Below are 72,089 nucleotides of genomic sequence, written 5' to 3'. Positions count from 1 at the left end.
CATAGGTGCTGTATGTGATTCCCTCACTGTCCTTCTAGAGACCGAAACACTGCACAGTCAGACAGAGGATGATGACACCAGCTGAGAAATAAGTGAGTTGGTGATGTTGTGTCTCAGTGTGAAACTCGGGACATGAGACAGTTTCTGTTTGTGCAAAATCAGACGCAGAAATTGCTGGAGGCATGACATGAGCTTAAGTGATAGACTGTGTCAACCCGACATAATGACAAGTGTTGTGTAAGTCAGTGGCTTTTAAAGAAGCTTTCTTTATCAAATAAATGTATTGTTAATAAACATATATTGCTAGTAAAGATAATAAAGATTATTGTGCCCAAAACAGTCATAACTGACTTGTTAATATCATGTTCATTGTCTGCCCTTTCTCTCTGACCCTTGGAATTTAAGTGTGCCTATAAAACTTTATAAACACTGTGGTCACATGTGAAATTAGTCAAGTCAAGTCAAGTCACCTTTATTTATATAGCTCTTTAAACAAAATACATTGCGTCAAAGCAACTGAACAACATTCATTAATGGAACAGTGTGTCAATAATGCAAAATGACAGTTAAAGGCAGTTCATCATTGCATTCAGTGATGTCATCTCTGTTCAGTTTAAATAGTGTCTGTGCATTTATTTGCAATCAAGTCAATGATATCGCTGTAGATGAAGTGACCCCAACTAAGCAAGCCAGAGGCGACAGCGGCAAGGAACCAAAACTCCATCGGTGACAGAATGCCAGACAGAAACCAGGCTCAGTTGGGGGGCCAGTTCTTCTCTGACCAGACGAAACCAGCAGTTCAATTCCAGGCTGCAGCAAAGTCAGATTGTGCAGAAGAATCATCTGTTTCCTGTGGTCTTGTCCTGGTGGTCCTCTGAGACAGGGTCTTTACAGGGGATCTGTATCTGGGGCTCTAGTTGTCCTGGTCTCCGCTGTCTTTCAAGGCAGTAGAGGTCCTTTCTAGGTGCTGATCCACCATCATGTCTGGATACGTACTGGATCCGGGCGACTGCAGTGACCCTCTGATACAGACTGGATCAGGTGGCTACGGTGACCTCAGAACAAGAGAGAAACAGACAAATATTAGCGTAGATGCCATTCTTCTAATGATGTAGCAAGTACATAGGGTGTTATGGGAAGTGTTTCCGGTTCTGGTTTACCTAATTAATGCAGCCTAAAAATCCTTTAACAGATTTGGATATTAATAGCATATTAGTATGTTATGTGTAAACCAGGTTAAAGAGATGGGTCTTTAATCTAGATTTAAACTGCAAGATTGTGTCTGCCTCCCGAACAATGTTAGGTAGGTTATTCCAGAGTTATTCCAATTAGTAACAGTGCTGTCCTGCATCTGTTTGTGAGCTGGCTTATATGTCAAATACAGTTTTTGAATTTTCCATCATTTTGCCTCATCTTTGCAAAGCCTGAATTAAATTGGGACAGACTTATAAACAATCCTCCAGCCTTTTACATTTTTAACATTTTTATGTATTTACAACTTATGACTTACAATGCATTTCGGCTACAGATTGGTCACCAGTATGTGTGCTCCCTGGGAATTGAACCCACAGCCTTTTACACTGCTAATGCCATTGAGCCACGGGAACTATTGAAAAAACTCTTGGAATTTTTTTTTAACTTTTGTTTTCAACATTGAGATCCTCCTTTTCTTGTGTGGTTAAGGAGATGTGTTTATATGGCTGAAGGAGTTTGCTGAGGGTGTAGTAACTTTAAGAATGAGTAATAATGGAAATCATAGGGTGAGAGTTTGAGTTCAAAGTTATTTTTTTTTTTTTAAATCATAAAAATAAATGTTAACTATAATAAAATACTTTTTTATAATTAACAGAGATCATAATGTGAAGAATTTGGATTAGACTACGACCACTGAGCATTATGGTCATAAATATCTATTGTCTGTATTAAGTTTTTTTTTTTTTTTTTTTTTTTTTTTTTTTTTTTTTTTTTTTATGGTGACATTTAAATTATTCAATGCCATTTGATTCAGAAATGTCATGTTTCCTTCCAGTTTAATTAATGCAAAAATATATCAGATTTAGAATTTAGGCACATCTTGCCATTTCTATCCAGCATTATTTATGCAATAGCCCAAAATTCACAAAAAAATAGGTGCATGAAACATAGCTAGTGTTAAATTATCAGCCAAATTTTTTTTCTTGTTTTTATTGCAATTTAATTCCTGCCCAAATCTAATGTAATTACTATAATGAAATTATTAAATTTCACAGAGCAAATTCTCTTTTATAGACGCGACCTTCAAAAACAATTATCATCCTTATATATAGTGCTTTAGATCAGAGTTCACAAACACAGTATGTAACTTGTTCCGAAAGATTGAGCAATGTTGTGTGAGTAAACACAGATGGGTTCAAATCAAATGGGATTAAAATAACAAAGTACGTCTGTGAAACACAAATGTATCTGCCCTCAAACCAATCCCATCATAATAGGGTTTAACAGCCATCTCCTGTTAATTCAAGAGTACAAACAAACAGATCTCTTTCTGCCGCTTTACCCCCTGAGTATAAGACGCCACTTTTCTAACTCTCAAGGTCAGCCAAATTGGTCTTTTGGGTTTGAGTGTGTTACTGTCTCTTGTGTTTTTATACGTATGTTCTGCGTAAGGCCTTATGCAATAATGAGTGTTTTTAAGTGTTTGTTGGGTGTTTGTTGTGAGTCTGCTGGGATGTGTGTGTGTGTGTGTGTGTGTGTGTGCTCTTGTTTTTGTGACATATCAGGACACAACTCTGTATAATGACATGGGTATGACACAGGTATTAATGGGAGAGGGTGACTTATGAGGACATAACCCATGTCCCCATTTTTCAAAACGCTTATAAATCATACAGAATGACTTTCTTTTTTTTGAGAAAGTAAAAATGCACAAAGTTTCCTGTGAGGGTTAGGGTTAGGTGTAGGGCCATAGAATATACAGTGTGTACAGTATAAAAACCATTGCGCCTATGGGATGTCCCCACTTTTCACAAAAACAAACGTGTTGTGTGTGTGTTGGTGATCAGGTGCTATGTACACAGGGGCCGCCTCTGTACCCTGAGACATTCTTCCCACGCTCTATGTTTTTGTGTCTGCCTCTGTCTTTCTCTTTCTGTCTCTGTCTCTGTCTTGGATACATCTGTGGGCAGCGAAGCAAGATTTTTCTCACCCACTTGAGAAACACACCAATCTTTTACATAACAAATGAAACCTATGCACACTTCAGTTGCATGCAGGGAGCTGTTGCACGATGCTTAAAGGTCTTTTTTTTTAGCCAAAATGAAATGGCATGCACAGTCCATTTTATTGCGAGTAACGTGACATACTGTATTTTAGGTGAAACAGCATTGCTGTTTGTAAGGTGAAATGTTCATCAGGAATTGATTAGCTAGTAAAAAGGGGAGGGACTTGATAATATAAGGACTTGGTGATGTCAGACATATAGGAAAGTTGTTTTAGAGACAGAGAAAGTTTACATTCTGACAGCAGATTTGTTTTTATTTAGTTTTTTTATAATATATATTATTATTATTATTATTTATGTTGTGTAGAACTGAATCATGCACACTAAGAAAGATCTGCACTGACCCTTGTAAACATTTCCAATTGTTAATTTTGCCATTAATTGTGATAGTCCGGTGAGATAGTTGTTTGCACAAGGAGTCTGACAACAGCCAGTGCTCCACACATAGATCTGATCTCATCATCATCAGTCTGTTTGGAATAACAAGAAGAAACAGAACAAACTGAGACAGACTGAATCCAGAAGAACTGCGGCAACATCTCCAAGATACTTCAAGAAACCAACCTGCAAAGTTACCTGAAAAACTATGTGCAAATACTTGTACAACACCCCCAATAACCCCAATAAAAATACATTTATTCACTGACTGTTCATTGCTGCCAGTTATATAAAACATAAAACTAGGACTGATATTTAAAGGAGTTTGATAGCAACACAGACACACACTCTTGGACAACCAGTAACGCAACACACCCACTGAGACCTTTCTTCAAAATTACACACTAATGGTATTGGAAAATCTACTCAATCCAAGTAGATGTTATGGATGTTCACAATAGAATACTAGCTTACACAATGCAGAATACACATACAAAAAGTATGCTGTAATTTGAAAAAAAAGACCAGTTGAATACATTATCATTCAAATCAATCATCAGTGTCTCTATTGAAAATATTCTACACTGCCTGTGCCTCACTCTGAAATGCATGAGTTATCAAGTCACAGACAGATATTGTATTATTTAGGAGCATTGTGATCCATTTGGGGGGGGGGGTGGAACTCAATAGAGGGGGATGGAAGAGAGCTATTTATTCCACCTGCTATCTATGATGCAACATCAAAGAGAGAGAAAGGAAAGCAGAGAGACACAGAGAGAAAATGAGGCCTTGACTGCTGCTATTTATAGCGGATCTGGTGTTTGCTTGGAAGGGTGCTCCATAAGGACAGACAGAGAGAGAGGCAGATAATGCAGGGGTGGCTAAATGGCAGATGGTGTGAAACTGAAATGGCAAAAGTAAAAAAGCATTGAGGATAAAGGGTTAATTTGGGTAAGAGCATGTTTTTGCTCCAGCATTTCAGAATAAATCTGGCTAACTTCATAATATTTCTAATGAAAGCACAGTTAAACTTGTTCCTGATATAAGTCAATATGTTTACCTGTTGTAGATTGTCTTAGAACTGCATTTAAATTCAAACCTTACCAAACCTTTTAAAACACAGTTGGCAAATAAATGGTTCAGTCATAGTTACAGTTTACACAACAACAGTATGAAGGAGTTTTAAGAGTGATACATTTAGCAGACCAGACCTTTTGGAAAACCTGAGTTAGAGTTAATCCACTCTGTCTTTAGCTGTATTTACTGCTAAACAGTAAAGTAGTAGTCCTTGAAACCACCATATTATCATTGAATTAGTGTCTTTGGCTTTCCATTGTAGTCTACTGTGAGACATCATGATGTCACATGGGCTATTTTAACAATGTTCTTACTACTTTTCTGGGCCTAGAATGTGGTAATTGTGTTGCTGTCTATGCAGAGACAGAAAGCTTTCAGATTTCCTTTAAAAATATCTTAACTTGTGTTCCGAAGAACAACAAATGTCTTACAGGTTTGGAACAACATGGGGGAAAGTAATTAATGACAGAAATTCATTTATTCATACCTTTTAAATCAAGGGCCGTGAAACTCCTTGATTTTTCCCAGCTTAAAGCATGTGTTTCAAGGGATAGTCCCATGTTTATTTTGTAGTGATGCTGAGGACACCAAAAAGCTGTCCTTCTGAGCAACAACTTGAAATAAATATATACAGTTTGCTGTACCTCTCTAATCAGAAATGATACACCTCATCACGAGGCCCCGGGACATCCTCAGACACCACCCTGCATAGCACCTTTTTGAAACCATCCATCCACAGGTCACATCCACAGGTGTCCACAGGTGTTCCACTATTAGTAGATTGTACAGGTAAGCCATCATTTAGGATCTAGTTGCTGAAGGGCCATGACCCACAGAGTTCAGTTATAACCTTAATTTAAACACAACTGCATGTGATAATCAATTAATCTGAAAGACCTTGATTAGCTGTTGCGGATGTGTTTAATTAGGGTTGGAACTAAATTCTTTGAATCGTAGCCCTCCAGGGACAGAAATAAATAGCACTAGTGAGTTGAATTATATTTAGCTTCACTGAACTGTCCAGTCTTCAGTGCATCTCTCATTCTGAAAACCTTGCACTAGGTTTATCTGCCACCATACACTTAGAAATCTTGACATTGCTGCACTTTTTAACAAATAACCCATGGGTCAACATGGTGGTGTGGTCTTGATTTGTTGGGGCATTCCAGTAATTTGGCCGTACCTCCCCCTTCACAGTCTCTTAATCAACTGTGTATGTGACCACTCTTCCCATCCCCAGTGTTTGATCACCATCTCCTGAATGAGAGAGAGGGATTCAATTCTTAAAAGGAACTGGATTCAATTGACACAAAAAAGTAAAAAAACAACTGAGAGAATGTTCGTATAAGTGATACAGTATGTTAGGTAAATGCCTAGCTAAGGAGATTGATCTTTATTCTAGACTTAAACTGAGATGGTGTGTCCAAGTCCCAAACAAGTGACCGATTATTGCATAGATCTTTTAAGTACTAAGAAACTAGGCCATTTAGAGCTTTATTAATAAGTAACAGTGGTTTATAACTGCTATGGACTTGGTATGGCTTCTAACTGATATGGATATGGACTATGTAGGTTCACTGGGATGCTGATGCCCGTCCCAACATCTCAAGCCAAAGGCAAGGAAACATTATGGTGTGTGTTTCTTTAAAGCATTGTTAACAAACTATGATCGCAAGTTCCATTGATCTCTGTTGGTAATGGAGAATTGTGACCATAGTTGGTTTTGGAAACACAGCACTGAACAGATGAGGGATGATACACACTCTCACTCATAACTATGGGCAAGTAAGAGTTTCCAGTTCAACTCCTTGTTTTTAGATTGATGAAGAAACCAGAGCACCCATTGGAAACCTACACCAACAGGCAAACTCCTCACATGCCTTCTGGCTCAGCTAGGATTTAAACCGGTGACCTTCTCACTGTGAAAAAATAGTGCTACCCACTGAGCCACCATGCTAGTCCTAGTTAGGGAACTTTGCATGTGTTATTGGATACTCATTTACTACTTTTGATGCAACATGATTCCACTCTCATTGAAGTAAAAGACTGCAGTATAATCAACCTCAAATATTGTAACGCAATACTTCACTGAGCTGACCAGAAAGCTGTCTGTCCTTGTTGTTTCTGGATGTTCTATTAAGTGTATTTCAGGAGTGTCTCTTCTATTTCCATAACTTCTCATTTTCAGTAAGCATGTTCTATAACCTCTAACTTTTATTGCATTGTTTAGATTTGTAAAAAGTTTACATTTTGTGGAACTAAGTGAAGGTTTTGCATAGATCTGATGATGATGATGTCAAATTACACAGATGTGGGAAAGCTTCCTTTAAGTGTTAAAAATGTTAAAGCAGTCCTTTAAACTGCCTATAGGTGCAGTTTCACATTGAATGTGAGATTACTGTCGACCAGAAGGTCACCTGCATGTTATGAAAGAGATCTGAATCCAGGCTCAGAGCTACAATAGCAGGCTTTGTTCAGCCCAACCAGCCTGTCATCAGCTTTTATTCTGCAAAGGGCCAGTGTGTTGGAAATTAGTTATGTTAGTGTTAAAAGCTGATTCTGATTACAGATGTCCCTTGCGGCAGAAACGAGGGGGCAGATTACTCTATTAAATACCTTTTAGATAAACACACAGATGCAACTGAAATGGTGCTGACCAACTTTTTATCTGGTGTGTATTTTACTGTGAGTTTAATGAGTCATCTGGATTATTAAGCCTACAACGTACTGGTGAAACCCAAATGCATGAGTGTGTGTGTGATTTGGGTAAAGCTTTCTATTCCTATTTTACCCAATGGCAGTTGCCATTATGTGACCAGCATGCTGCCTCCTTTGCTCATGGGACAGTTGAGATAATACAAACCTTGGTCCATTGGTTCCTATCTAATTTAAGGCAGTATCCTGAAATGGTCTAGGAGATTTTCTTACCAGAGGGACATTTTTAATATTCAGTTTTTTTAACTCTATTTTTATATTGCATAGAGTTCAGACGAAAAGATGGTGGTTGTTATTTTTCCAGTCCAGCAACAGTTTAATGAACTTGAAAGCTGGAAGAATACATTTGTGAAAATCCAATCAGACCAGTTTTATTCCAGATCAACTGATTCCCTGAAATGATTTCACTAAAAAGTGTGATTTGTTCAAAGATTTAACACTGCTGCTTCCAACTCTCAAGAACACACCAATGAGAGCAAGGGCAAATGAACATTTTCTGTGAGCAACAAGCAGAGCTATTGTTCTGGAGGGGTTTGTGGGGTTTTTTTTCAGTCTTGTATTACTTTGAATGGAAAACTGATGCATAATACATGACATGTTTACACTGACAAAATGCTTTAACTGTTTGACTCATTGTCTTACAAATGTTTCTTTGTAAATTTAAAAGCAATATCAATGTCTCAAACCGTGTTCAAATTTAACAAGGTACCAAAGTTTGCAGTCATATATTTCAATAAATGTCATATATTTCTCATCGTATTCTATCAAAATTGAATTATCTGAGGTATGCTATCCCAAGGGAGCAGGGTTTTTTATAAAGCTGTATTCCATGTAAACACGTATTTCAAGGAGGCAGATAACAACCCTGAGATTATACTATTTAACACAAACGCTATAAGCACAATGAGTCACAGAAAATTATAAACAATTTTTTTTTTATATAAAAACATGAATTAAATCAAATTAAAGAGAAACAGAAAAGGCTAAAGTTTTGTGCATCAGTCAATTTCAATTTCCGAATTCTCAAGTCTTTGGTTGCCAGTAGCAGAGATACGAATGACTCATGCTCTCTATACAAAAGAGAGCTGCTACCACATCCGAGTAAATCAGGAACTGCAGCGACTACAAGGACAAGAGCAGCTACTAAATGCGTCATAAATGACCCTGTTTCATTTCAATTATCATGCATGATTATGGTGCAGATTGATTGAGATGTGGGTGTAAAAACACATTTTCAAGGCTTATCACAGGCATCTGTACCATCTTTTGTTCTTATTTGGACATAGTCTGAGTCTATTATCTGGCTGATCGGATGGACGTTGTGCTGATCTCACTGCTGCATGGGAAAATGGCACATCTCTCTCTTTTTTTTCCGTGTGAACAAGAAAGATTCTTGTGTAATTTTCTCTTTATGTTTCTCCTGTTACTTAATCTCCCAGTCGGATGTGAGTTTGAGAGAGACAGAGCAAGGGATACAGGGAAAGAATGCTGATATGTGTCTCCTGCTGTTTGACTCAAATTAATGGTTCTGTCAGGGTGCTGATCACAGCTAAGTCCGAGATTCCACAGATATGTAGGTTATGAACTACCCTGAGAATGTTTTTCAGTATATTCTGAACCATTTTTTTTTACTTAAGAGGGGAAAAAACATGAATAAGATCTATTAAAGCAAGCCTTGTTTTCGTAAAAATGTATCTTGGATATATTTTTTGTTATATTAAATTATCAATTATATGTAGTTTTGTGTATTTTTGCTACTTAAAGGGATAGTTCACCCAAACATAAAAATTACCCCATGATTTGCTCACCCTCGAGCCATCCTGTGTGTATATGACTTTCTTCTTTCAGATGAATCTAATCTGAGCTATACAAAAAATGTTGAAGCCCAAAAAGTGAATACATCCGTCACAAAATTAGGTCTACATGGAGGACCCGAGGACTAGGGACCTGACCCGGGAACCGTACAGGTCCAGGGCTATATTTTAAATGGTCAGCCGAGTCTAAGTCAGGTCCCAATCTCACAAGAACCAAGTTCTGTCTACAGCAAAGGAATACCAGTCTCGAAATCCTTGAAATAGGATGGCTTGTTGGTGAGTAAATCATGGGGTATTTTTCAGTTTTGGGTGAACTATCTCTTTAAAAGTGTAATTTGAATGTTTTTTTTTTTTTTTCTACTAGTCTGAAACAATATTACGAAAATCTAAATATCCAAAATTACCAGAATTGTTTATTGGCTATTTATTAACACTGGTTCATCTGTGTAAAAACAGCTGTATCACAGGTTTATGAACATGATTGAGTAAGTCAGGGATTGACTCTATGTACCTTCTATGTTCTTTGCATGGACGATTGCTTTGGTGTTGCCACTTCTCATAGTCATCGTGCCACCCCTTGCCATCCCATATATAATGTTCAAGATCCAGGCTTGGCTTTCACCTTCTGCTTAGCAGATTTTTCTGCAGGGAAGATCCCCAGTCAGAGTGTCTCAAACTCTCATCCAATTTAATGCAAAGAGTGAAGGCTGCAATCAAACTCTTCCAAATCATAATTCTCCTTGGCTATGTCTGCTGAGCTATGAAAGAACAAGTTTGGAGGAATTCCCAAACTGGCATCTGAGAAAGCGAACTATTTCAGATTTTTTATGAAATAGTTCATCCAAACCAAATATTCAGTCATCATTTACTCCACTTTATGTGGGCTGACAGGCTGACAGTCTGATCCTAATGTAAGTATGTTTGTGAATCAAAATCTGTCTCAACTTGTGTAGCTACTTATGTCTGTCTTCACTGGAAACCTAGAGTGTTCTTTAGGAGGCCTAATATATTTTTCTCCATTTTTTGTTTTATTTACAACTTTGAATTTCTCTTTTTTTTTTACAGAGTAAGTGACACATTTGTGGAATATTCCTCACGTTAAATAGTCAAAAAAAAAATCTGCCAACTTTAAAAGGAGTCTTCAGGTTTTTGTAACTGTTCTCATATAGGAACATTTTTTTAAACCATGTTTCACATTGGCTAGTAAAAAATATAAATGGCTGAGAAATTAATCTGACCTAATTGGACAATAAATGCACTAATTAGGTTAATACTGTCTAGAATCGTTTGATGCAAGCACAGGCTGTATCTGTTGATATGAAGCCCGTTTCCCTGAAAACATTAACCACAAGTGACCTACCAGGTAAAGCTATCGTCTGATAAGTGAGTTTTATTAAGTATCTGGCTCTGTGCAGGCTCTGACGCACATTAGATGATGCTGTCCTTGAAAAGTAACCCTCTGAACTCTGCCAAATCACCTTGCTATCAATCAGCGACTTTATAGGCACCAGGCTTAAGCAAACTGGTGTGGGACCTTATGATAGTGCCACTTTTGCTGGGATGGGTAGACCCTGATCTATTAAAGCCAGACCCAAAATGCATAAAGGGGTAACATTTTATAAAAGATAATAGTTATTTTAATAAGGTTAGAGGTTGCACAGTTTTAAGCGCAGAGAAAGTGCAATAAAACAAAAGCCTGACAGTCTGTTATCTTGCACTGGTCTGGCCTACACACTTATCAGCAGTAATTAAAGGTGCTGTGAATAACCCATCCATAAAATGTTTTACACCTATTTTATACCTGATTTATACAGGTCATGTTAACAAAGCCATAAAATACAATCAGATAACAGGTGCTTCTTTATATATTGTACACTGTAGCTTGATCATCTTTTGAACTCAGTTCTCCACAAGATTATTATCTTTCAACCGTCAAAATGTGTTAATGTTCAAAGTACAGTGGGAATCCAAAATACATCAATGGGCAATAGATTCCCATTGAATTTAGCATCATTTAAAAAGAATAATTGATAAATTATTTATTAATTGAATATAATTGAAAAATGATTGAAAATAAATTGAATTTAAAAAATTGAAATAACACACTTTAAAAAATAGTTAGATCGAACTAGTAGTGTAGTGTACCAGTAGTGTAGGCTATTCTTAAATTTGGACCTCATTATATTGAAAATTTTACCATTTTATTCATTCACAGGCTATATGGTAGAACTAATATTTTACTTTAAAACTCAAAGTGCCATTGTTTAAAAATAAAAATGTTTTATTGACTTACATTTCATAGACCTTCAGTTGTCATTTTTGTACTAGATTCAACTTGAATCTCAATACTATTAAACTGATTTTAAAATCTCAAGGAGTTTATGAAATGAAACAGATGAAAATGCCACAGTGCATGTTAAATAGCCTAAATTAACTTGTATCTTGTATAGTATCTGAAGACCTTAATGACATGTTACCATGAAAAAACACTATAATTTGATTGTTTTTAAAATTAACAATTCCTGTATAAAATGGGACAGCTACGTTTATATCAAACATTTTTAAATGGTCCACAGATGAGCAACACAGGAGGCATGTTCAGTGCCAGAACCCACAAGTGAATGGGCATATACAGTTTTTAGGGGGGAAGAGGTTTTTTGTTTTTTGAGTAATTTTCAGACTTCTGGCCCTAGTAATGTTGTAATACACCAACAGGATATTTTTTGTAAAGTGAGGGGAACTAAAAATATATGTGTGTGTGTGTGTGTTTAAAGTGAAAAATAAGGTAAGGTTGGGCTTACCTCTCTCAAAAAATATGCCAAAGTGGATCGCTCCTGATGCTGAATGACACGGTGAACGCTGTGCTGTTTCCAATGAATGTTTGAGCTTGAAGCACCAGCGCGATCAAACAGTTGTAACAGAAAATACTACATTTTTGGTCACACAGTAAAGGCATAATTCGAGAATAATAGCAAAGTTAATAAGAATTATTTCTTAATGCTGGACCATTCTCATTTCGCTCCACATATGGAACCTGAAGGATTTTTTTTGTTTCTTTTTTGTTTCTTTTTTGCCAAGAACAAAATTAAAACAATTAGCTTTTAATCTGTGTATTATATGGAATGACTGTTTAACAATAGCATGCAGTAAGAGTCTTTGTGTAAAGGTCTTTCTTTTAATTTCTGATGCGTAGACTGTAGCCTAAGACTATCCCACATTTTGAAATTAACTCATTTTAAATGTTCTAATGGTTTTAAAGTAGCTTATGTTACAGTGTTACATTATAATGTTATTGTTGTTTTACTTCATCGTTTATTCTCCTTTTAAAAACAAAAATTTTACAATTAGTCAGTTTTCAACCCATCCCTTTGTGCCACCTGGCTGTAGTTTTGCAAATAAATTAAAAAAAACGCAACTGACTTGTAGTTAACGCCGTGGCCTTGCGGTGGGGGTACACACGGAGGTAATGGGCATTTTGGTTGTCCACCTACTGTATGTCATGTTTTCGCTTCAAGTACTTCACATGTTTTCTCATAACAAAATAAAGCATAACAAATTATATGATGATTAACATGATGATTTAATATATCAGTTTGATTGCTACAAATCTAGCAACAGAATGGTGATTTTGTTTCTTAGTATTATCTTACAGCTGTCAGTTAATGGAGTGCTTTTATGGTTGGAAGGAGATATGAAGTATGATTATTCCATATCCGACTTTGAATACAATGCAGCACACAACCCATGACAGTGAGATGTTTCCACCATTAACAGGCTCTTATTTTTGGTTTCTGCATGATGATTACCTTCCACAGAAGCTTGAGGGTGAACACAAGGAAAACAAGACAGATGAGGAACACTTGTGCGTCTACACAGAGCTCATATGACTTTCCAAGAAAGCCTGGCAGCAGAGAACTACTGCGAATTACTGGTATGGAAAGCTCTAATAGCTACCATGATAGAAGAGACCAGGTCCAACTATATTCATTTTAAAAAAAAATAAAAAAAATAAAGGAAAAGCAAATACATATAAATATAAACGTTGTATAACTATATACTCAAAAGCAAAGTAATGGCCTATTTCTCTCGTTGTACACAAAAATTACAATCAAAAGATGCCAAGTTTTGTGGCTTTGGGAGGAAGCTGGGGAACTATAAAATCAATATACTGTTCAGTTTGAGTACATTAAGTTCAAGCACTAATTAGTCTGTGGGCCAAATTATAGGCCTGAGAATACATTCAGGGCTGAATTCATTATACAGTTGAGACACTTTAGTCTGTACTTTAGCCAAAAACCTCCATCTATTCACAAACCACCCACAACACAACTTAACCAAGTCATAGTGCTTTATGAGCTACAAGTCATTTTTTTCATACATCACTGCAAATTAAACTTAAGGGGGTTTTCACTCAATATCCTGTTAATCTTGAGTACATATAGAGTAGTACTGCATCCTTCATAAATCCAAAAAGTCTTTAGTTTTATTATATTCATAAGAGAAAGATAAACTGTACCGATTTTTCCCGGAAAAACACGACCGGCTGGGGGCGTGACGTGTGGGCGGAACTAAAGAATCACGAGCGCGAATAGGCTTTTGCGTTGAGAGCATGTGGAAGCTGTGACATTACCGTGAGGGAAAACCCATCATCCAAAACAAACCATGGCTTTCAGTCAGATTCAGCCGTTTATTTATGATCCAGAATCAGATCCAGAGGCTGAAACTGAACGAAAGCAGCAGCAGCAACGACTCGCTCCGAGCGGGGCTCGAACCCGTGTCTCTTGCATGGGAGGGGATGCACTAACAAGGAGGCAGAGATATTTGAAGCAGTTTTACTCACCGCCTGCGGTTCCAACACACGATAGCAAGGGAGCGCGCGCTCTTCCGTCAGAAGTGCCTTAGAACCCATATAAGGAAATTCCGCTCCATCTAACGTCACACAGAGCCATACTCGAAAAAAACTTTCCAAAACTTGTGACAAACCGGAAGGAGTATTTTGGGAACAAAAATACTCCTTCAAACGTACAACTTAATTTTTGAAACTTTGTCCATGTTTAGCATGGGAATCCAACTCTTTAACAGTGTAAAAAACTCAGTATGCATGAAATAGCATTTCACCCCCCTTTAATATAGATTGTGTCTGTTTCACAAAAGTCAAGGCAATTTGCCTGCCTAAAATAACTTTTATTACCACCCACAGAAATGAGGCAGTAAATATAATTTTAATAAAATGATGTTTGTGTACATTTACTAGTCACTGTGGCAGCAGTAATTCATCAAATCATAATCAAGGCATATAACCAGGCATATATCCAGACAATAGCAAGCCCTCCTTAGGAATTTTAAAATAGTTTAAGTGCATTAAATGACCCCAGTTTCATTCCAAGTGGATTGTTTATTAATTTGATTAATTTATAGTAAATATACTGACGGAAATTTTATTAATTTTTATATTCAATAAAGCATTTTCTTTACATTCTGAATTTAATAATAATAATAATAATAATAATAATAATAATAATAATAATAATAATAATAATAATAATAATAATAAACTGTTCATTTTATTTATTTAATTAATATGTGTATATTGTTTTTATTAAGTTTTAGTTATTTTAGTACTTCAGCTTAGACTAAATGAAAAATGGAAAATGCTGAAATTCCTTTGTGTTTTTGAAAGGTTTCACATATAGACAACAATTCTGTCAAAATAATCCCTGTTCACTTCACAGATCTACTAAAATGACTAAACGTGTATTATGCATGCCAGGTCAGTAGTTAGTGTGAACTGAACACGTGTGCACATGAAATCAGCATTTCACATATTTACATATAGTATGTGTATCATAATACTATAATAGTATCATTTTCAAATTGTTGTGTAAATGAATATTGAATAGCTATACTTCTTATTATTTGTATTTTTTTAATTTCAGTTAATGTTTGTTTTCTTTCAAGCAATAAACATATTTTTATGATTTTGGTTTTAGTTAACAATAATAACCCTGAAATATTCCCATTCATATTTCAGAAATCCTCAATGGATTGAGATCATACGTATATTGTGTGTTAGCCTTGCGTTAAATTTAGTAGATGAGCGATCCTGGGGTCTCCCAGTCTTCCTTGTCCGACTCATTTGGTGAATTCAAAATGGCATACTAGCTTACCACTCTAGTATGTCATCTTTATATGGCAGAATTGGATAGAGTAGTATGTTAATAAGCTATTCTGAATCATGCCATTCATGACAGGTCATAGAGCCTCTAATGAACCTGAAATGATGTTTGGCTGGTTTGCATGATTCCATTATTCGTTACTATTGGATGTCAAACCTATTATAAGAACAAAATGCATCTTTTCTTTGCATCATTAAAGGGCTGCAGAATCTTCAGATGGTTGGTTAATTGAGGTCCCATGTGCAAAGACAATAGATTAATTTTTTTTTTTTTTTTTTTTTTTGTTGTCTTGTGTCAGGTGTTTATATAAATGAGAATGCTGATGGTTACATGTCTCCAGATTTTATAGAGGTCTTTGTTTTTAACAACTTTTTCTAGGGTGACCAGAAGTCCCTATTCTTCTGGGCCAGTCTCCCTTTTTGGTGGCTTGTCCTGGTTAGACTTGTCCTCAGAAATGTCCCAATTTTGTTTTACTGTAAATTAACACATCCCACAAAGCAAAATCATATCTAATGTCCTATACATTATTTAACACATTATGTTTAAAACATGGTAAATATACTTGTTTAAACATGTTAGTTTAAAGTTACAATTTGTAAGATATTTGCAGTAAAATATCCAAAAACCACTAGGCTAGTATTATATATTTTGTCCAGCTGATTATTAACAATATCTCTAATGTTTTCAACTACTTGTAAATTATGAGAAAATTCCCATTCTAAACAGTGACACGGGGCAGTCTAGCGTCCAGCAAACCACTAGCTTGCTTCAAGCAGTTCCTTATTTACTTTTTCTTGCACATTTTATGGTGGATTGTGTTCCTTATTTATGGAACATAATTACTGTTTACCATCTGCCGCTGGTTATGTCAACAAGAACAGCTCCTGTAAACCTGTGTTTTACCCGAAAGGTGAGTTATTTTGATTCATATCTTTACAGAAAACGTGTGCTATAATAACGACCAACAAGATTAATAATATGGGGCATACAGGCCAAACGCGGGGCATCGCGTCTTTAGACCCGCGCGAGGATGCATCTGATCCATAGTCTTATCAAGTTTGAAAATTATGACATCAAGCACAACATTTATAAAAACTTTACCTCATCCGTTAAATCCATGATTTATATTTCCGTCTGATTGATGGCCATCAGCAGTTGGGTAGAAGACAACAAATATCATCATCCCACGCTCTTCTAAGCGTCATCAAACCACGAAATTGTTTTGGTAGTGCGCCTTCTCGTCGCAGGTCTATTGTAAAGGTCAATTTCAATGGTTAGGGTAAGGGGTGGGGTAGGTTTAGGGGTTACCATTTTTGTTGCATAGTGTCGGAAACACTTTAACTGACACAACCAATAAAAAACTTCAAAATCAGCTGTGGGGTGGAGTTTGCACTGAAGTGGGTTGGGGGAAAAATTGTGCATGCGTGTCTCTCAATGGGAGGAAGCCACTCCCTATTTTGAAGCTCCCACACAGTTTTAGAGTTCCCGTCCCTTTTTGGAGATCTCCAGGCTGCAGTTATACCCTTGTCAAATTGACGCGCATCTGAGGCAAAATCCGCTTCTTGTGGGAGGTGCAAATTCTAGACGGTTGTCTGTTTGCAAGATGACTGATGTTGATCGAGCATTCGAGGCTTTTCCACATTTTCCTGCATACGTCCTCTGAATAAACACATTATCTTGTTAGCAAAAAGTAGCTGTATAGTAAGGGGAAAATAGTTGTAAAAAACGGCGGGAAGGCCGCAGCTCGATAAACATGAACATGAGTCAAAAGTGAAGTGTATTTACAACACACTCTTCCAAGCGAGGTCCTTTTTATTCCTGTCTCGAATAGAAATATGAACCTGTTTGATATAGCTCTGGATGACTGCTCACATGTTGAATGAGTGACTCCTGAGCAGGTTCCTGATTGGTTAACATGGTGCGAATTGATGCCAAAGTTCAAAATTTTCAACTCGGGCGTCAAGACGTGAATTTGCGTCAAACACGTAAATGCACAAAAAGCACCATTCGCGCCAGATACTCAAGCGTCTACCACAACACTCTAAACACCTCATTTGCGCCGCGAGACCTCCAGATATGCATAAACGCGTCTTTGCATTGACTTAACATTGAAATCATTCGTGCCAGACACTCTATTGGCGTTTGGTGTGAACGCAGCATTAGTGTGACGATGAGATGCAGTATTTATATCGTCGCCTGGTCTGTATGCGCAGTTATTACATGATTTACATATATCATTTACGCCCCCGGACAAGAACACAATTTATGTTTCAAAAAGTTGAATTGTCTTTAGCATCTATTATGTTGTTTTGGTAAGAAAACATTTACTGGGGAATGAAGACACTGTGGGGTATGTTCGGGAATAGGTGCACATATCTAAGAAAGTCACATCATGCTTCATTTATATAAAATTGGCTATATTACATATTGTAATATTACATAATGTTGTGTGCTATCCTTCATGCCCACTGAAGGCTCGCTGAAGTGAACTAACCCTGGAACATTACCTGCTCCGGAGCAGGTTAAGTTCAGAGTGTGAGTTGCTATGACTACTAACATACCCTGAAAGTTACCTCTGTTTTTGGAACTGAAAGTTGAGGTTATCTGCTTACTTACTCTTAAACATACCCGGGTATGTCACATAACCTGCTTTCTGGATTACCCGCCTGATGAGGCTTACCAAAGGGGCTGCTAGCTCGTCTCCAGAGAAGGGGAATGGAGAAGGCGAAGAGGTGCTGACAAAGATGCTACAGTCCTTGTAAACATCTGCAACATCAGTTTACTCAGTTGCAAATGGAGGTCCAATGGCAGAGACAAGACCAGCTGTCATTGGGAGGTTTGACAGCTCAGGATTCTTCCCTGCTATCAACTGCTGCAGCTCCAATACATCGCATCATACATCATACCCAGGGCACTGTTCAAGGAGCCCTGGGTACAGCATCAGCACAGGATACTTCGACTGGGCACTGGCAGGGACCTCTAGCATCGGCTGGCAAGGCCCAAAGGTACTGCCACTACAGGAGGATGAGGACATTGAGCAATACTTGACCACCTTTGAATAGATTGCTCAAACCTGGCGGTGGCCAAGAGAGATGGTGGTATTGCATTTAGTGCCTCTTCTCACAGGCAAGACACGTGCTGCATACGTTGCCATGGACATTGCGGACAGCTCTGGATTACAATTTGGTTAAAAGAGCTGTACTGATCAATGAAATTAACTATGAGATATACAGACAGCGGTTCCAACCTAACTTAACACAGGAGGGTGAGTCACCTAGAGAACTCCAAGCCAGATTAAAGGATCTTCATGAAGGTGGATGACACCATGGCAACGGACTTAAGAGGAGATTGGGGATGTTATAATACTGGAACAGTTCCTCAAGATACTCAATCCCAAATCAAAACATGGATTTAGGAGCATAACCCGTCTTCCTTAAGGCAGGCCACAAAGCTAGCCAATACGTTCATATCAGCAATACATTTCTCCTACCAATTGGGGTACACTCCAGGCAGATCAAGCAGTATGTCAGGTAAGTCTGGGATTGGTTGCGGCAGTGGTCACGCTTTTAACATATCAAAGGGCTTTAGCACACACACTCCACAAGTTAAGATGTACAATAACATTAAAAGACAACAAACTTCAGAGAGACAATAAAGACAGACCTCAATTTCTGTGTCATGCATGTGGTCAACAGGGACACAAGAAAGCAGAATGTCTGGTACAGTCGACTATTAGCACACACCTTTGCTATGTTCCCAGAACACTAGACATAGTGACGGAGGCAAAACACAACATTGACACTGTCATTGCAGTAAAGATAACTGGTAGAGTGTTTCAGAGCTTTGATTAGATTAGATAAGATTAGATTAGATTCAACTTTATTGTCATTGCATATGTAAGGTACAGGGCTACGAAATGCAGTTAGCATCTAACCAGAAGTGCAATAAGCAGTGGGTACAGAATATACAAGGTCTACATGTCATGATTCTGCCCTCGTGTCCTTGATTTTTCCCTAGTCTTGAGGCAGGATCATGACAGACCCATGTTTTGTGTACAAGCACATGGCCTTGTCTTTGGGCCATGTGCTTGTGTTGTCTCGTTCCCTTGCCCCGCCCCCCTTGTTAACCTAGTCGTGTCTTGATTGTCCCATCTGTGCCACCTGTCGTGTCTTGATTGTTTCCCCTATTTAGGTCTCCAAGTGTGCTCTGTCTTGCGTCGGTTCATTGTGATTTGTGAACATCATATGTGTTTATCATTCGTGATTGTACCTTGTCCTTGAAACTCCTCGAAGTCTTTTGTCCTGCAGTGAGTGTTTGTTAGTAGTTAGTGTTCAGTCTTTGTTTACCTTGTTTATTGTGTTTTGTAGAATTATTTAGTGTTTACCCTAGCCCTTGTTTTCCCCCTCGTGGGTTTTTGTTTTCCTTTTTGTATAATAAATCCTGTGTTGAGTTACTTCCTGTCTGCACCTGAGTTCCTCCCTTGCCAAAACCCTGACAGAATGAACAGACCAAAAAGGAACTCAGCAGACAGGAGGCAATTCTGGTTATCATCAGCCAGCAAGCGGGATGGTTATGAGGGCTCTCGCCTAGTGGTGTTCCGGGGGACCAGGGGAGGTCGCTCCGGAGCAAGTGGTCGAGAGGAGGAGCCACAGAGGTCCCCCCCCACCTACCCAGCTGCCAGCAATCCCAGAGGGTCGTGTCCTGGCCGTGGCAACCCTGGGGGATCAGGCAAGCCCCTCCCGGAGAGCGCTGGCGTGCCCGTGCCAGCAGCGGAGAGCGCTGGCATGCCCGTGCCAGCAGCGGAGAGCGCTGGCGTGCCCGTGCCAGCAGCGGTGGGCGTGCCCGTGCCAGCAGCGGAGAGCACTGGCGTGCCCGACCCAGCAGCGGTGAGCGCTGGCGTGCCCGTGTCAGCAGCGGTGAGCGCTGGCGTGCCCGTGCCAGCAGCGGTGAGCGCTGGCGTGCCCGTGCCAGCAGCGGTGAGCGCTGGCGTGCCCGTGCCAGCAGCGGTGAGCGCTGGCGTGCCCGTGCCAGCAGCGGTGAGCGTGCCCGAGCCAGCAGCGGTGAGCGCTGGCGTGCCCGAGCCGGCAAAGAAGAGGGCAGTATGCAAGTCGGCAGTCGTGAGAGCGCAGGAGAGTGCCGCGGGCGACTCTGCAGCAAAGACTTTAGTTCAGTGTGTCTCATCTCGTAAGGAGATGCCAATTGTCTTAGCGGCTAAAGCCTTTTCAGATTATTTGTCTAGTCTTGTCCGTATCCTAGAAGTCCCCGTCAGTCCTGTCTTGTCCTCAGACCCTGTCCCCAGAAATCCCGAGTGTCCTGATGTCGTCTCCCCGAGTCCCGTAGATGTCGCCTCCCCGTGTCCCGTGAGTGTTGCCCCGTGTCCTGCTGATGTAGTCATGTGTCCTGTTGATGTGTCCCGTAGATGTCCCGTGTCCTGTTGTCCCCCCGTGTCCAGTAGATGTTGCCCTGTGTCCAGTAGATGTTGCCCCGTGTCCAGTAGATGTTGCCCCGTGTCCCGTAGATGTCCCGTGTCCAGTAGATGTTGTCGTCCCGTGTCCAGTAGATGTTGTTCCCCCGTGTCCAGCTGTCGTCTCCCCGCGTCCCGTAGGTCTTGCCCCGCGTCCCTTGTCTGCTCCTATCATGCCCCCTGTCAGTTGTCCCGAGACCCCTCCCCGCCCCTCACCACCCAGACCTGCCCGTACCCCCCGTCGTCAGCCTTCGTCCTGTCCTCCTAAAACTCCTGCCCCACCCACTCACCCTGGTCTGTCCCCCATGAACTTTGTGGTCCCGCCTCCTCCCCTTCCCTGTTTGTTTTTTTTTTGATTTGTCACCCTAACCCTGCCGTCGTGTATTCATGTCTGCCTTTGTTATTATTTGTCATGTCTTGTTGGTTTGTGTCGGTGTCCCAGTCAGTCATGTCCCGTGTTTGATGTTCCCTTGAGGAGCGTCTGGAAGCCGCTCCTTAAGGGAGGGGTTCTGTCATGATTCTGCCCTCGTGTCCTTGATTTTTCCCTAGTCTTGAGGCAGGATCATGACAGACCCATGTTTTGTGTACAAGCACATGGCCTTGTCTTTGGGCCATGTGCTTGTGTTGTCTCGTTCCCTTGCCCCGCCCCCCTTGTTAACCTAGTCGTGTCTTGATTGTCCCATCTGTGCCACCTGTCGTGTCTTGATTGTTTCCCCTATTTAGGTCTCCAAGTGTGCTCTGTCTTGCGTCGGTTCATTGTGATTTGTGTACCTCATATGTGTTCATCATTCGTGATTGTACCTTGTCCTTGAAACTCCTCGAAGTCTTTTGTCCTGCAGTGAGTGTTTGTTAGTAGTTAGTGTTCAGTCTTTGTTTACCTTGTTTATTGTGTTTTGTAGAATTATTTAGTGTTTACCCTAGCCCTTGTTTTCCCCCTCGTGGGTTTTTGTTTTCCTTTTTGTATAATAAATCCTGTGTTGAGTTACTTCCTGTCTGCACCTGAGTTCCTCCCTTGCCAAAACCCTGACACTACAATATGTTACAAATGTACAATAAATATACAAATAAGGCAGTGTTATGGACACATTACACAGATCTTTAAATACTATCAGAATGATATACAGATAGGTGTACTATGAACATACTATACAAATGGATTATGTAAAAGTGTATGTACACTATAGGCAGAAACTATGAACATATGAACTAGTACACTAGTGCAATGGACAGTAAAGTGCATAGAAAATATTTCAGTGTGCAAATGGATTACTCCGTATTCTGAAACACAGTAGTGCAAATCAAGTCAAGTCAACTCACCTTTATTTACGTATATAGAGCTTTAAACAAAATACATTGCGTCAAAGCAACTGAAAAACATTCATTAAGAGAACAGTGTGTCAATAATGCAAAATGATAGTTAAAGGCAGTTCATCATTGAATTCAGTGAGGTCAACTCTGTTCAGTTTAAATAGTGTCTGTGCATTTATTTGCAATCAAGTCAACGATATTGCTTTAAATGAAGTGACCCCAACTAAGCAAGCCAGAGGCGACAACGGCAAGGAACCAAAACTCCATCGGTGACAGAATGCCAGACAGAAACCAGGCTCAGTTGGGGGGCCAGTTCTCCTCTGACCAGACGAAACCAGTAGTTCAATTCCAGGCTGCAGCAAAGTCAGATTGTGCAGAAGAATCATCTGTTTCCTGTGGTCTTGTCCTGGTGGTCCTCTGAGACAGGGTCTTTACAGGGGATCTGTATCTGGGGCTCTAGTTGTCATGGTCTCCGCTGTCTTTCAGGGCTGTAGAGGTCCTTTCTAGGTGCTGATCCACCATCATGTCTGGATACGTACTGGATCCGGGTGACTGCAGTGACCCTCTGATCTGGACACAGACTGGATCTGGTGGCTACGGTGACCACCGAATAAGAGAGAAATATTAGCGTAGACTAATATTAGCGTAGATGCCATTATTCTAATGATGTAGCGAGTACATCGGGTGTTACGGAAAGTGTTCCCGGTTCCGGTTTACCTAATTAATGCAGCCTAAAAATCCTTTAATGGATTTGGATATTAGAAGCATATTAGTGTGTTATGTGTAAGCCAGGTAAAGAGATGGGTCTTTAATCTAGATTTAAACTGCAAAAGTGTGTCTGCCTCCCGAACAATGTTAGGTAGGTTATTCCAGAGTTTAGGCGCCAAATAGGAAAAGGATCTGCCGCCCGCGGTTGATTTTAATATTCTAGGTATTATCAAATTGACTGAGTTTTGAAGCAATAATTTAAAATCTATACAATGTTTGATAGGAGATGTTTGATTTAACCATGAGAAACTCTAGGTTGGCTGAGCAGTGTCTCCCAATAATGACAGTGTTTGTACACCAAGCTTTTTTAATATAAATGCACAATCCACCGCCTCTTGTGGGTCTGTCCTATCTGCACGGAGCATGTACCGTCCGGTATCTTGCTGTGTAGCCATGTTTCTGTGAAAACCATGATATTGCAATCCAAAAGTCTCTTACTGTGGATGATGCAAAGTCGTAACTCGTCCATTTTGTTCACCAGTGACCACACATTAAGACCGGGGACTTATGTGAGGATCCTGTTTGTGGACTTCAGCTCTGCCTTCAACACGATCATCCCCAACCTCCTCTTGCCCAAACTAACTCAGCTCTCCGTGCCCACCTCCATCTGTCTAGTGAGCTAGTGAGGCTGGGTAAATACACATCCAGTACCCGTACAATCAGCACCGGAGCTCCCCAGGGCTGCGTTCTCTCCCCACTGCTCTTCTCCCTGTACACTAATGATTGCACGTCTAAGGACCACTCTGTCAAGCTCCTGAAGTTTGCAGACGACACCACACTCATCGGCCTCATTCAGGACGGTGACGAGTCTGCTTACAGACAGGAGGTTAAAGAGCTGGCTGTCTGGTGCACTCTCAACAACCTGGTGCTTAACACGCTCAAAACAGTGGAGATGATCATGGACTTCAGGAGAAACCCCCCTGGCACTCCCCCCACTCACCATCATGAACAGGACTGTGACTGCAGTGGAGTCATTCAGGTTCCTGGGCACCACTATCTCTAAGGACCTGAAGTGGGACATTCACATTGACTCCATTGTGGAAAAGGCCCAGCAGAGGTTGTACTTCCTTCGCCAGCTGAGGAAGTTTAACCTGCCACAGGAACTGCTGAAACAGTTCTACTCCACCATCATCGAATCCATCCTCTGCACTTCAGTAACTGTCTGGTTCAGCTCAGCTTCAAAATTTGACCTCAGAAGACTACAGAGGGTAGTCCGAACTGCTGAGCGAATCATCGGTACAACCCTCCCATCTATTCAAGTACTGTACTTATCCAGAGTGAGCAAAAGGGCTGTCAAAATCACTCTGGACCCCTCACATCCAGCCCACTCCCTCTTTGAACTGTTGCCATCTGGTCGACGCTACAGAGCACTGAGCACTAGAACGACCAGACACAGGACCAGTTTCTTCCCTCAAGCAATCCATCTTATGAACAGCTGATAATAACTGTGGAACACACAACACTATTTATATTTATATACACATACACTTATTTATCTAACACACATACTTAGCGTACACTTACATTTTTTGCACATAATATACATGTACATACATAAATGCTCATTGTAATATACCTGCCATACATTGTCATTTGTATATTGTCATTCCTTACCCACCTATTTATATATATATATATATTTTTTTTTTTTTATTCCTTATTGTGTTTTTTGTTCTCTCGCTGTTATGTTGCACTGTGGAGCTTCTGTCACGAAAACAAATTCCTTGTATGTGTGAACATACCTGGCAATAAAGCTCATTCTGATTCTGATTCATTCTGTTCAGTACAAACAGACCCGAGATGAGCAGGAAAAATACTGCAAAATTGCACATACTGTGGAGACTCCGAGTCTCATGATGTGTATGCGCCGCCATCTTGGTTGTAAATACAGGTAGATACAGGCTCCAGTCAAACCCTAGTCAGACAAGAATGGTTGAAGGATGATCAGACACTCTATAAGGGCAGTTTGAACGTGCGGTGCATTCATGGGGATGAGCGAGATTATCCCACTATTGATCTAGAAATACAGATTGAGGTACAAGGCTACTTTCTGACTGTTGGTGTTGTCGATAAGGCCTCTTATTCGGCCATGTTAGGTAGGGACTTACAAATATTACTTGACTTATAACAGGACAAAAAGGAAGTAGCAGACATAAGGGAGTCACAAGAGCGCAGTCGAGATTGCTTTTAGACCCGTTGCCCTTTGTGGAAATCCCTAAAGAAAGGAAAACAACAAGAAAAAGGCGACAGCAGAAGATTAAGGGCACAGCGATAGTTGAGGATCTTCCCAAACCCAGTGAAGACAGTTTAAAGGCTGTACCAATGATACTGCAGAGCTGCAGAGACAGGATATTTCACTAAAACCATTGTTTGCAAAAGTTGGCAGTAAAGAGATGAGAAGCAGTGTTTCTGACAAACATCCATTTCTGTTGAAGGATGAGAGATTGTATCGACAAAGTAGTACTGGAGAACACTTGGTTGTCCCCACTTCTTTAAGGTCTATGGTGTTAAAGTTGGGTCATTCCACCCCTTGGGCTGGCCATTGAGGCCAACAGAAGACTCTGGCTAGAGTTTTCAACAGATTGTATTGGCCAAGGCAATATGCTGTATGGATGTGATGGAGTTTTGCAAGTTTTGCACTACAAATATCATTACAAGCATTACAAAGCATCAACCATTAAAAAATGGTTTACTGTAGTGTGTTTTGTGTATTGTAATCTATTAACTTAGCATAAAAATCCATCTTTTTACTTAAGTACCAGATATGGTCATACCATCAAATATTTGTAATACGACTGACTTTGTATTTAACGTGAGTTTAATAAAAACATTGCAAGCCTTTACATTATCAAAGAACATTTTCACCTTAACCCAGCCATCTCAAAAACTTTCAGAATAATCTCTAAAACTGTTTACAGTGTGAAATTAATATGTCTTACATCCGTACATCTTCACTTTGTTGTTTCCGATGAGAATTAGCCAGAGAATTCAGTCACCCAGCACGCGCGGTGAGGAAACGTGTTTCAGCGATGATTCATCTGAACCCCTCTGACTGGTCCTTGCATTGATAAGCTCAACAGAATTGTGTGTGATTTGTTATAATGTGTGTAGTGCTTTAAAAACGTGAGTAGCTCTGTGCCAGCCAGCTAACGCACATTTTAATTTAGCAGCTGGTAATGTTTGTCGTTTACAGTGCAAACTGTGCATTTCACCCAAAAGTGTTTGGTGTGATATGATTCCAAATGTAGTGGTGCCAAACAGACAGAATGCAGTAAACCAATTCCATTCTGAACACAGCCAACAACTGCAGCACTGGCCATAAGAGCTACAGAGGGCCGAGAGATGGGGTAGAGACAGAGAGGAAATGCTGCAGAGATCTGAACCCCCACCCCACTGCGTGTCCATGGCCTACCAACACTGCCACACCATTACATAACACTACTGCAGAGAGAGAGAGAAAGAGAGAGAGACACCTACTGCAACTGTCAGCCAAGGAGGTAATAAATCACAGACACTGACATGCTGCAGGATTCTCCACACCTTAAGTAGCAAAACAGTCTTTTACATACAGTCATTTCACACCACAATCACAACAGACCACATTCTGGAGTAGGACCAAACATAAACAGACTGTTACTGTTTGTTCAGCTTTCTTAAAATGCTAATTGTATGTGACGCAACTCACTCAGGCTTTATTGTGTGTGTGTGATTGTATTGATTGTATAGACATGAGACACACCTGTACAACACAAAACACATGCGTCAGCATCTGTGTGTGTGTATGAAGAAGAACACGAGTGTGTGTGACAGCCGCAGTGTGCGATTACGTGTGTTTATTTGATTTCATAACTAGAGCCAGCACAGCCCTGAGGCAAAATGAAGATGAAAAGGGGATTCCTCGGTGTGCTGATGAACGGAGGAGAGCGATGTGGAATGAATAACAAGTTATTTATGCCATCACGACTGCTAAATCACCTAAGGAACCTTCTGCTGGATACAGAATGGGAACATGAGGAAAAAATAAAAATAACTGGAAAGTTTAATTTGCTTAAGATACAAATGAAGTGCCATAATGCAAGGATGTTGTGGGTGGTTGCTAGGACATTTACATAAGGCTGCTAAGGTATTTTATCTTTAGGTTGTATTTAATTACCAAGAAAAGTTTATTTTTTATTTTTTTATTAGGTTTATTTTAAAGTTCATTTCAATTAGAGTTAATGCCATAAAGCCTGAAATATTATTGCTTATTTATTTTATTAATGGAACACTTTATTTTACCTGCAGATGTGTTTTTTTTTTGCTGAGTATCATATTTGATACATCAGGCTTTTATGACTCATATGATATAGGAGAATATGGAGTTCAGTCTCAAGTAGGCAAATAACAGTATAATAAAAGTAAAAATATGCAATTTGGTGCATTTGCTAATATTTAAATGGTCAAAAAGTAAGATGAAATTCTGATAGCTTGTAATGTAACAAATCTTTATAACTTTAACTAAATTGCATATAAATATAATTTGTTACTCTAGATCTCCCAATGATGTGTCTTAGTAATATATTTAAACGCTTAATCTTCTGATTAAAGCTTTGTAGTTTTTATTGTGGTGGGAAAAATACATACGATTATGAGTATGGGTAATATTATTGTAATCAAAATTATATCAATTCAAAATTAAATGCTTTTTTTTCCTTGTATGCTTTTATTAAAAATATTGTTTTTTGATATTCTTGACAGTCATAAATGTCAAAATTCTACTACCTTATGTTAAATAATGCTACATTTGAGAAATAACAATACTGATACTTCTGTCAGCAAACAGAGCTAAACACAGCAAGCTGGTCAAATGCATCTGCAGGTGTAAAGAGGTGACCCAACAAAGCAGAGCTCTGCAGTAATAAAAGAGAACAAATGCAGAGACAGGCCTGTATTATCTTCCAGGAAGTACGTGTGTTTGTGTGTGTGTGCACGTGTCATTCTGGGACCAAGGGGCGAGATCTGTACATAAACACACGCTCCATGTCATTAATAAAACTGCACCTGTGATGGATGTTCTCTCACCCAACAGCCTTCATAAATAACAGATTATAATTAGATTGATCTTTATACCAGGACGAAAATAAGAAGTACAGCTCAAATTCATCGGCACATGTAATCATACTCAACTTTAACTGTGTAGGGATTTAATTGAGGCCTTTTGTTAACATAAGCACAACCTTCTTTTGGATTTGTTTTCGTTTCCAGGGGTTTTTGACAGTTCTGACAAATTCCGAAGTCAAACTTCCAGGGAGGAATGAATAATCTTTTATCTACACATTTCATAAACCACAAGCAGGTCACATCTAGGTTATTGCTCTTTAATGATGTGTTGCAATGATGAGCATTTTCCGACTTTATACAATATACAAACATAACTGCAGGTTTGATTTTCTGGATTAGACACCTACTTTACTGTGATTATCCAAATCACAATATGATTAAAAAAACAAACACAAAAACATCACTCGTCTTCCACTTCCTCTTCCTCCTCCTCATCACTGATGACATATTTTTTGGGTTTCTTGGCAGCAGATTCCTCATCTTCCTCTGCCTTCCGCTTTCCAGAGCTCTCTCCCTCCTAAAAGAAAGGATAAATAAATACCCAAAAATAAATTAAATTAATATCCTGAATTGTGTTTTCTGAATTTAGCTTTTCTAGACCATTTTAAGATTCTAAGAGCCACAGAATTAAACACCTTTTTTTTTTTTTTTTGCTACTTTATTTTTAAGACTATATGTAAATGACCTCTGGTATGATTGGCTAACCTTTAAAAATAACAACAAATAAATGTATAAATATCATTTAATACAATCCTTATGCAGGATTTTCCAATCAGAACCATGTTCTGGTGAAAATAAAATAAAATGGCAAATTAATCAAACGTTGTGATTCATCTTCAAGGTACAGTTCAGCCAAAACTGAAAATTCGGTAATAATTTATACCCCCTTATATCGGTCAAAACCCACAAGACTTGTTCATCTTCAGAACACAAAGATATTTTTAATTTCTGCCCATCCCGTGAAAGTCCACGAAACCAAAATGTTCAAAAAGCTTCAAATCTCAAAGTCATAAAAAGTCCATACAGTCTTCTGAAGATCAATTTATTTTAGCTTTGAAGTCATCCTGGGTTGAATTCATGTGCGCTTTTCATCACAAATAAATATTGATCAAACAGAAATTCAAAAACCACTGAGGTTCATTCTCATCTGTCAAACTTTTATAATGTCTTTTGGAAAGTTTTGCTTGTAGGGACTTTAATGGATGGACATGATGAGAGAACACTGAAAATATCTTGTTTTGGTGTAGATTAACGACTTTGTAGATAAAGTCTGTTGGGTTTGGAGTAATGTGTGTGTGTGTGTGTATGTGTGTGTGTGTGAGAGAGAGGAAATGACAGAATTTGAAATGGTTTCGTTTGACTGAAGGCTTGGATCTTTTCACAGTAGAAAATGAAGGGGAAATATCCACATGTGCCCAAGGCTGCTGAAACTGGGCAGTCATTGTTATGCTCATGGTTTTGACGTTATTACCATTCCATTTTTGAAGGTTTTTAATTTTCAAACGGTCTGAAATGTTCACCTCATCACTGTCCAGTCTCTTGGCCTTCATCAGCCGCTGGGCCTTGTCTTCATCAGAACCTTCATCGCTGTCTGAAGAATAGATCCTGGCTCGCTCCTCTATGACCCACAAACAAACAAACAATTAAGCACAGCTCAGAATTCAGCACTGCTTTTCAAGCATTCCAGTGAGATGTTCTTTCAGGAAATACCTTTTATTGGCACAAACAAATCAAACTGAACAAACTAAAAATCTAAATCTCAGTCGGACTCCGGCATAATGCAGTATTAATGAGCCGGCAGGTAATCGGCTAACGGCTGTACGGTTACTGTCAGTGAGAAAGCGTGTGCGTGAGACATGCTGTTTTGGGAACACAAGCTGTTGTTGCAGTGCAGAATGTTCTAGCTGATCGCAGCAGGTCTCAAACTCAATCAAAGAATCTGTTGTGCAGAAACTCTGACCCACGGGGAGCGAGGGAATACAATATAGACGACAGACACAGCACCCCACCGCAGTTCAGAGGCCATTTCAACTGACCTACTTCCTCCAGAGACGGCCGTTTTCACACTATAACTATTGGTGCAGATGTGACTGGATTTGATTTCAAGTTTGTTTAAAGGGGGTTCCTCACAAAAGAAGTTTGGGGGTACCATACATCTGCATTGGCACCATTGTATGGAAATTATTATTATTGATGCACAAATTTCTGCAACTAAAAATGATTGTCAAAACAGCACTTAAACATGACAAATACCCCATGATTCTCACCCTCAAGCCATCCTAGGTTTATATGACTTTCTGCTTTCAGACAAATATAGTGGGAATTTTCTAGAAAATGATTTAAAATGTTGTTCAAATATTCTTCAATTTAAATATAAGTATAAACATTACTCCTGCTCTTCTTGTCATGGAATGTATTTTTGTGTGTTTGTTGGATTGTTGTTGTGGTATTTTGTGTTGCATTACCATGAAAAGAGAATAAATAAATGAAATGAAATGAAATGAAATGTATAGACATTTCAAAAAGAAGTGAGAGTTAATGATACTACACGTACACTAAATGCTTTTTGTAAAGAGGTCTATGCATGGATCTACAAACATTCTGAAAACACGTGTATGTATTTCTTGCCATCACATACCCCTCAGACCTCCACCCTTATATTTGCTCTTGATGGCAGCCAGGCTGATGGATTCTTCACCCTCCTCATCCTCGTCATATCGGTCTGGCTCCAGATACCCAGCATTCAGACCTCGCTGGTGCTGTTTCTCTCTCATGCGCCTCTGCTGGGATTCACGGCGAATAGATGCACGTAACCTCTCCTCTTCTTTCTGCACACACACACACACACACACAAAATAATAATAATAAAAATCAACGTCACTGCAGGATTACATTGAATAAACACATCCACATCCTGGATTACCAGTCAAGTGGAGATAAATATATATGCATTTTATCTGAGTAATGAAAAAGCATTTAAGAACTAAACCTTATTGGATTTAATAAATAATCTTGTATATTACATTTTAATCTAGAGTTCCCACACTTTTCAAAGTGAACAATTATTCAATACAAGCATTGTTTACTGTACTTTTTGCTTAATGTAATGCATTCTTGCTGAATAAAATAATTATAAACTTACTGACCCCAACATTTGAAAGGTTATAAACAGTCATAAGTCATAAACGGGTCCAGACAACATAAACATCATTATCTGTGAAAGCCACTTTCAATAAAACTTTTATAGCTCTTCATTTATGAGAGAATTTTTCCAGGGCACTTTAACTCCAGCAAGGCTGTCTGTCTAATAGTGTCTGGGTCTTTGGGACTGACTTATGGTTGTCCATCTGATATGAAATCTGGCTCTTTGGACGTTAGACTTCTGGTCAGAGGGAGATAAATGAGAGAGAGGAAGTAGATAAAAACAATTACAGTACTCCACTTTAGTTGTCGGACAATCTGTTTAGATAACACGGCTGAAATCATACACGCATAACCCTCTTCTGCCAAGATCTGCTGTGTGTGAGGAAACATGCTGTGGGCCGAGATGACTCCGATAAGTCTGTCATGTGTCCACTGTCTTATGCAACAGCTTATCAGATATTTATGATGAGATTTTGTCAAATTAAACGACAAAAGCCGAGTCATTGTGTGTAATCTTGTCCTTTAAGTTCCAAAACCTATTGGTGGAGCTCCCAAGCAGGACAGCTTCACGACCTAGTTTCCTCTCAAATCTCCAGGTTTTCAGGAAGAAGAGCTTTTCATTAAGGAGGATTTAAGTTGTGATATAACCACCCTCTAAAAACTCACTGCATTTTTGCATTGATATGAAACCTGCAGAATTTTTCCATCAGTCTCGGACTAAACTTAAATCTCTTTGCTGAGTGAAACGTACGCATTTGTTTTACCTTTATCATCTCATTTCTCTGGGATTCTGGGTCTCTGCCGGCCATGGGCAGAATTCGGATCTTCTGTGTCTTTGAGCAGCGGTCAGCGAGAGAGAGGGTCATCTTCCTGTGTGTGGCGCTGTCTGTGGAGTGAGGTCTGCAAGACACACGCAGAATAATAATAATGTAAAACATTTTAGAATTATTATAAATGCATATTAACCGAGAAACTGCATAAAACAGGTGTACTTTTAAAAATCTATCACACATTAAAAATACTTAAAAACTTGAAACATGTACTAAATCTTGCTGAAAAATAAATAAAAAGCACTCATGTTAATGCTATTTAAACAACCCGAGAGACCCCTGTTGGTGGATTGGTGGCTGTTCAACATCCCAATTATCCAGAGCTAAACCAAAATGTTAGCTGAGGTTCTGGATGCTGATTGGTCAATACAGCATTTCAGTCCCGATAAAACATGACAAACATGCATTCTCCCACAGAATTCAACTATTAATCAAATATTGAACCTTTTTGGTAACATTTTATTTTAAGGACCAGTTCTCAATATTAACTAGTAGCATATTAGCATACATATATTACTAGCATACTGGCTGTTTATTAGTACTTATGAAGCACATATTAATGTTTTACTCTGCATCCCTTAACCCGACCCAATACCTAAATTCAACAAATACCTTACTAATTATTAATAAGCAGCAAATTAGCAGTTTATAGAGGGAAAATATTTTTTAATAGTAAATGTGTTCCCTAATCTAAAGTAATAACACATTTTTAAGACAGTTTATGAATAATATTTTCATTTGTGTGGCAGCCTTTGAAGCCTTCAGCCAAATTTGAACTAATTTAAATGGGACCATGATTTACTTGTTTAAAACCCACAATATCTCTTTTAAATAATTAATTTATATACACCTTTTGAAAGGGTCACAGAGACTGCATAGGTCGCAAGATACTTTTTAAAGTTGACTATTTCCTTTTCCTATATTCTTATAGTTAAACTTAATATATTTATATATAAAATGTGCACTTCATGTTTCCTTTATTTTAGTTTGAAGTGCATAAATAAAATCATTTCATATTTCCTTTTCAGTTTTTCTTTTAAATATACATACACACACGTATAATATATATATATATATATATATATATATATATATATATATATATATATATATATATATATATATATATATATATATATATATATATATATATACACACACACACACACACACACACACAAACACATGTATTGTGCAAGCAATTGTTTAGTGAAATTTGTCTCATATCGCCACCTACCGTCCAACCAGTGAAATAACACGAATATAAATTCCTACATCATATTTTGGGAATACATTTGTAGCCAGAGTCTCTTCTGTTAGGTTAAGATATAGTATGTATAACTAGGAGTACATAAAATCATTAGAAGTCTATGTCACTGTTCAAATAACTAAATGTGTGTGTGTTTGTGTGTGTGAGAGAGAGAGAGGGAGAGACAGACCTGAAGGTGAGTTTGGTCTTGAACACAGCCTGACCCTGCAGTCCTGTGCCCTGGCGGATGAACAGGTGGTTGTGGTCACCCTGTAGTGGAGCTTTATACACGTCAAACACTTCATTCCCCAGGTGCAGAGACATGCTGCATGAGACATGAGAAGAAGGCTGATTTCCACAGCTTTGCTTCATCATACCTGAAGAACATTACTCAGCACCCCAAGACTCAAATCTGCATGCGTATCCTCACCTGCCATCTGACCATTTAACGATTCGTGCATTGCTGTCCTTGATTTCATTGCCCTCCTCATCACGCCGAGAGCGCCACCTGATGGTGTTTTCCACCTTCAGCTTCAGACGGGTTCGTCCTTCCTCATCCAACATCTCCTCATCCTCAAACTCATCCTCGTAGTACTGAGGGTCAAATGGCCTATGGAGAGACAGCGAGGAAGGAGACACAGTCAAATGACTCTTTGGAGAAAGCGTTTAGCAACTTCGGGTCAGCGTTCCAGGAGACATTCACACACCTGGGCTCCACACTGAGAAAGTTGGGTAATTTGACAAAGTAGAGCTCACTGCCCAGATCTGTGCTGACTTTAGGAATCTCCACTTCGATCCTTGTCTCTGGAACCGGTTCCTCCTCGGGCTGATCTCCCTCCAGACCGTCCTCAGTATCCTGTTCATCCAGTTCAGATCAGCCAGGTGTTAGAGACGATAATAATAAAAATAAAATAAAGTCATCCTAATGCTTATTAATCTAAATTAGGACTGTTTTGGGAGACAGAAAAGGGGATGCAATCCCGTGAGGGGTGAAAAGGTGGCAATGTAACTATTATTATGAACTATTTTAAAATAATATAAAAATAAAGAAATATTACTATAGTAATAAATAAAGCTGGTAAAAACAACTGCAAAAAATTCACTGTTATCTAAAATTATTCATATCATGAAATAATAATGTTGATCATATCACCCACCTCTAATTGTGTTAAATAATCACGATAGGGCTGTGCCAAAAATCGAATGCGATTTCCATGCGAATCTCATCAGTAAAGACGCTCCTGTAATTAGAAATACTTCTCCAGCACATGCGTTCAGATCAGGGTTGCCAGGTTTTCACAACAAATCCTGCCCAGTTGCTTCTCAAAACTAGTCCAAAACTAGCCCAATCGCGTTTCCAGGAGGTTCCCCAAAAAATTGCTTCCTGGGGTTAGAATAAGTTTTTTGGCAGGGTTGCCTTGGTAAAATTAGCATTTTAGTGACTGAATATCACGTTATTGGTATTGGGGTTGCTTCTATCCGCGGACATGAAAAGAACCGCAGATTTGGCAACACTGGTTCAGGTGGAACAGCATTTACTACACAGAGCAGTAGTATACCAACAACTAACACAAAATCGCTTTCAAAATCGACAAAGAATCGTCTGTGATTTTAAAATCGATGGTTGGTGAATTATGGCTCTGTGTAGTAGTAGTAGTAAAAGCCAACCAGTGTTGCCAAATCTGTAGTTGTTTTTCATGTCCGTGGGTCGAAGCGACAATGCCAATAACGTGATATTAAGCCCATAAAATGCGAATTTTAGCAAGGCAACCATTCCAAACAAAACTTACATTTTAACCCCGGGAAGCAATTTTTATCGAGGAACCTCCTGGAAACGCAATTGGGCTAGTTTTGGACTAGTTTTGAGAAGCAACTGGGCAGGATTTGTTGTGAAAACCTGGTAACCCTGATCTGAATGCACGTGCTGGAGATATACTTCTAATTACAGGAGCGTCTTTACTGATGAAATGCGCATGAAAATCGCATTAGATTTTTTGCACAGCCCTAAATACCGACTATGATTTTTGCAGTTTCTTTTGCTGGCACACCAAGATTGGTAGTATTAATAACATGCATAAACAATGCAAGAAAAATAAGTTACAGCATAAAAACTGGAATATGCTCAAATAAAATAATAACGAAAAATACTTTAATCTGAGTAAGGACCTAATCTCACTATTAACTAGTTGCTCAATAGCGTGCCTATTATTAACATATATTCTACATAACCATATTGTACATACCGAATCTTACCCAATACCTAAACTAAAGAACTACCTTATTAGCTATTAAAAAAGTAGCAAATAAGAAGTTTGAGACAGAAGTCATAGTTAATTTGTTAAGAGTGAGAATCGGACCTTAAAATAAAGTGTGACCAATCACAGAAAACTCTGAGTCTATGTGTGCAAATATCTGACCATTGGTTGCCCAGGTGTGGGAGGTTTCTCTGCATCGCTGTCTGATGAAATATCATCTGCTTCCCCGAATAGATCATTTGCTGCTGGCTTCTTACCTACACACACACACAAACAGAGTTTAACAGAGCTGCTGTGTGTATGACAGTGTGTTTCATCATTCATTCAATCATCTATCACTTACTCTGTGCATCAGGGTCAGAATCGGAGTCAGAGTCGGAAGCTATTTTTTTCTTTTTCTTCCGAGTGAATTCCTCCTCGCTGTCACTGCCCTTCAACGACTCTGAAATAAATGATCACAAACAAGAAGAATTGTTAAAATAAAAAGGCTATAGATATTTATTTTTTTTATCCAATAATAATATTTCAGAGGCTGTCTTAGAATTGTCCACATTATTCATATAAGAGAACTTCTCATGAAAAATGTCACAACGCATGCATGAATTTCTTCTTAGTTTTGTTCTATGCATCTATACTATTTCAATATACCTCACCTGATTTTTGTCTCTCCCTTTCATCATCAGAATGATCCCTCTCATCATCATCAGAGTTCTGCTGTTTGTCCTCATCCTCTGATTGGTCACTCTTTCCACCCCACTTCTCATCTCCAGAATGGACGTCTTTGCCTGACCCCTCTCCATCTGAATGAGGTGTGCTGGGAAGAGGAGTGCCGGGATCTGAATGCCCACTTCCTGCTTCGGAGCGTGGGCTGGCCGCCTCAGACCCTGGACTTCCACTTCCTCTTTCAGATCTGTGGCTTCCTGCTCCTGAGGCTGGACTCTCCACATCTGATCTGTGGCCCCTCTCATCTTCATCATCGTCCTCCTCGTGACGGCCCTCTGACCCGCTGTGTTCGTTGTCCGAGTGCATGGTCGCATCTGATTGGTTGCCGGATCGTTCTGATTGGCTGCCGCTGTGCTGGCTGCCGCTGTGCTGGCTTCCGTGCTCGTCTTCACTGTCGTCTCCAAACAGCTCTTTATTGCTCGGCTTTACCCCATCTTCATCCTCATCTTCATCATGACCTCGGTCACTCTCGCTGCCAGAGGCATTGCTGGCAGATCTGGGTCTCTCATGCTCCGAATCAGAGCCGGAACCAGAGCCGGAATCTGGATGAGACACATCAACACATGCATCAGTTTACTAAATAATTTAGCATATGCTTTTCTCCAAACTGACTTAAAGTATACTTTAGTTTAACTTCAGTACACATGAAATCACAGACCCTAAAAATGTCTGTCAGAAACATTTCACATAATAACAGTGTAAACAATTAATACAATTAGTATTGTGTATTATTTTCCATTAATAGTGTAAAGCCTGCTATCTTATCATAACATACTAAGCCTATGAATAATTTGGGCCTGTGTTTTTTAATCAAAGTTGTCCTAAAACCAAAATGCGTTCTTTTCTTAGGACAACTTTGATTCACTTTTATTATTAACTTCAAATGTTGACAACTGTATTTGAACCATAACAGCTAAATATCACAGTATCAAATATGACACTTAAAAAAAAAAGTATCAAAAACACTTGCAAACTTATATATATATATATATATATATATATATATATATATATGTCTAAAGGTTGGATAAATTGTTCCATAAATAATAACATTATAAATATATTAAGAAAGAATTTAGCTTACGTGATAAAATGATGACAAAAAACGAGTGCAGAGCTGAAAGACTGATCGTCTTACAGCTCTACACATCGCTAAATAGAAGTGCTCATCTGATAGAAATATAGCTTCTTAACACATAAATGAAATACATCTTCACTCATTAACGCAGTAAAGCAAATGTAAAGTACCTCTTTGCTCATTGTCGCTATCGCCATCACTACCGAAGAGCTCGTCCATGTCCGCCATTATCACCGGCTGCAGATTATGATCAACATCCGGGTAAACGTTTATGAAATAAAAGCGTCCATAACATTTTATAAAATAAAAGCCCCGTTTTTTTTCTTCTTCTTTTTTTTCTTTATTTTAAGTAAAAGCCCTGGAGATATTCTTTGCAGACAAAAGCCCCTTGCATGAATTGAATCATGTGGTTTTAAGTTCAAATTAATATAAATAACAATGCACCCAAAGTAGGAAAAAAAATATGATGCATTATTTGCTGGGAGGGTGTAAACTTTTGAATCAGATGATCTGGGTATATTTGTTTATTGAAGGAGTCTTGACTGAGTATTTAGAACTTCCTTTTTCTTTTGAGTTCAAGACAATGGCACATTTTACAAAACCAGAATTGTTTTGCTGTTTTGAGTTTAATGAACTTGTCAGTCAAGTAACCTGTAAACTGTAGCTCTTGAGTGGTTTCTCAAGAAGTAAAGCTATGTTCATTAAAAGAATTATCACACAAAATAGAACATTTGCTGAAAACCCTCAGGCCACCCAAGATGTAGATGATTTTGTTCCTTAATTGGAACAGATTTGGGGAAAGTTAGCATTATATCACTTGCTCACCAATGGATAAACAAGACAGGTAGAAGGAGAGTAACAGAACCCTGACTTCAGGGTGGTTGAAAAAGGTCTTGTTTATCCCTGTGCAACATGAATGGACTTCTGCCATTATTTAAAACAACATATCACACATCCACATAAGGTTTTAATAACTGATAAGTTATTAAATAGGCAGACAAAAATAGATATTTCTCTAATAATCTGACATTCTATATGAAGCAAGATCTTTGCTGAGTCTATTATACAATGTAGAGTGTATTTTCTCCTTAAAGAATGCTTTGCAATGCCTCATCTAACTCTCTGGGGATTTTATTTCAGGTGGAAGACACATTATTCAGCAGTGTGTGCCCTCATCTGACCAGTTTCACTACATGATGTCTCCACAAGTATCTTATTGCTTGCTGATCTTCATAAAGGAGTTATTTGGAAAAATAATCAAAAGTAATACTAAGAAGGATGACTGGTATATAAGCACCTACAAATTCTCATTTATTAACAATATACATTCTAATTGTAATAATTTACTCATTGACACAAACTCAGAACAATTTAAGAAAATGCAAAAATTCTAATTAACAAATTAATATAAAAACATTAAAATACTCAGTAATCAATGAATAATTCAATTTTAATAATGAAATAATCGCGCGAATAAGAATGACGCCACCTGTGGACTTCATATCCCATGCTATTTTGCGCAACTAAAATTCTAGATTCTCTGATTGGTTACGTTTTTCCAGTAGGCGGGAAATGTGGTTTATGGGCGTGCTCTTACATTCTGATTGGTTGTTGTGAATGTCAATCTCTAGGGCATTTCTAGTGTCTGGTTTCCTGTGTTACCACCACCCTTGAGCTGAGACAAGACGGGTGCGGGAGTTTTCTTTTGCTTTCCGACCAGGAATAGGTCAATAAAGTGTGCATCGCTTTTAGGAATTACACCAAGGTAGGAAATGTATTTCGTCCTCTCTAGGTGTAAGGTTAATAACACGATACGGGTCATAAATGTAAAGGTTTGTGTAGTTTAGGGGTTAGTTGGCTAAGCGCTCGAGCGCTGATATCCGTATGAGCGCGAGCAGATGGGCCAACAGTTTACGATATTACAATTATCAAAAATGTCAAGTTATCTCCTAATTATAGCACACCAAGCCAATTATATATATACTCATTTATATATTAAACCAGATACACGATTAAGACTAATAAACGCATGTTTCACAGATTTTTATCAAGGTAACTTAACACTTGATTCCATATGTGATACATCCATCATAGTGCGTTAAATCATGTAACGTTAGTGTCAGAAGAACATTGATCCAGTCATAGTTTAATTACAATATAGCTGGACTAAATCACTAAATGCGTATTCGAATTATGAATGCTTTATTTCAATATATTGTTTATTATTTACTGCATTATTTAAAATGCGCAATATAAATGGCCATATCTGTGCGATTGTATTTTTTTCTACATTATTTACGTTAGTTTAATAATATAAATTCAGCACTGAACTCCGTTTAGGAGTGTCAAACGCTACTCTTGATTAGAACATGCACGCGCTGGTGATTATGAACGCAGGTCAGTTCAATGTTTAAAGTGACCCGTTGATGTCATTATTATTATAATCACGCTCTCTGGCGCAGATGTTCGCGTGAGTTCTCCTTATAAAGGGTGTGGTCTCCACCCGGGGCTTGATTCTGCGTGGCTTTGACAAAACAGACTCGTGGGATTTATGTATAGCTCAATATTAGAGCACTGTTTATAAAACCATTATGTGTGAGATAATGAAAACTATTCCCAGACGAGCATGTTCTGCTTTCAGGGGTGATGATGGATCTGTATGTCTAGTACAGACTGGTACAGCTATTCAGCTCAATTCAAATTTATTTCTGTAGCTCTTTTCACAATGCACAGCTGAGGTGAGGTCAGGTTTTAAACAGATGAGACAAGAGCTGACATGAGATATTGCACTGCAACAGTTTGAAGAATCTGTGTAAGAACACCACCTGAAGGTTAGTCATTTGATTGTAATGAATTTTACTCTTCCTGAAATGGCACTAAAAGAGTATTTGTCTCAAGTAATGGTTGCTAGATGTAACTCTTACACAATAAATGTTTCGAAACCTATCCTCCATCTGGGTTCAATACGCTTCAGTCTCTGTCTCTCAGAGGAAGTGATGGATGAGAGAGAACCGAAGAAAAGATTCTCAATGTTGTCACTCTCAAGAGTTTTCCTTTTCTAGCTTAATGAAGCAGATCTCCTCACATTTCATCTTTTAAGTTTCATTTGAGTTTTAAATTGAGACTGAACTAATACTGATAACATTAATTCAGTTACTTACACTACCTTACAAAACTTTATTTTCTCTTTACTAAATTAATACTTTAAACCAGCAAGGATGCATTAAGTTGTAAAAAGTGACAGTAAATGCATGCATAATGTTTATAATAATAATAATAATAATAATAATAATAATAATAATATTATTATTATTATTATTATTTTAATATTTTTAAATGCCGTTATTTCAAAGTTTTTATTAACCACAGAATAAAAAAAAAGCTATGATGATTGATTTCAAAATTAATAATACATGTTTCTTGACCACTATATCAAGTGATACTGAAAAAAAAATAGCTATATGGTATTACAGGAATACATTTAAATGTATTTAATATTCATTTTAATATTTATTTAAATAGAAAAGTTTTTCAAGTTTGAAATATTTTGTCACATTCTACGAATATTTTGCAATATTGCAGTTTTTTATTAAAGAAGTGTTGTTATGGTGATTGTAAGATATATTTTTCAGAAACATTAAAAGTATTTTTTTTCTTTTTCTTTTTTTTAATATTAATAAAACACACACAAAAAAACACAAAACAACTTTTTTGTTATTCTGAGCCTTACTGACGTGTTATTTTTGTGTGTTGTGGTGGTTGTGTGACCTTTTGCCCTGTGTCTTTTCAGCCTTATTATGGATTTGTCCTGTAATGTATTTACAGCAGTCAGCAGAGGAAGAAGCAGTACTGGCTTCCTCTGTATTTTGTCCGTCTGTCTGTTGGATTAAGAGGTGTTGATGAGGTTTGTCTGATGGACAGCCACAGAGTTTAACATAACTAGATTTTACAGTTTCTAAATGCAATGAACGGTTCAAAAGTCTCCGCCTTGATGCTACCTTGTGGTTAGTTTGATTGTGGTTAGTAGATTGTCAGAAGATCCCACTCCAACACCTCTAAGATTATCAGGTTTTATCATAGTCCACAAGGAGAAAAAAGGCAAGTCATATAGCTAGGATAAGTAATCAGAAACCTCTCCTCTACAAGCCACACAATTACAGGTATTTATTACTGCAGCAAAGTTTAGTATTTATGTTTAAGGCTTTGTTCAAATCCCCAACACCACTAAATAGGAGTATATTAGCAAGGACTTAGCTTTCCTGTATAGAATAACATCATCTATCCATTTAATGTGGAAGATCTCTTAATAGATTGTAATTTTGAGTCACTTTGAGTCATTTTGTATTGGGACGTGTTCAGGAAACGGAAAAGGCTTGTGGTTAAGGATCTTAGCTGGTTGCAGGTTTGATCTAAGGTACAGCCCTGGATCAGAAGAGCTACTGAATTTGTTCTAGTTTTAGCATCATTTAACCCGTAAGCCACTTAAGACCCTGTTTTCTCCTGGGTCAGCTGTTTCTTTATCATCTGCAGTATCCGATATTGTGAGCAGGGAGGGAATCCTTCAAATCTGCTGCTAGTGCATAACTTCCTCAACACAGCTTTGAGCTTGTTAAATTGGAAGTTGATGGGAACATTATGGATCTTTACCACATGAGGGTCTCACACACTTCACCTTAAGACTTAGAGTTAAGCTGATGCCAAATCCTGCTGAGAAGCCCAATGGCATTTTACTGGATTTACCACAGATTTTTCTTAGTCTTAGACAAAGTCTGATTTACTTAGCCATTAAGTACTCATAAGTTAGGCTGAGTTGAACATAATGTCTCACTGTGATTTGTTATTGAGTTTGGCTAAATGTTCAGAGCACTGCATTTAAAACATTTCATGAAAAACTGCTGTTTCACTGATAGATCGGCTTCTCAGCTTTGGCACAGTTGCCACTTGCAAAAAAACTCGCTCCAACAGCAATACAGTATTTTATTCTCATGCAACAGTCCAATTTAGCACTTTTTTAACTTCACATTTACTATAAACTCTTAAACATTGACTGCGCTGTCTGTTTAGTGTGATTAGTCAGTCAGAATGGCTCAAGTAAATGAGCTGTAATCATAACAAAGAAATGCTTTAATTGCAGGTGCAGTGAATTAAACTATAATCTTGTGCTGTGGGGTTTCCCAGGGATTGTCATTACGTACTTGGCAACATCTAATTATTCTTTACTATGCACTATATTCGTTCACCTAAATGTGGGCCAGAAATGACAGTTTGTTCACGAATTGGCAAATCAATGAAATCAGCTTTTCCTGGTGTATTTTTGGCTGCTAGAATTTCCTTGCATTTTTTTATGGGTCTGATGGCTGACTTGAGCTGGCAGGGCTTCGTTTAGGCTTCTCTGTATAAAACCACAACTTAAAGTCACAATTTGCAAAGCAAAAATCAAGAGTCCTTGTGTTCTGTCTAGGTGTTTCTGAGTACGTATCTAATCTGTGTGTGAAGGATCTGACCCAACCAGTGTTATTATAGTAAACACAGGCTTGCTAGTCTTATAGACAACACACCAGATTTTTTGAAAACGTAGTTTTGCTCATCTCCTAAAATGATATGCAGTATACTTACTTCAACAGTGAGAGGGTAAAGTGTTCCTCTCAGGAATGTAGCTGAGATGATTGATTCATATCTTTACTGAAACACTGCAGCTTGATGAAGTAGCTGAGGAATTTAGGGTTGTGAATCTGCAGGGGAGTAAAGTTCAAAGGTCAAGGTGTTTCCAGATGGTAATGAGATGTTGCAAAATTAGGTTCCAGTACGGGGTTAAAGATCATGAGAGGGGAACATCTGTCCGATAGCAAACAGAGGACATGTAGGATGGATCTGTTCAGCTAATGGAACTCAATGCTAAAATTGTTGTTTTATAATATATAGTGTATACATAATATGTTAAAATGCTATCTTTACTACAGTTGACTGACTGTAGTAAATAAATTTTTACTACGACTGAATTTTCCAAACTAAATTAAATTGTTAATATTTAATGTGGGGATCAGTAATAGTATTATGAAGTATGTGAAGTATAATAGGTCTTGCATCAGTGCATTCTAAAATTCTAAAACCTATTTCTTGCTATTTTGCAATGCAAGTAGTGAAGTTCATTACTGACTAGCTCCGTATATGTGCATGTGCATCACATTGTATTTTTGACCAGAATTATCCATTTACCTCCGACAATGAATAAATTTTTCTGTGTGCAGGCATTTAATCAAACTGGACTGCAGTCTCTCTCTGACGGACAGTGTGAATCATGGCTCTCCCGTTTAAGAAAGATCTGGAGAAGTATAAGGAGATCGATGAGGATGAGATTCTGAACAATCTCTCAGTGGAGGAACTCAAGCAACTGGAAAGCGCTCTAGAGGAGATCGACCCCGAGGTGAGACACACACACACACCTTCAGATGAGCAGAGGCTATTGTAAACTCATGAATGTCTCTTTGCTTTATTTTATGTCTGCATCATTTAGCAGCTGATGCAGATACACCAGATCACACTGCTGAAATAAAGAGCTCGGTTATTATTCACCCAAACAGAAAATAAAATATTTTTAAGGATGTTGTTAACCAGTTGTTTGGAGAGGCTAAGAATTAACATTTTTGGTTCAACTGTACCTTTAAAGCTGCAGTAGGTAACTTTTGTAAAAATATATTTTTTTACATATTTGTTAAACCTGTCATTATGTACTGACAGTAGAATATGAGACAGATAATCTGTGAAAAAATCAAGCTCCTCTGGCTCCTCCCAGTGGTCCTATTGCCATTTGCAGAAATTCATCCGCTCCCGGTAAGAAACAACCAATCAGAGCTGTGGTCCGTAACTTTGTTTGTGTTCAAAATGTAGAAAATATATAATAAGCGAGTACACCATGAATCCATTTTCCAAACCGTGTTTTTAGCTTGTCCTGAATCACTAGGGTGCACTTATAATAAGTGTTTATATTCGGACTATTTTATATTACTTCGGGGGTACCGCGGCGGAGTAACCCAGTACCTTTGTGATTCTTCATAGACATAAACAGAGAGAAGTAGTTCCGGCTACGATGTTCTTCCGCAAGATGCAAGCAGTTCTGTTTATTAACCGCTAGAGCGTCAAAAGTTACCTACTGCAGCTTTAAGCACATGCAAACTATAAGTGTGGTGAATCAGTCCTAAATATGAAAATTTTATAATTTGCAATTAATAATAAGTTGTATGCAGTGCAAAAAAAAACAATGACCGTTTTTCCTGGTAATTCACTGAGAAGTGATGATGTAATGCACAATGTTGTCATTGTATTAATGGGTGTGGTCATGGGATTTTGAACTGCAACTATAAAGTAAATCCACTTGTTTATTAAACTTTTGAAAATGGCCATTTCTAAATCTGCCTTGAGGAGTTTCTGTTAGGACCTCTCATAAACAACTCTGTGTCTGTTTGTTTATGAGTAAACGGAGCTCAAGTTTGCCTCCAAACACAAGAGCTTCCTCTTAAGCAAACATATCTCAGTAATTTTTCCTATAACAAAAATGTAATAAACCAACAAAATCTTGACATCCAGTGTTCAGATTCAGATCTCTCTATCCTCATTACCATGCAAATGCAAATAATAGTTCTTATTTACTTTAAAAAAAAAAGTTTAGTGTAAGTTCAAGTGTAACTTGGCATGACATTAGAAAATATTAAAGTTTAACAGTATGACTGGTACCACATCTGTTCTGCATCCTTTTTCCAGAATGCTTTGCTGCCAGCTGGACTCAGGCAGAAGGACCAGACCACGAAAGCAGCCACCGGTTCTTTCAACCGTGATAACCTGCTACAGTATCTGGAGAAGGAGGCTATGGACTATAAAGACAGAGATGATTACGTCCCCTTCACTGCAGAGAAGAAAGGTACAAGGATGATATGTTTGATATTTGATACCACAGTAGACATTAACAGAAGCACCATTAAAAAATCTCAGCTCTCATTCTGATAGGATTGAATGGGAGGAGACCTATTTGTCCAGTTATTGAAAAGTAGCTACATTAACTGTTTGGTAAAATTTCTTAGAATACATCAATAGGAATTTTAATAGTATGGCACAGTTTAGAAGAATCATTTTGATTGAAGATCTAGATTTAAAATGTCATGTTCGTCTTATTTTGTGGAGAGGCCAACCTCTGCAGCTCTACCATTGGAGAAAGAGCAACTGTCTACTTGGATCCGATGTGTCATGATAACCGGTCACATAATAGCCTCTGACGTCATTGAATTGCTGGCGGAGTTGGATGTCAGTTGATCGCCGTTTGTTGATACCATAGAAATGAATGAGACACGTTTTACACTGAATCCTACCTGATGCAAAATTATTAGTCACCTCTCTTAGAAGACCTTTATATTGTTCAGTGTAAACCTCAAATATAGATGAATCTTAAAGGAAGGTTTAATGCAAACATGTTGAAGATTAGCCAACATGTTGTCAATTCATTAAGTGATAAGCTGTTTCCTCACAAAAGCAGTTTATTCAGCGTGAAGCCTCTTCTCCTTTGACATCCATAAAAAAAAAAAAAGAAAAGGCTTATTGTCTTTTTGCTTATTTTTTTTGTAACCACCTGGACTCTCTTGTTAAGACATGTTTATGTTTTTTTACGTACTTTTGGAGCTTGAACGTTTACGTCACTGTGCTTTTTTGCTTATATGGAAAAGAACAAGTCATGCAGGTTTGCCGAGTAAATAAATGTAAGAATTAAAAATTTTTTGGGTGAACCGTTCCTGTTATGTTGGTTGGTTTATCAGCATCGGCTGCATCCATACTTGCATGTTCTTTGAGGTTTCTTGTTTTGAATAAGTACCTACTTTGCAAACTTTGTTCCACATTGTATGAATGTAATCTCGATGTATTGCATACATCATGTTGTTATTATCACGTGACCTTCGGTGTCACTTATGTCGCTTCACTGTCACTCACAACTCCTCTCCCGTGGCCCCTCGTGGGATAGTAAAGAGTTAATTTGACGCACACTTTAGAATCTCACAAGAAGTTGGTACTTTATTTCCCTGAAGTTAATGTGAATTCGGACATATTACTTTTTTTACATACTGTTTTTCATTTAAGTTTTATTAGGGTAGTAACGTTGTGTATCTAATGGTGGGTAGAATTTGCAGAAGTGTTCAGAGCTTTTGTCGTAATTGTCCCTGTTCTCTTGCTATATGTGAGTGAGAGTGCTGTATCAGCTCCTGTAGTGATTTAGACACTGCTGTCTCTGCAGGTATGATTAATTAAAACCATCTGTTCTTACATAACCATACACACACTGCTGCTCGGATGCTCCATATATGCCTGTGTGTGGGATTGCCGGTGTGTGTTGGCTCGGCATGCAAGTGTCCCACCCAGTATATTCTGTACACGGTGATATTTATCTATACTGAAGCTGCTGAGGAACACGTGCTGAAATGCAGCATCATGATGCAGATATTGTTCAGAGGATCAGGTATCTTTAATAATGAATTATATTATACTGTCTGACAGTAATGCTGAAAGTTAAGCTCTGTATGTGTGCTTGTGTTGTCACGATACCAAAATTATTGTTTCGATACCGATACCTAGTCAAGAATTGCAATTTCGATATTTTTTCGATACTTTTCCTGAAAAGGAAAAATACACTCAAATATCATTGCTATGCTTTATTTTAAAACCGGGACAACATTCTAATCGTATATAACACACTAATAAATGAACATATGAACAGCAGATATATTAAACATTTAAATTTTGATTATTAAACATAATCAAAATATAAAAAATAAATTAGAGCAATGACATTCAAGGTAAAGAATCAATTTAGCAGCATTATCTCAGTTATCATAAGAAACATAAGAGTAATACATTTATCTTGTCTCTGAACTTTGAATAAAAATATGAACAGCGTTTATATTAAACATTGTTTCTGAATTCAGAAGATTAAATGTCAAAATATAAATAATATCAATTTAAGCAATGGCATTCAAGTAAAAAAAAAAAAAAAGCAAATAAAATTTAGCAGCAATATCTCAGAAATTGTAATTTATTCTGTCAGTTGTGCAACCTTTTCTTTCAGAGGAGAAAACTCAGCCAGTGAGCTTCATCTTTTTCTACCAGTCGTGGACCAGCGGCCACAGTATCACTTTCCATTTCACATAGTAGTTATTATAATTAGCTTCATTAAAAAAATATATAATAATAATAACAATAATAGATGTCTATGTTGTGTCCTTATTTACATATTTGACTTTACAAAAAAATTAAATTCTCTCATTAATTATTCACCGTCATATCATTACAAATCCGTAAGACCTTTGTTTGTCTTTGAAACACAAACTGTGATATTTTTTTATGAAATCCGAGAGCTTTCTGACCCTGCACGGATAGCAGCGCAACTCACATGTTCAAGGCACAGAAAGGTAGCAAGGACATTGTTAAAATGACCGACCCTTTCAATTTAAGACTTACTCAATTATTTTTTATTTTTTTGCTTTTAGTCCGACCTACTTGCCGATTGTAAATTTGCATTAAGATCGACCAATTTTTTTTACTCTTCAAACAACTAAGACAAAAGCAATAAAATATTATTAATAATATTTAAGTATTGTAAATATATAAATTGCCTAGGCCTACATACAAATGAAGGTTATCTTCTCTAATAAAAAAAAAAACCCTGTGATGTCATCTATGTTTACACGGATGTCACTCTGCCTGTGCGTTCGCTTCGTCTCCTCTCATTCATTTTCAGAGTCAACGGTCCGCGCTTGGTAATGATGGCTGCGGCTGCAGTAAACAAAATGTTTGCGATCACTTTTCAAAGTCATACGGGTTTGGGCACCATAATACATCTAAAAAATGCATTAAAACAGCTCGACACCACTTTAACTTGGCACGGAGTTCTAGAAAAACTGCCCTGATCTTTTCTGAGCTGCTCTGATATTTACACGGATCCTGGCTTGATTGTAACCCTTCATTTTAATGTTTTGTTTTCTGATGATTTCCTCTTTTTTTTTTTTTTTTTTTTTTTTTTTTTTTTATCTGCCATCTCTCTCAATAGTCTATCTGATAATATCTGTTCTGTGAACTCAAATTGAGTGCTCTCTTCCCTCTATCATTACAAGACACGCCCTCTTACTGCTGATTGGCTACACTACACACAGTAGAAAAGCACATTTAACAGGATAAACCGGTAAATCATACCAGTCTGAACAGCAGTAACTTGTGACTCACATGAGAAATTATTTTCCCGATTGATGGAACCGAATGCTTGAGTGCCATTTCCATATACAAGAGTCCATCCAGATGTGTATTTGTTGCCTGTGGTCATTCTCACTAATTGATTCGAGTAAATATATCTATACGGATTTTGGGAATGTTCCCAGGCATTTTCTGGACTGTCAGGAAAGTGAAACTCTACAGGAAGAGATAGAGTGTCTTTAGAGTACGTCTTGTGTTTCTCTCCTGGGCACAAGCTTCTCGTCTGTTAAATCCATCATCTCGGATGGGTTTAGGATTTCTCACACTCAGCATACATTAGCCTGTACTGGATTAAAGGGGTCATATGATGCGATTTAATGTTTTCCTTTTTCTTTGGAGTGTTACAAGTTGTTAGTGAATGGATAAGATCCCTAAAGCTGCAAAGACTAAAGTCTCAAACTCAGAGAGATATTCTTTATAAAAATTAAGACTCGTCCACACCCTCCTAAAAGGCCTAGTTACTAGTTAGTAACGCAACGCGTAAAAAGACAGTAGAAGTCATAATAATCTGTGATTATGTCCCCACTGGATGCTACAACTGGCTAGTTTATAATGAATTTTAAGGTTTTGGTCTCATCGCTCAGGGACATGACATCACAATATGGTGAGGGCCATAACATTTCCGTCACATGCTTGAGGTATTCGGCCAATCACAATGCACTGGATTGCTGGCCAATCAGCGTACACCTCGCTTTTCAGATCAATGAGCTTTGAAAAAATCATTACGTTTCAGAAAGGTGGGCCATAGAGGAGAAACAATAATATACAGTATGTGGAAATTATTTTTATTTTATTTTTTTACTTTGAACTGCATAAACACATTTCATTTCTCAAAATACACACAACAATGTTATTTTTAGCAACATCATATGAGCCCCTACACTGTTTCTACAGTAGTGTGTGCATACTAGGTGTTGTAGCCTCTTTTGCAGTTCTAAGAACAGTAAGGAATTGTTACAGTAATATTTCCACTTGAGCTTGGTTTTTCACGTCACGATTACAAATATTTATCGGTCTGAAATTTTAAGCACTGTGGGAGAACGGTTTGGTCTGATGGAAAAGTGGAGAAAAGTGGCTAATTAGACTGATTTACAGTCATTTGTTTACAGCTAAGATTTGCAAAAATCATGGACACACACATAGTTGCCTTTCTCACACACACTTGTTTTATTAATCGCGGTTCATTTGTGTTGTGTAATGTTCTTTAGGTCGCTGAATGCTAATGTCTCATCATAACTCAAGCGTCTCTGTGTAAAGTAGAAACTAAATAGTTGAAAAGTTGCTTGCATATGTCAGTATTTTTTTTTTCAATGAATTGATCAAAAGTGACCCTTTGACTTTCACAACTGCTTTTAATATTGATAATTATTAGAACTCTAAAATTACTTGATCAACAAAGTAACACATTAGTATGATTTTTAAAGGATCGTGTGACACTGAAGAGTAATTTTTGTTGCAAATTCAGCACAATTTTGATTTTAAATGTTATTCACAATACAATTGCTTTTGTTTTATATAAAAAAATGCAGCCTTGGTGCAATTCTTACAGAGCTTAAACTTTTAAACGGTGTTGTATTTTAAAATTAATTCGATTTTTTTTTTTGTGCCCTGTTTGAGTAGTCTTATTTTTTTATGTTTTATTATTTATTTATTTTTACAAATTTTAGATCGGCACATATCACTAAATACTGATTAAGTGGTGTTGCAGTGTGTAGAGGGTCTTTAACTCTCAAGTGTTTTCACAGTTTCTAGTTTAGGATTTGCTAGACTGGAATTTGAGAACATTTGTTCAGTCTCAATGTCTGAGAACAAATGGGAAGTGCTGGAATTCCTCTGGAATGAAGTCTAAATGGCCCTTAGCGACAGAGATAGAACTTAACAGATATGTATCTCTGCCAAGTGCTACGTATCTCTTTCTTCATACTGCATGTTTCAATGGTAATACAGTCAGGGCGGGTACACATGACACAATAAGAGTTTGCTGCTGAGGCATCATTTGATACATATCAGTGGACAGAGTGAATGCAATGGAAAACTTGATTCCATGGATTTGTTGATGCCTATGTGTATTTGCTCTGCTGTCCTGCTGAGGGCCTTTAGAGTGCAGCTGGCTATGACAGCCTGTGCAGAAAGACTCGTCTGTACTGGTCCACAGGGGAGGACTCTCTGATTGGGTTGTGAAAGGACAGGAAGTAGTTAGGGAGGTAGAGGTCAGCCAAGATCAGCTCAGCGGCTCAGCTGAGCCCAAGAGACACACTGTGATGGGCTGAGCTCCTCTCTCTTCTGGTTCTGACTGGTTTGGTGCTGCAGGCTTTCTCTTTACCACAGCGGTTTACATGAACAGAACAAAAAAACAACTGCTAAATAAAGGGCTTAAAACGTTCCCTATTTCCTCCATGTGAGGTCTGCTTAACAAAGATGCCCCTTCAGATTCAGATTCAGTACAGAACTGCTCTGTTCATTCCTGCCATTCAGAATCAGATGTCTGTTCAGTTTCTGTCAACATGTTTTGACAAACTTGAGTTTGTGGTGTAGATTTAAAGGGGTCATATGATGCTTTTTTATTTTAGATAATTATAAGATATTATTTTTTATTTGGTGTAATAGAATATGTTGACATGCTTTACTGTTCAAAAAAACATTATTTTTCAAATACTGTACATTATTGTAGGTCCTCTAAGCCCTCTATTCCTCTATTGTTTTAGTGTACACTACAGACTGCCATATATAGACTGTGTGTGTGTGTGTGTTTGTAAAATGGCACACTTTTAAATATCTGAAAGTACACTCTTAACATCAAGTATTATTTAATAATATAACTTTACTAATTCTGATTAAAGCTTTAGAACCATGTATGAATGTATATTAGTCATTTTAACTGAATTTAGGGCTGGTGGCGGTGGTGCTTTTTTGGTCATTCAGTGTTTGTTAAAAAAATAAATAATAATAATTGGGGAAAAAAAACTAACAAAAATACTGATAAGATAATAATGACACATATTCTACTAATAAGAGCAATATAAAACGCACTAAGGTTTAATTCATGAATATTAATCAGGTTGTGTGCATTCGCTCGAAATGATCTGCTGAAATCAATACAGGGATGATAATAGGTGAGCCCCAGACAATGAGATTGCCATTTGGGCATTTGCTCTGCCCACTACCAGAGAAACCGCCAGTTCTTAAGCTGAAGAATTCCAAAGGAACGCCGTTATTTTGACAGGAAAAAACAAAGTATATAGTTTACATGTATCGCGTCAATTCTGTCTCTCTCTCTCTCTCTCTTTCTCTGCGTGTGTGTGAGAGACAAAGCGACAGCAAGTCGTGCACCTTTACACTAGAGTTTACGGTACGTTAAATACAGGCGCGTTGTACATCCATTCATATGAACTGAAAAATATCACCGATCGCTTGATGGAGAGTGAAACTCGGAAGCACTCAAAGTGTTTCGCGAGTGAAAATATATATCTGTGCTAAACTTTCACTTAGCCTCCAACTCACATACTGGTGAGTAAAATCTGAGAATTTATTAGGCATTTGCTAATATTAGACCTCATTTAGTCGCCCAGGTAAAATTTAGTCGCATATGCAGGGTGATTTACTCGCAATGTAGAGGGTTGCCAAATAAAGTGCATTTGCTTTTCCCTAGTGACACACAGAATCTCCCTGACATGGCTGCTTCAACACTAACTGCAGTTACTGAAACCACCCCTTTGCGTGAACATTTGGGAGGCATTATGCAAGTATTTCCACACAGTGACGTAGATATGTGGGGCGTGTTTAAACAAGGTGTTTTGGGGTGGGGTGGCAGATTCTTAACTTTGATAAAGAATATCTCTTTGGATTTGAGACTTTAGTCTTTGCAACTTTACATATCTTCTTTATGCACCAATAGCTTGTGATACTCCAAAGAGAAAGGAAAAATTGAAATCGCATCATATGACCCCTTAAATGATTTTAATCTAAGTGTTTTTTGATGCAGGTTCAGCAGGTTTAAGCAGCCAGTGCACTTTAGATCGCTCTTTAGTACTTACACTTTGGCTCTTTGCTTTGAATTTGATAACTGCATCATCAGATATGCTGTCTTTGTCCGTTTTGTCCTTTATGCTACCGTTCAAAAGTTTGGGGTCAATAATTTGTTTTGTTTTTTCCAAAGAAGTCTCTTACAGTCTTCAAGGCTGCATTTTTTATCAATATAAAATAAAATAAAAAGAAATAGACATATTATTACTTGTAATATTTAATTATATATACGATAAAAAAAATATAGATTTTTTTCTTTACAGAAAATATATATTTTTTACAGAACATATAACACAGATAAAATGCTTGAAATGGTGTAAGTATGTAGTTTGTCCAGCAGAGCACACTTCATTGTTTGATACTGGCAACCTAGATGAAACGCTTAAAGGGATAGTTCACCCAAAAATCTACTAATTAATAACTCACCCTCATGTCGTTCCAAACCAGTGAGACCTCCTTTATCTTTGGAACACAGTTTAAGATATTTTAGATTTAGTCTGAGAGCTCTCAGTCCCTCCATTGAAACTGTGTGTACGGTATACTGTCCATGTCCAGAAAGGTAAGAAAAACATCAAAGTAGTCCATGTGACATCAGAGGGTCCGTTATAATTTTTTGAAGCATCAAAAATACATTTTGGTCCAAAAAATAGCAAAAACTACGAGCCAAAGTGTAAGTACTAAAGAGCAATCTAAAGTGCACTGGCTGCTTAAACCTGCTGAATCTGCATTAAAAAAAACACTTAGATTAAAATAATTTAAGGGGTCATATGATGTGATTTAATCTAATAGAAATAATCTGTGACATTTAGACATATACATTAAACATTAAAGCAATAATTTCTTAAAGCAAAAACTAAATACATCTTGTTGACACCATTTGTTTTTTGTTTTTTCACGGTAGTGTAGTAAAGGTTAATCCAAAGTCTGTTGGTTTATGATCGTATGATCGTCCGTTGGCTTTTTATAACAGAAATTTGGATTCCAGATAGTAGTACGCATCACCAAGTGACCTCAGGTTAATGCAGAAAAGCAGCAGTACTTTACACTGAATGACAGCATCTGTGTAATAACCAAACACTATTTATTGTGTTGACATGAAGAGAGCAAAACAGTACAGGAATACAGAGTCTCCATTACTGCAGAGGGAGAGAATTTGCTCATTTCCAGCATGAAGCATGTTTTAATTTGCTCTTGTTAAAATAGTTGTGGGGTGACCTAAACTGCATCATTCGGCCATGCTGTGTTCACTTCAGTGCTGGTTTTTAGGCTTTGAATGCATTAAATTTGTGTGTTTGGGACATATAAAACTAAGAAATGTTTTTGTAAGAGTTTTATTAATTATTATTTGTGCCTGAAGAAGACTGTGTGTGTGTATGGCAGATATCCTTAAAGTCACGTGAATATTCATCTATTTATGGCAGATATACTCTATAATACTCTCTTTAAGCAGGCTGCATTCTGCGAATAGTTTTCTGCAAACATGTTGTTGTTGTTTTTTCTGGTTCACATCCATTTTTTGCACTGATAACATGTGTTTGGAATTCAGCCACACCTCAAACACAAAGACTGTTCTTGTGTCCAGAGCAGTGAGAAAGCTCTTAGAACCCTCTCAGTCTGTTCCTGTTAGGAACTCTAGCGCAACAAGTTAAAAATTAAACAATAACTTGTGTTGTACCTAAAAGTACCCTTTAAAATTAAAAGTGGTAAAATTGCTGTAATGCACTGCCTCTTTTGGCTTATTGCTTTTCATTAACTCATTAAAGTGTGAGTGTTTCACAGTCACCAAATCAGGATTAGAAAAAGGCAAGGCAATCATATGTTTGACATGAGTGGAGTTTTGTGTCGTGTGTTTCCAAACCTCACAGGCCTGAGTGGAGTACTGCTGCTGTACAGCGTGGAAAGGGAAACAGCTTATAATTATGGAGTAGACCGTTCTGCTGGTTCAGGCCAGAGTCGTGGTTTAATCACATCTCGGTGTAATGAGAAGTTATAGCTGCCAGCTGCTATTATAAAAGGCTGGAAAGATTATGTCATGCATAAAAGTCTAGAATCATCATGTAACGTCATAGAGGAATACTTACCTATAAATGAAATGTGCCAAACCCTACATTATTTTAGAGGTCAACGGTGCCTGTTTACTTTTTCAGTAGCCTCCTTTCCGGAAGGGTTTTTCCCATTTATTTTCCCAATAGGGAAAAAAAGTCTTAAAGACATATTAGCTACAAAGTGAACTGAAACATTACAAACTTTTATTTGGAACAAAAAGACTAAAAAAAGACTACTTGTTGCAATTCTCTAATTGCTGGAAATTTCTCTGCAAAATTATGGTTAATGTATTTTTATTTTATTTCTGCGATTAAAAGAGTAATTTAAAATACCATTCATTTTCGTATTTACCATTGATTAACATCTCATATCTCATAGCTCTCATTATTTAAGGTTATTGTTCAAAATCAGTCTCCTTATGGAGAAACAAAATGGGATATTTTCTTCCAGAATCTCCTTTTGTTTTCCATGGAAGAAAGAAATGATACGTGTTTGGAACCGCATGATGACAGAACGTTCCTCTTTAAATGTCTCTCAAAATCCAGCATGAGTTGCAATGTTCCATATTTGCTTCTTCTGGGCTGAGGACCAGCACAAATCTTGATAGACATTAAATAATGATGTTCCAGGAGTCTTTTTATCCTTTGTGAAACATCAATTCAAATTTTGACATGAGGTTTTACTGAAACAGAAGAACTGAATGCTTTCAGCAGAGCCCTCACATCACAGTTACTCAGTATGAGAGAGATCAGCAGTCACATGTCCTGAATAAAGCTGTAGAGTGTGTTGTTCACTATCCAGAGAGAATGAGCTCGTCACAAGACCAGCATCACATTACCAACCTCGTTATCAGCGTCAGAGAGTCCAGTAGCATTAGTGGATGAGGTCAAGCGGTAAGCTGTTATCATGATGGGCCTGCTGTGCACCATCATTATCTGTGTGTTGAGTTTATAAACGCCAGCCATTCATACAGCTGGACATGTCTGACCACTAACCCTCTCTCTACGCAGAGGTCTTCAGTAGCGATGAAGTCTTTTTACAGTTCTAGTATTGTCTGAACAATGCATAGAAGAATTTTTACATGTAACTACTTCCATGTTCATGTATTCAGTCTTGTAGTGCGACATTTAATTAGTTTTTTTTTTTTAAATAAATAATTCTATTTAGCGAAGATGCATTAAATTGATTGACTTTTAATCTATATCCAATCCAATAAATGCAGCCTTGGTGAGTTAATTCTAAAAGATAAAAAGCCCTTACTGTCATAAAACTTTTAACTTTAGTTTAAGTTAAATCTTAATGTATTTCTGTGTGGATGATGAATAAATGTTTGAAAAAAATATATAATAATTATTGTCATTGTGATTTGAACATCATTAAAAAAGCAACGGTAATAAACAAATGATCTCAATCACATGAACCTTTTCAATGGTGCAATGGAGGTTAAAGGCTCAACCCAGTGGAGTCATGCTGAAGATTTTTGACCCTTTGGGCAATCAAAAGCTTATTTCATCTGTTTCCATTTACTTCCTTTTTGGCCTAAACTTTTAGGGTCAGAATGTCTATCTTGGGCTGTTTTGCCAAGTGTATAGAGTAAATGCAGATATCAAATATGGGTCACTTTTGAAAGAAGATGCAAGTTATGCCACTTGTTACTGATCACTTTTTGCTCTACAGGAAAGGTATGGATTCCCAAAAAGAAACCAATCGAAATCCATCAGGAGGAAGCCACCACCCTTGACCCGGAATTGGAAGAGGCACTTTCTAGCGCTACTGACACAGAACTGCATGACCTGGCAGGTAAAAACCACTATAGAATCTCACAAAGTGTGATAATGGGAGATCAGCAAGAGACAGAATGTGATTTTGCACCAGAGGAGCCTTTAGATTATTTCCTAGAACTATTGGCGGTTTTTTAAGTTCTCGCTTTTTGCCGTGTTCGCACCACAGGAACTAGGAACGTATTTAGTTCTAGAAACTCTGTTTGGGGGAACTAAATTATCTCCTACTTCAGAGTAGGGTCTATATTCAGTCCACGAACGTTAACGGCATTTATCTGTTGTCTGCAGCACTGTTCTTTTCTCAGCCTCGATGATATATAACACTGCAAGTTGTCATAGATTTAGTCAGATCTCCGTACTCTTTTAATTGCGTAAATTGTTTATATGGCATTCTATCGCCATTCTCACGAAACCCACGGCACACAACAAAAACAGCTCAGAGCATGTTTATAAATTCTGCGAATATAGACGTCATTGTTGGCCGCTTCAGAGTTCCTGCTGCTGGTGCGAATGCATCCAGGAAAACAGCCCAAGGAAGAAATTGGTTCTCTTGGAACCACCCTGCTGGATAGTTCCTAGAAGAGTTCTTAGAACTATGTGGTGCGAAAGCACCTTGAGAGAACGCTCATTTCACTAGGGTTACTTTTATTGCTCTACGTCTTAATTAACAGCTCTATGCTATCTATTGTTCCAGTGTTTTCTGTTCCTCTCACTGCAATATTTTTTCCCTTCTTGACTCTGGGGGTCTGAACGCCCACACTGCATCCATCACAGCTCCAGAATGAAACTGCAAACACATCCTCTCTCTTTCTCACACTCTAAACAGCCTCTTTCAACACGCTGCTTTAAGAGATTGTCCCTGGCTGGTTTTCTTCACTGCATGATTCATTAAGACCCTTATAAGTTTTATACTCTTCATGTGCTGGTTTGGATGTGTTTTTTTGGTCAGCTGTGCCGAAACACAGGAATGCGAAAATGGCTTCACGCATTAACATCTAGAATACCATAGATAAAATAATAGTTAAGTTCTGCACATAAGCATTAAACAGCTTTTTTTTATTTTTATGCACTGTGGATTACTGCACTTTATCATGATGTTTTTTTTGTGGGTGTTTTAAATAATTTTTTTGTGTATATTGTAACAGTTCTGTGTTGTGTTCTCTAGCTATTCTTGGAGTGAACACACTGGTGACGAGCACGCGGACTTATGATGGCACCTATACAGACGGTTATAACAGTGAGGTTTTTTTATTCTACAAGTTGATTTCATCTTTCAGTGGATACCATAGTCGTGTTGTCTTCTCATGCATTTGAAGCTCATTTGTGAATGTTGTGTTTGTTGTAGATGTTGTTCAGGGAGAAAAGGTAAAGCCAGTTTTTGATGAGCCACCAAACCCTACAAACGTAGAGGAAACTCTGCAGCGGATAAAATCCAATGATTCCTCACTGACCGAAGTCAATCTCAACAACATAAAGGTAATGAGATTCAGATTAGTACACTCAAACCAAGACACTTAATGGCCAAAATAAAAACGCAGAAGTCATTTTGATATTTATGATGATTATTAATTTTATATTGCCAACAAATTACTATTAAATATGATTTACTTCAAATATTAGATACTGGCTGATACTTGACAATCTGGAATTTAAAAAAATTAAATTGACTGGAAATGCACATATATTGTGAATTATGATTAAATTAGTGACACGTCGTTACTTTGTACAGACGGCTTCTTTTCTTGGTTCCACTCAAGCAGAGAATGTTCTATGAAACATTCTCAAATAATGCTGGGAAACATGATTATCAGGTTTTGTTCTGCTCATTCAATTTCAAAGTGGACACACCAAATAATGCAACACTTTAACTCAAATTATGCTGATTTGTGAAACCTTTTTAGTTGTGTTTTTAAATGCAGATGTCTCAGACTTTGGACTCTTTTGTTATTTAAAATTACAAAATTTAATACACATATTATATATATATATATATATATATAGCTGCTTAAAAACTCTTTTCAATATCTTCTAAATGTCTGTCTGCTTAAAATATCTCTTCAGTATCTGCTATGAAATTATTCAGTAAACGGACATACAGTTCAAACCAGAACTAGAATTTTGTATTTATTAATTTTTTTTTTTTCTGAAAGCTCCCTACCCACTATTTTTACTTTTCAAATTATGGAGATATCTGTTTTTGTCTCTAACTAGAAGCAGTTATTTCTTATATATTCATATGAGGCTATGTCATAAAATCAGGATCAAGACCATGGCAATGCATTTAGTGACATAAAGAAGCTGTTTAATTGTCCAAAAACAAATCAGTTTTTAATGTTTTCCTTCTCTTTTCTTCTAGAACATTCCAATCCCGGCTCTAAAGGACTTTGCAAAAGCCTTGGAGAGGAACACTCATGTGAAGAAGTTCAGTCTGGCTGCTACCAGAAGCAATGACCCTGTTGCCATGGTGAGGGATGGCATATTTTGTGCTTTTTGTGTCAAAAAAGAAAAAAGAAAAAAAATTAATCTCTTAATGAGCACTTAAATAATGCACCTATATGGTGAATTGATTCTTCCATGTTAAGTACTTTGATTGCATGCTGTTTTTAAGTCTGTTTTCCAAGCTGAATGTCTATCATTGCTGGTGGTTTCAAATAGGCAGCATTTGTTAAACCTCTGAAAATTGTTGCATAAGCAGTTTTAAATATATTCCACTTATATAGGTGGAAATAATAGGTTATACTGTCATTACTGTTAATTTGTCAGTGTCAAGTAGGTTGTCTGTCTTCACTGAAAGTGAAAAGCTAAGATAAACATGGAAGAGATCCGGCTCCCTTGACACTTTGTTAAAGCTAAGTGTGTTTCTCTGTGTTCACTGCAGGCCTTCTCAGACATGCTACGAGAGAATAAGACGCTAAAAAGTTTGAATCTGGAGTCTAATTTTATCACGGGCACAGGAGTTCAGGCTCTGGTGGAAGCTCTGCGGGACAATGACACGCTAGCAGAGATCAAGATTGACAACCAGGTAGAGAACACAAATTCAACCACACGCTGTTCTAAAACCAACAACCTGTTTTTGTAACTTTGTAGACTTGTCATGTAGTGGTTCTACCAGTGTGGTCTGCTCTGGGGATTATAGTTTAGGTTGGTTTAACTTTGACACTCGTTTAATCTTTTTTCACTTTTTGTTTTTTTTTGCATGGATGCGTAAAATGCATAAAATGTATAATATTTGAAGAGACAATATTTACATTGTTACAAAATAAGTAATGTTCTTTTGATCTTTTTTTAAAGTCATCTAAGAACCCTAAAAAACTGTCATGTTTTAAGCAGGACAACTAAGTTTGACTTTGATAATAATAAGAAATATTTCTAAAGTACCAAATCAGCACATTTCTGAAAGTTCATGCTATACTTGAGTAATATGAAGACATTGGAAAAACAGTTGCTGAAAATTAATCATCACAGGAAATACATCATATTTGAAAAAATAAGAAAATAGAAAACCGCTTTTATTTTTTAATAATACTGTTTTTGCTGTATTTTGATCAAATAACTGCAGCCTTGGTGAACACACAAGCCATTTTTCTTTTTCAACATTAAAAAAAAAAATTAACTGACTCATTTCAATTCAAGTTTATTTGTATAGCGCTTTTTACAATACAAATCGTTACAAAGAAACTTTACAGAAAATTACGTTTCTACAATATTTAGTAGTAGCTTATAAGTGGTGACTGTCAGTTTGTGCGCGTATGACTGGATTTTTCAGAAAAATGAATACAAGACATAGTCAGCCAGACGATGAACATTATTAACAGCAATTATTATACGATGCAGTCACACTTGTAGCAATATTTGTTAGTTCTGACTCCACATATTTCTCTCAGAAATTACCCCACAAAAGGTCATTTAAAGTAACTTTAAATTTACATGAGAAAAGTATTAAATAGACATTAGTAGATTTAGAAAGGAATATTTAGATTCACCATTGAATTTATTATAATGAGCTTTTAATTGCCTACATAGCCTATAAGCGCTCAAGCACGCATAAAGCTTGCCACAGTTTCACAGAGACTGAGACGGCAGAAATTGCATCCTGTTTGCTTTCATTATTTTGTCAGTAGACCACTGCATAAATAGGTCTTAATTCAGTCATTTGATCAATGTAGGTACATACATTATAAGTATAATGAATTTTGCTGCATCCATTCTTGTTCATATGTTGAAATGTGTTAAAACCCTGCTATTATGCTGGCACTATGCAAATTTAATTCAAATGTTACTCGTAGTGAAATGTGTGTGTGTGTGGGCTTATGTAAGCATGTGTAATAGAGATGTTTCCGCTGTGTGTTTTCTGCTCTCAGCGGCAGCAACTCGGTACGTCAACAGAGATGGAGATCGCTAAGATGCTGGAGCAGAATACAAGCATTGTGAAGTTTGGGTACCAGTTCACCCATCAGGGTCCCAGAGCCCGTGCCGCTGCTGCAATCACAAAAAACAACGACCTGGGTGAGAACATGACCTAATGCACATATGCTCTGGTTGACAGAAACAGGCTCGTACAGGCCCTCTCGTGTTTGGTATTCACTATTTTTGACCTAAGAAAAACACAACTGTGATACACATTTAAATATGTCATTCAAAACTAGTTTCACGTCTGTAAGCACATTTTTTGCACACAAATTATTTTACATGCAGTATTGTTAGTCAGTCATAACAGAGCTTGTTTACATATAGAATTTTTAAAGGTACAGTAGCAACTTTTTTTTATAGTTTCAGATAGACGATAAAAATATATATTATAAGTGTACTTCAGAAGAAAAAGCTGCTACAAAACTCTAGAACAAATTATTTTAAAGTGGCATTTTATTAATGAGACTTTCTTTTCCTTTCTGCCTTTCCTCAATGAAGTCTGGATCTATCTACTGTTTGCCAGTCTTATGTTACCACGCACACACACACACTGTGTGCTTTACTTGTGTGTGAGGTGATGTCAGGCATCAAGCTCTATTCCAGTGTCTTTAGGTATTATGTGTGAGAGCACAGTTTTGACATTTAAACTTTGGCATGAATGCTAACGGCACATTTTAAAGGGTGATGTGTGTTTTGTTAAAGACTGTTGACTCACCTGTACATTGGACAGGTTATACAGGGTGTGATAAGTTATCATATCCTCACTGTTGTGAATTCATACCTTATATAGAAGTGAACTAGTCAACACTGATTAACCAAACACAATCCACTGCTGGAAATGCACACACAAGTACAAAAACACTAACATGCTACAGTTCAGAGCGGTAGACTTTCGTCATAAAGTCTGGTCCACTTTGCTGCTTGTTCTGTCTAAGAACTGCCAACTTAGAAAGTACTCTGCAGAAGTTAGCATAAAATATATGTAGAATCTCTGTCCAAAAGTGAAAAGCTTACTAATATGGATTGGAAATCTCAAAATTCCAAAAAATGTACTTGTATATACGTGCACCAAAACTGGTCTTTTACTCTAGTACTATTGTACTACCAGCATTCCTCGATATATCTTCCACGGAAGAAAATCATACAAGTTTGGAACGACATGCGTGTCGTTCAGTGAATGAAGACAGAATTCCAATTTTTGGTTGCACTATAACCTTTTAAATAAATAAATGTAAATATGACTATAAATGCTATTTAAATTGTTGCATATAATAATAAACAAACAAAGCTATACATTGTGAAATTATAATTTTCTCTTTACCTGCTCAGCATCCTGATATGCTGTGGCCAGCCTGTTTATTAAATCTCATATTACCTTTGATCATCAACATGGAAATAATAAAATGTGAAACAAACTTTTGATATCAGCTGTTGTGGAATACAGTAGGTTAAACTATTGTACTGTAACGGAAAACTAATTTTAAGACAGACCCAGTTGTGCGGGGGGACCTAACTGTTCATGACAAAACTAGTTTTGGCTGAAATGAGTGATTTGTGTGTAGCTTTGTAACAGGATGAAGGATTGACTAACACACTGATTTATTAAGCGTATTAAATGAGCAGATCTCATTAAAGGTTCTTGTATTGTAGCTCTCAGCATGTTCTAACAGCGTGAAGACTGTGAATGTATCCGATTACTAACACGTCTTTGTTTTCTCTTTCAGTGCGACGGAGGCGAGTAGAGAAGGATGTGTAGAACATATTCTCCTCTTTCTCTCTCTCTTTCTCTCTCTCACAAGCTCATCGGACTCTTGTGCCAAACCCTCTGAGGGAGCCGCTTCACCTAAAGAAGGGACACAACTGGATACTTTGCCTCCCTAATGTTAATACTCAATGATATTTTTGTTATGTTGTATTATTATTATTGTTAATTGTTGTTTGTTTTATAGCTGAAACTCTTTTGCAGCCAATTTTTTTTTTTTTTTTTTTGCTTTGTAAAACCCTTTTTTGCTCTTTTTCTTTATAAAAGTTATTTGAAACGAAACTAAACCGGTTGCAACGGTTACACACAAGCACTCAAGCACTATAGTGATCTCTACATGGATGGGCTGGTTTAGAACTTGTCGCCCATATTCATTCTGAACAAATCTAGACTCAACTGGACTGGATCTGCTGTGTTGCCCGCTTAATGTGAGATAAATCTAGATTTGTTGAGTCTGGGTTTGGCGCACAGATTTCAGCCAATGAGAGCCATGCTGTTTGTAACAGACACTCCTTTATAAAAGTCATCTATAGTCTCGCTGTTAGCTTCACTGTGAGTGTGTGAGAAGATTGTGCGGCTGTAGTTTTATCAGCATGGGTTGTGGTTGGATGTCTTTGGGCAGCTGGGTTGTCTCAAAAACTCTCAGCTTCCACACTGCGCCTCGGTTTTGCTGCCGATTGAGACGATTCATATTGTATAATTCACCTCTGTTCCCAAAATACACCAGCTGATACTGGGTGTCTGAGGAATTACAAGTGCTAATTTAAGATCAACGCCCCATTTTCACCAAACGTCTTTGGAAATGGAAAGATTTGTACTAGATCAGCACTAATGACAACCTTGAACGAAGGTTAAAGATCGACAGGTTTCACTTAAAGGCTTTAGAGGTATATTTCCACCGAGCTATGCACTAAGGGATTTTTTTCTTCTTCTTTTTTTCAATACAGGAAGTGTTCATTTATGTAATTTAGTTGTCAGTTATAGATTTAGATAAGAGTATCATTCCTGTAGATAAATCTAAAATGGCTTTTCTAATACCATGCCAAAGACTAACACTTAAATACTCTAATCTTCAGGACTCTAACTGATGTCAGACAGGAAATAGGTTTGGATTGCATTTTTTTTTTTTTTTAGTTTATTAAAGGTATAATTCACCTTAAAAGAAAATGCTAAATGTCTTGCCCTAAATTGTTCCAAATTTTTACGCTGTTATTTTTTTGTATAGAATGCTATAGGTTAATTTTAAAATAATTTTTGCACAGTTTATGGTAACCACAGCTGTCAAAGACATTATGGGTTATGAAGACAATATGATAGTTTTGTGCTTGGGTTAGGACAACATTTAAATCGTTCACTGTAATTGGTTCACCAGCAACCAATTGCCAAATGGCTTGGAATGTAACAAATTTTGTTCGAAAAATAGCTCCATGAAGATTCCCATTCCAAAAAAAAAAATAATAATAATAATAATAACCAGATATGGGTTTTGATAGATTATTCCTTTAGTTTATCTAGAATAAATATTTTTGAAACACATGGTCTGTGCTAAAGAGGAAATTAGAGAACTAGTTGAATGAGAGCGAGAAGGATGAGTAAAGTTTCATCTTGAATAGCAAACAATCCTGTGAGCATTTAGTGGTCCTGGTGCAACCAGAGTCCTGAACATACATGCATGTTTGTGATCGCATGCATGTTTGCAAGGTAAAGTTTTATCTTTTCACTAAAGCTATCTAACATGCTTTCATAACACCAGTGTAAGTAAGATTAACCTTTATACTGCTTGCCATTTTCTGTGAGCATGTACATCCTGCGAGGTTCATTGATTGTGGTAATTAATGTAGAGCACAGACGCTTTGGCATGTTTTTGAGGAAGGTGTTGAAGCCACCAAATGGACCTTCAGCACAAAAGTGTGGCGAAGCAGTCTGAGTATGGATTATATAGCTGGATTACACAGGGGAACATGTACACCTGCTTTAAATGCAAAAGCTAGGACCAAGTTTGAAGTTTTCCTTTTCTCACCTTGTCGTTTTGTACTGTTCAGTTTTCTAAGAGCCTTGTGTATCAATTGAGTTTATGTTTGTCTTTCAGTTTTCTTTGTGAACAAATGCTGAATTGTGTATGAAATCTTTTTTTACAGGTTATGGTTCATTTCATTCTATCTTTCTTTTGATTATTAGTTACAGGTTCATGCTTTGCTTAAAGCTTGTGCTTTTAAGAAAGAGCTCTGCAATCTTACCATGAGTTCATTTGTAATAACCATCTCGAATTGTCTTCAGAAGATTCCACACAAATATACATATAAATATTGTGTACCATAAACGCCTCTTATATTGCCGCATTTTTGTATGTTGAAGCTACATGTCTGGATTCCTGAAGAGGAAATCTTACTATGTACTGTTAATAACACACAACTCTGTAAAGTATCAGACGTCATCAATAAAATGTATGTTTTTACAGATTGGTCAGTTGCCAAGTCTCTAGTCTCTTAACCTGCTGCGAGATCTCAGTAGTTTAAAATTTTACATGAGCCCATTATACATACACTTTAACCCTAACCCTAACTTTAATCTGTTTTGTATGAATTGCCCAGTAGTATAGTCATTTATTTAATGAGCGATTGGCATGTATCCCAGTTTCAGTGCTTATTGTCTCTAATGATTAGTCACAATGCCTACCAGAGAGATACTGTTTGTTTTTTAAGGACTAATGACATTGGAGATCGTCATTACTGTTAATATTTAATAGAAATAAAGATAAATTATTGCTGGAGTTACAAACCCGATTCCAAAAAAGTTGGGACACTGTACAAATTGTGAGTAAAAAAGTAATGGAATGATTTACAAATCTCGTAATCTTATATTTTATTCACAATAGAATATACATAACATATCAAATGTTGAAAGTGAGACATTTTGAAATGTCATGTCAAATATTGGCTCATTTTGGATTTCATGAGAGCTTGGCGTTCCAAAAAAGTTGGGACAGATAGTGATAAGAGGCCGGAAAGTTAAATGTACATATAAGGAACAGCCGGAGGACAATTTGCAACAACTGGCAACATGATTGGGTATAAAAAGAGCCTCTCAGAGTGGCAGTGTCTCTCAGAAGTCAAGATGGGCAGAGGATCACCAATTTCCCCAATACTGTGGTGAAAAATAGTGGAGCAATATCAGAAAAGAGTTTCTCAGAGAAATATTGCAAAGAGTTTGAAGTTATTATCATCTACAGTGCGTAATATCATCCAAAGATTCAGAGAATCTGGAACAATCTCTGTGCGTAAGGGTCAAGGCCAAGAAAACAATACCGGATGCCCGTGATCTTCAGGCCCTTAGACGGCACTGGATCACATACAGTAATGCTACTGTAATGGAAATCACAACATGGGCTCACGAATATTTCTAGAAAACATTGTCAGTGAACACAATCCACCATGGCATTCGCTGTTGCCGGCAAAAATTCTTTAGGTCAAAAAAGAAGCCATATCTAAACATGGTCCAGAGCGCAGGCGTTTTCTCTGGGCCAAGGCTCATTTAAAATGGACTGTGGCAAAGTGGAAAACTGTTCTGTGGTCAAATGATTTAAAACTGGGACGCCATGTCATCTGGACTAAAGAGGACAAGGACAACCCAAGCATCTCCGCATCTCTGATGGTATGGGGTTGCATGAGTGCGTGTGGCATGGGACGCTTACACATCTGGAAATGCACCATAAATACTGAAAGTTATATCCAAGTTCTAGATAGACATATGCTCCCATCCAGACGTCGTCTCTTTCAGGGAAGACCATGCATTTTCCAACATTACAATGCCAGACCACATACTGCATCAATTACAACATCATGGCTGTGTAAAAGAAGGATCTGGGGACTGAAATGTCCAGCCTGCAGTCAAGATCTTTCACCCATAGAAACCATTTAGTGCATCATAAAGAGGAAGATGTATTTGATATGTCATCTATGTTATATTCTGAATAAAATAGTGAATTTTGAAACTTCCGCATATTTGCATTCTGTTTTTATTCACTATTTGTAGTGTCCCAACGCTTTTGTAATCAGGTTTGTTCTATAAAATACTAGTATTTCTTATAAGATACTCATTTTATTAGTTATTATTCAGTATTTGTAATAACTAGACATATTGGCTGATAGAGAATGGTAAAAGAAAAATACAATTTGCAAAATGTAAATTATTATTATTTTCAAAATAAGATGGATCACACAACATGCATGCTATTTTTATTTATTTATTTAGTACTGACCTGAATAAGATACCTACACCCTAAGATTCATAAATGTTGAAAAAAATAAAGATCAGTCTGTCTTCTAGTTACAATCATTCAGGCCATTTTTCAACTTTTTCAAACACAAAAGCAGACTGCGTTGTGTGCTGAGATATGGAGAAATATGCAGGTGAGGTTTTATTTTAATCAGATCCAGTTTCTGGGATTATTTTGGAGATGCCAGGCACATGATGTCATTAAAACTACATCATTCCTGCTGTGTCTTAAAACTCCAGCAGAGCTGATCTCATCCTAAACCACCCCCAGCCCAGCAGAGCTCACTGCTGTACATGGGAAAAGAGTCATGAAGTTCATTGTGTGTGTGTGTGTGTGTGTGTGTGTGTTGTGCTGTGTGTCAGAAATGCATGGAAAATGTTGCACTCTGAGGCTGACGTCATTGAACTTATATATTTTTCACCAGATGCATTCATCATCTTCTGTGATTAGACTTGTCCCAAATGACTTGTGGGGCTTCCTGTGAACTCATTTTGGCTATGTGTGTTTTTAATCAAGGAGGAAACTCAATCTTCGGTAGACAGCACAATTAGTGATCAATCAGCTGTGCTTGGAAGCAAATTTCAGAACTTCTACAGTGTAATTAGATTTCATGTAACAGGACTAACAGCAATTTTATTGTAAAGAAATTGTTATACTTTAGATGTAATGTGGAACCAAACATTTTTAACAAAATTAGGAAATACAAAAAAAATTCTGATGAATTTAAAGGAAAATTGTACAAGCCAGAACATAATTGCAATTCCTATTCAATATATCACAGTATTACTATTTCTGTGGGTACATTTTGTCCTCATAAACTATTGAATACCAGTAATCCCTCGGGCACACACACACACACACTCACACTAACAAAAAGCAAACACCCACTGGAACTTTGGTACAATTGGTACAATTGGGGGAAAATATATTTCAGACAAATTTCCTGTTGAAACAACACTAACACAGATTGTGTGTGTGTGTGTGTGTGTGTGTGTGTGTGTGTGTGTGTGTGTGTGTGTGTGTGTGATCTCACATCTGTAGTATTTACTCAGTAAACACCGAGTCCTTTGTATGAAATGTCCTTGTAAGGCAGAGGACAAACACTAGGTGTGACAGAAGTTAAACATTGACCTGGAAACTGGTTAGAAGTATCTGAATCCATCAATGCATTTGAAGAGGCAGGAATTATTTCTTTATAATTTCATCTGAACTCAGGATAAATGAAAACCACACAAATATCTAACTTGCAATGTGTTTTGTTTTTATGTAGCCTGCTACTGTTCGTAAGCAGCTGTCAAACCCAACATTCTGAAGCGTGACAAAAGGTCATTATCTGTTGATGTGCGCCATCTACACGCAGAAAGACGAACTACATGCGGTAACGACAGCGGCCAGTAGAGGTCAGTGTAAACCTGACAGTATTATAGGGTAACAGGTACAAGAGTGCTATATATAAAGCACCATCACTTCTGAGCTATGAACCAAACCAAACCAGCTCCCCGATAAATCATACTATCATCAATCAATCATCAGTTAATGCATACTTAGTGAATGGACTGCATTATTCCAATGAATCACATCAAATGCCAAAACTAAAATCTAGTCTAATCGTGTTAAAGAGGTACTTTAAGTTATACCTGATACTATTATATAATGTGTTTTAGTATGACTGAAACATTGAACTGATTAATACAGGATCTCCTGATCACTCTTTGTTTGATTTTAACAAGGAATTGAAATGTTCCGATGTTTGATCTGGAGCTTTGATGTTTGAAGTGGAAGATGATGATGTATAAAAACTGACGTGAGGCACAAGCAAAAGTGGAGAGATGATCAATGGAATAAAGGAGAGGAGGATGAAAGTAGACATAAATTACATGAAACATCCCTTATTTCTTTTTTTTAATTATTATTATTATCTACCATCCAATGATAAAAGGCCATGGGCAACATCTGTCTATTTTGAGATGACCATATGAACCCCTGCATACACAGCACACTCCTTTCCCCTCTGTTTGCTATAGCATACAGATGATGTTTTTTACACTTCATTAACTATAAATATTGAAAGGGTGTTTGTGTAAGTGGCATGTGCGTGAGCTACACATGAGAATGGACGGATGAATAATCCTCCAGGGCCCTTGAACACCTGCCGTAAGAACATCCAGAACCCAAAACAGACCACAGTGACCCCTCCGACGCCGACTGCTTATGTTCACACAAACCTTGACATTTGTATTTATCACCTGTCTCTCACACAAAGACACATTCTGTGTATAATGAAAGTACAGTGCTAATAAGCTTTGAAAATAACAATAACATCAAATAAATTGCAGCTTTTTTTTTCCAAAGACCAATGCAGTAACTTATTATTTGTGTATTGGACATTTTTTAGTAGCTTGCAGAAAACCACTTTGTGTTTATTTATTTAAAAAAAAAAAACTTCAGTTTCTCTGTTTAAATATGCATGACCCTGTGACCTCCTCTCTTCCACACTTCAACTCTATTCTGTTAGGACAAATGTGCATGTTTGTATGAAGTGGTATACACTAATGACATTGTGAAAACATTATTCAAGAGGCTCTAAATGAACAAATCATGTTGCTGATTAATTCAGTCATGTAGTAATGAGTTTTACCGGGGGCCTGTAAAGCAGAACAGCAGGTCTCTCGTCTGCTGAGGTTGTTAGGTAACATACAGCACCTGCTGCTCCTAACTTCGTTTGACATAGACATAGAGTAGGCTTTATAACGCCATAAAGTCATATAGAAAATATATACAAAGATACAAAGGCAAAATGAAAAAAATCAGAGCAATAAATGCATCTATCTCATCATTGTTCAACACTTTTCCATGCATGATTTCCTTGTATGAAGTGGGCCAACCTGTGCGTTCCTGTAGGGGGCAGAGCAGTTCTTCAGACAGGTACTACTCTCAGATGAACAGATGAACATGTGAACGTCCCAGGCGGTAAGGAAGTCGACCGGAAGTTGAAGTCAGCCGTGTGCCGCCATCTTGTAGCAGAACTTCACTTGCGTTAGCATTCCCATTGACTCCCATTCATTTTGGCGTCACTTTGACAGCGAATAACTTTACATCTGAGGTGTTTAAAGACTCCGTTTATCCATTATTTATTTCTAAAGATACACGACAATGTATAAAGGGCTCCATTACCTTCTATGTTACATTATGGCCCCGTAGAAACAGTTTTTGTAAAAATAGGCTAACGATTGCGTCATAACCACTCGTCTCTCTGTCGCATTACCGTACAGACAGGAGATCTCAGGCAATTAACTTAATATGGCGTACTGGCGTTACATTTTAAAATACTATACAAAATAATTAATCAGAATACTTACTCCTGCTCACTCACGACAAAGAACTCCCCGCTCAAGCTCTCCATCTCTGCAAGATTAGCGATGGCAGTTTGCACGCACAGCCACTAGAAGATTTACATCTGTCAGACAGGTTGCTGACGTCATCAAGCTTAGTTTGAGTCTGCGCATCAGAAACGGAAGTGCTAAAAAACGATAAAAATGAGCTTCACTTGTCTCAATTGAGTTCCAATGGGGTCGCTGTGTCCATTTCTTTTACGGTCTATGGAACGTCCCCATCCAGTTAACAGGCTTAGATATACCAGTGAAACATGTTGTAGCACACAATACCATTACAGAGAGTGCTTACAACAGCATTTTGACAAGGGTCCTTTTCTGCACAAAACTCTTGTGCCCAAAGCGAAGAATTCAATGTTACATGATCCTTCAGAAATCATTCTAATAGACATTGGTCAGGTTATAGAAAATATTGAATTTTACATGGGGTAAGTTGCCTTAAAGCGGGACGATGCCTAATGTGGGACGTCTAAGGTCTAGTGTTTGTATGTCCCCAGTGAACACATGAACCAATGAAACTATAGGCTGGCAAAGCTGTGGTGTCATGTGATCAAAATTACACTACTTCTCAAATGTACAGCTTCAAATACTGTCCCCGCTTTAGGAAATATGGTTTCGAAAAGTGGGACAGCATGCACTTCAGACAGTCAAAAATGTGTGGTGGGACATGGTTTGTGGGACAAAAATGGTTATTTACATGGTTTCAGTATTGCTATATGCAATATTAAAATGCTTTTACTGCAGATGGGTTATAGATGATAATAAGCGTGTCTTGATTTAAAAACAAAAATTGTCTTAAAATTGTGAATTGTCTGGAGTCATCTAAAGAAATCACATATTACAACCTGTCTAGACAAAAAAATAAAATAAAAAACTGTTGTAATTGTATGTTTTTCATTTTGTAAAATAGAACACACTAGACAAAATGGTTTTAAATGTTTTAGAAACAGCAGTTCACTTCACATTCATGAATTCTGAGTCAAGGTTTAATCTAGCCTAATTTTTTTTTTTAAAGATTTTATTATTCAACATAGGCTAAATCAAGGTGATTTATTTGGCCTTTTTGTTTTATCACAGACATTCAGTGACCCAAAATAGGAACACAACTGTCCCACATAAGGAAGTTGTAGATTTTCTCAAATGACTTGCACTAAGTGCACTTCTGTGTCATTTCTTTTACAAATATGTTATCTGCATTTTATCTTTTGAAAAGAGAGTTGTTTTTAAACGGTACTGGGTGTGCATTTAATGTTGTAGCTACACATTGCATATGTCAAAAAAATAATGAAATAGAAAAAGTGTCCCACATTAGGGCAATTCACCCCTGTATAAAAATGAGACCGTGGCATGCAATGCTTAGGTCTAGGCTAAATGCTCATATGATTTGGTCCTCAAAAAACAGTTCTTATTACTATCAAAGTTGAAAATAGTTGCACTGTTTATATTAAATGGAAACCATAAATAATTTGTTCTTTTAACAGAATTATTAGACATTTTTAAATAAAAACATTTTATTGAAACAGAAATCTCTTTTAACAGTGTAAGTCTTTATTATCATTTTTGATCAATCTAATATACACTTGCTGAATTAAGAAGAAAAGAAAAATTACTCAGCCCAAACTTTTTGTGTTATTCTTGAGGAATAAGTATCACAGTATTTTTATTGCTTGAACCATTCATCACTGCATGTTCTGACAGTTACAGAGCTACATGTATTACCGACTACAAATCTATAGTGTGATAGCTATTTCTTATAATGAACCTTAAATGTAGATATG

The 72,089-nt window shown here is 37.5% G+C and overlaps 2 protein-coding genes across 2 annotated transcripts; one reads left to right on the top strand and one right to left on the bottom strand.

Annotated features, from left to right (window-relative positions):
- Positions 1-28,302: 28,302 nt before the first annotated feature.
- LOC127977235 (RNA polymerase-associated protein LEO1) lies at positions 28,303-37,603 on the bottom strand. The gene is made up of 11 exons (XM_052581972.1): positions 37,509-37,603; positions 36,191-36,802; positions 35,881-35,979; positions 35,700-35,794; positions 33,990-34,138; positions 33,713-33,892; positions 33,473-33,607; positions 31,968-32,103; positions 30,698-30,887; positions 29,580-29,677; positions 28,303-28,576 (listed from the first exon to the last, which is right to left on the bottom strand). Exons 1-11 carry the CDS (start codon positions 37,564-37,566, stop codon positions 28,460-28,462), a joined length of 1,869 nt encoding a protein of 622 aa, XP_052437932.1. The 5' UTR covers positions 37,567-37,603; the 3' UTR covers positions 28,303-28,459.
- Positions 37,604-38,963: 1,360 nt separating this feature from the next.
- On the top strand, positions 38,964-65,105 carry LOC127977236 (tropomodulin-3). The gene is made up of 10 exons (XM_052581974.1): positions 38,964-39,103; positions 43,587-43,762; positions 45,097-45,253; positions 56,368-56,490; positions 57,637-57,708; positions 57,817-57,947; positions 58,828-58,935; positions 59,350-59,493; positions 60,833-60,977; positions 62,606-65,105. The coding sequence occupies exons 2-10, from the start codon at positions 43,637-43,639 to the stop codon at positions 62,635-62,637; spliced, it is 1,038 nt and encodes a 345-aa protein (XP_052437934.1). The 5' UTR covers positions 38,964-39,103; positions 43,587-43,636; the 3' UTR covers positions 62,638-65,105.
- The last annotated feature ends 6,984 nt before the right edge of the window (positions 65,106-72,089 follow it).

The sequence above is a fragment of the Carassius gibelio genome, chromosome B18, assembly GCF_023724105.1.
Source record: "Carassius gibelio isolate Cgi1373 ecotype wild population from Czech Republic chromosome B18, carGib1.2-hapl.c, whole genome shotgun sequence".
Classification (NCBI taxonomy): Eukaryota; Metazoa; Chordata; class Actinopteri; order Cypriniformes; family Cyprinidae; genus Carassius; species Carassius gibelio.
Note: the sequence above shows the minus strand (reverse complement) of the source record. Positions and strands in the feature narration are given on the sequence as shown.

What these genes read in the sequence shown, in the direction of transcription:
- LOC127977236 (XM_052581974.1), top strand. Translation starts at nt 43,637, where the DNA reads ATGGCTCTCCCGTTTAAGAAAGATCTGGAGAAGTATAAGGAGATCGAT. An exon ending in TAGAGGAGATCGACCCCGAG is followed by an intron (nt 43,763 to 45,096) that starts GTGAGACACACA and finishes TCCTTTTTCCAG; the next exon opens with AATGCTTTGCTGCCAGCTGG. An exon ending in CTATACAGACGGTTATAACA is followed by an intron (nt 57,709 to 57,816) that starts GTGAGGTTTTTT and finishes TGTTTGTTGTAG; the next exon opens with ATGTTGTTCAGGGAGAAAAG.
- LOC127977235 (XM_052581972.1), bottom strand. Translation starts at nt 37,566, where the DNA reads ATGGCGGACATGGACGAGCTCTTCGGTAGTGATGGCGATAGCGACAAT. An exon ending in CCACACCTGGGCAACCAATG is followed by an intron (nt 34,139 to 35,699) that starts GTCAGATATTTG and finishes CTGGATGAACAG; the next exon opens with GATACTGAGGACGGTCTGGA. An exon ending in TTTCTCAGTGTGGAGCCCAG is followed by an intron (nt 33,893 to 33,989) that starts GTGTGTGAATGT and finishes GTCTCTCCATAG; the next exon opens with GCCATTTGACCCTCAGTACT.